This window comes from Bradysia coprophila, assembly GCF_014529535.1.
Source record: "Bradysia coprophila strain Holo2 chromosome IV unlocalized genomic scaffold, BU_Bcop_v1 contig_81, whole genome shotgun sequence".
NCBI classification, from domain to species: Eukaryota; Metazoa; Arthropoda; class Insecta; order Diptera; family Sciaridae; genus Bradysia; species Bradysia coprophila.
Genome location: NW_023503375.1, coordinates 4,015,191 through 4,074,935, shown reverse-complemented (window position 1 = coordinate 4,074,935; position 59,745 = coordinate 4,015,191). Strand labels below are relative to the sequence as shown.

The window sequence follows — 59,745 nt, the reverse complement described above, 5'->3', positions numbered from 1 at the left end:
AGACGAAATACCACGACCCACGACAAATCACATTGATTGATAGCATGAAGGCACAATTTCATCAAGAACAGGAAACTGCTCCGCTGTATAAAGACGAAATTATTGCAAAGTTGAAAGACGAAAACAAGCTCAATATTAACGCAATAAATAATGTAATCCAAGAAAACGAAATTCTTCAAAAAAAATATAGAACAACAAAAACAAAAAATTGCAGCGTTGGAAAATCAGAATCAACGACAGAAACAAGAATTATTTTCGTTGCGTCACATCAATGAACGACAAGAACAAGAATTATTATCTTCGTTGCGTCGCACCAATCAAGAACAAGAACATAAAATGGCAGCGTTGGAAAATCAGAATCAACGACAAGAACAAGAATTATCTTCGTTGCGTCACATCAATGAACAAAAGATGCAGAAAATCACATTATTAAACCGTCAACTCCAAGCAAAGACCAAACTATGCCTTATGCCAAGGCACTGACATAAACACCCACAGCCAAGGCGATGTACAAACAGTCATGGACGATGCACAAACAGTCATGGACGACGATTCTACGTCGGATGACGAATCGTCCGATGGATACTCTAGCTTTGAAAGCGATGACGAAGGCGACGAAGACGAAGGCGAAGAAGGCGAATACGAAGACCAGAACGACTTAAGCGCTTCGGAAACCGAATCTGTAACGGGAAATGATGAAGTAAAAGAGCCGTTCGTACTTAAACGGATAAATGAACAAGGACTTCAAGAAATAAAACCACAGCGAGGATCAGTGTGGTACAGACAGCCATGAGAAAAAATTATTGCTTTGCCAAGCAAAAAACCAGGAAAAACTTTTTGTTCACTATGCGAAACAGACACTCCAACTAAACATTGGCGGTGGCATGTGATAGCTCACAATGGCGGTGAACCATGTCCAACATGTCCATATTTGTTCTTCAACAATACTGCCAAGCTATACCACTTCTGCAAACCAAGAACGACAATCTACAAAATGGTTAACAACAGAGCCAAGATCGGTACTGGAACACCCCTTTATCGAGTATTCGCACTACCGTTAACAAAAAACGGAAAAACAATTTGGTGGACAGGTACGTTTGACGCAAGAAGTAATGGCGAAAATGCACAAAAAACATGCCTAAAAGCCAAGAAAGTTAATAACGTCAATCCAACCACAGGAGGAACTTTTGATTGTCCATCTCTTTCGAACAAGACCAATAAAACCAATAATCCCTATTTGGAGGAAACAATTCAACAATGTTAAAATTGCGAAATCTAGTTCGCATAATCCTCCGCACGCCATAACACCACAAAGGCAACAATGCCAAAACAATATTCAAACGACAAGAAAGCAACATTATCAAGAGACTTCAAGATATGCCGCCAAGACATCGAAAAGCTCTCGAGAAATATATAAAAACCAGACAAGCATTAAAATTGAAAATGATTGGAAAATTAAAATCCTAAATTAAAACTGTAAATAAAAAAAATTATGCGAAAATTGATATATACAAACGCCAGGAGCAAAAATTGTATTTAAAAGTTGAATCTAAATTTTTTCTTCTTCAATTTTACTGAAATTATTATGAAAATGATAAAAAAAGAAAATCATTTTGTTGAGTGGTCGTGAAGATACAGAAAAAAAAGATGATTACTAAGAATTGTAAAAAAGGAAAATTATAAATTACGATTTAGACTTAATTTATTTATTCAAAGCGAAAAAAAAGACTGCTCGCATACGGCGCAGTCAGTAAAAAAAACGATCTTTTCAATCAACAAATATTACAATAAATAAAAATCATCCGCTCTATTACTTCCTAAAGTTCCAAGAATACATGCCGCATTGCCTCTTTGTATAGCAATAGAAATTTTCTGCAACAGATAATCTTTGGAACGTGGCTCCCCTGATGCTCTCTTCATCAACGATCCCAACTTGTCAATAAATTTCTTTGTTTCTGGACCCATGCAACCTAATGATTCAAAGGCAAGGGGGGTAAATAAATAGTTTTCTTTAAGACGTATATAATGATTATGCTTAATTTAGATTTAGATTTAGATCTTTGTCCATATTTTTATACCTTGAGTTTTTTTAGATTTGTTGTCATTAAAGTAAACTGTTATAAGCTTTATTGTTTAGGCTATCTCTGTGTCGATATTCATTATTTTATTTTAATGCAGGAACGGATCAAACGCTGCTGGTGTTTCTGTCTAAATTAGAGTAATTTTAATCATTTTTACTTAACTATGACACTGTAACAGCAACGACCCATCGAAGCTAACATAAAGTACACAACAGAATAAACAATTCTTTAAGTCTAAATATCCGCAAACTAACATAAAATCAAATGATCATCAAAATATATTCGCCTTTACGCACACAAAAAATCTGAATTTCCTCGTTTCATGTTTAACGTAATGCGTGTGTCCAACAATAACAACAACAACACAAATGCACCACTCCAACGTTCTTTCCGCATTTTCATCTATAAAAGGAACGTTGGCTCACTTGCCAAAACACATTGCATCGTCTGCAATTTTGTATGAACTTATGTGGCAATGAACGCAATGCACGACAATCAATTGCACCAACACAAATCAATTGTTTTACAAAACCAATCAAGTCAATCGGCCAAGTCAATCCATCTAAGGACCGTTTCTATTTTGATCGTCCGAAAAGCGTTCGCATACAATTCAAATGTTTTTGATGTACGCGATCGGTGCTTTGCACTTGAATGCATTTGCTTTTTGGTTTAGACGGTGATCATTAATTTTCAGGAATTTGCAGCACTTTTAAAGTGGTTTCGCCATCAAAAGTCGAAACGAAAAACCGACTGCGAAAATCAAGTTCGTCTGCCCCAGTTTTTAGAAAGGACTAGTCATTTGTTACCGACAGAAACGGCAAAAATGAGCGATGATTCCGGTTAATGGGTCGTCTCATATATATTTTATGTCAAAACGAATGAAGTGAAAGATTATGTATCAAACCACGACAGAGTAAAGTTATTTTACTCTGCCGTGATCAAACACTAGATGCTAGATGATATATTCAACAAAAGCGAGGTGAAACTACGCAGGAAAATACTTGGGTGGTATTTTGCTATGCTATTGGTACCAATAGATGGAAATAGGGAGCCAATAGAGGAAATTGTGCGTCAATAGAAGGAAATAGATGAGACAAAATTTGCTCCTTTACATTTTCCAGCTCCTGACATTAATTCTCACACATCCAACAGCCTCCAAACTTTGATACATGTATACAAATGTACACTGGCATGTGTTGTGTGTCTTAATACACACGCAGAAAACATGACTCCTGTCTTTGCGCAAAAAAATGCAAAGCGTATCCTCATCCTGATACCATCAGCCTCCAAATATTTTAGAAGATAATGTTTTTCTAAAAAGTTAGACAAATCAATGGGCGTGATATTTCTTCTGTTTCAGTAAATATTGAATGTGAAATCTTTTACTTCACTATTTTCAGAATTTTGGTCGTCGTTGTCGCTAATCGCTTCGAATTCTTTTTCGGAAATTTTTAAAATTGAAAATTGAAATGTTTGTCCTTATAGCTTCACACAATCACAAAAATCTGAAAACAGTGTCACTCGATCTTAGTGTACCACTTTACTCCCACTTACCATCTTTTCGTTTTGTAAGTGGACTGGCAAATGTCTCTTTTTCTGTCCTATACAATAATCTACTACCAGAAAATCTCTATAAAATCTCTGTGTCGATTTGTGTTCAATTCACTTATTACCGATTAATTAAGGTGAACACTAAGTGATACGGTGAAAGGGCTCCGCGCATTTTATTTTATTGTGAGGTATGTGCAGAGAATAACATTCGCGAATATCTTTGGTGTGAAATCAAGTGGAAATCTGTTTCGAAAAATTTCTTTTTTTATCTTGTGACCTTTTCCAATTCAAGTTGTTCGATAGACGTTCGATTCTGAGAATATTTTCTTCTTAATATTGTAGAAACGAAGTTAATAAAACCAATCAATCAAAATGTGTGATGATGATGCTGGAGGTCTAGTTATGGACAATGGGTCCGGAATGTGCAAAGCCGGATTCGCTGGAGATGATGCACCACGGTAATTTTTGTGGCTAATAAACGCTGAAGATTTACTAATTTTATGAATTTTTTTAAACTCTGCCAGTGCTGTATTTCCATCCATTGTCGGTCGTCCTCGCCATCAGGGAGTCATGGTCGGTATGGGTCAAAAAGATTCCTATGTGGGTGATGAGGCCCAAAGTAAGAGAGGTATTTTAACGCTGAAATATCCAATCGAACATGGCATTATCACGAACTGGGACGATATGGAGAAAATCTGGCATCACACCTTCTACAATGAATTGCGTGTAGCACCAGAAGAACATCCAATCTTGCTTACTGAAGCACCTCTAAATCCAAAGGCCAATCGTGAGAAGATGACCCAGATTATGTTCGAAACGTTCAACTCGCCAGCTATTGTAAGACACTTCTGTTCAGCGACAGAAACGATGGATTAACGGAAAATCATTCTCATTTCAGTATGTTGCTATTCAAGCAGTGTTATCACTATACGCGTCTGGCCGTACTACGGGAATCGTTTTGGATTCTGGTGATGGTGTTTCGCACACGGTACCCATTTACGAAGGATATGCGTTGCCACATGCAATTCTTCGTTTGGATTTAGCCGGTCGCGATTTGTCCGAGTTCCTAATGAAGATCCTAACGGAACGCGGTTACTCATTCACAACTACTGCGGAACGAGAAATCGTCCGGGATGTTAAGGAAAAGCTGTGCTATGTCGCTTTGGACTTTGAGCAAGAAATGACAACCGCTTCGTCATCAACATCATCTGATAAATCATATGAACTACCTGACGGACAAGTAATTACCATTGGTAACGAACGGTTCAGGTGTCCAGAAGCACTGTTCCAGCCGTCGTTCGTTGGAATGGAATCTTGTGGCATTCATGAGACAGTTTACAATTCAATCATGAAGTGTGACGTTGATATTCGAAAGGACTTGTATGCCAATTCCGTACTTTCTGGTGGTACCACCATGTATCCAGGTAAGAACCATTGTTGGAAATGAGCATGGAGGGATCGATTGTTTATTTTCTTGTTATCGCCATAGGTATTGCTGACCGAATGCAAAAGGAAATCACAGCATTGGCACCATCAACGATTAAGATCAAGATTATCGCACCACCCGAACGTAAATACTCTGTGTGGATTGGTGGCTCAATTTTGTCATCACTTTCCACTTTCCAAACGATGTGGATCACCAAGAAGGAATACGACGAATCCGGACCGGGAATTGTACACCGAAAATGCTTCTAAATCAATCGACTGCTCTATTCACATAAAACGTTCATTATTGCACACATTATACGACAACCAACTAAATCGCACTGCCAAGCAAATTCAAACAGCACCACAACTAACACCACTGTTATTGTTGTCTTCGGAAAACTTGTTTTTCTTTCTTCGTTTGTTTTGTTTTTTATTTTTTAATTTTTATTTTGAACTTTATTATCGAACGCAGGACATTTTAATGCTGCTAAAATAGACTGACTGACACTTTTTATTTTGCTTTAATAAAATTTTAATTGAAACAAAAATTCATGTATAATATATTGGAACAAACTGATTATTCGATTTTGCTTTTAGTTTTACGAAGTCACCGTCAATATCGGATCTGTAGCCTGTTAGATGTAATATGTCTCACTGTTTCATCATCTTTTCTTTTTTAAATAAAATATTTAATGTAGTTTCAACAATGCATTGATTTCATTTCATTATTAAACCCAAACACTAAGCAGTAAAAGCACCTTTAACCTGTTACAGACGGGTGTCATCTGTTATCGACAGTGACAGTAATAATAAATAACAAGCTATGACTAAAAAGGTCGTATATTGCAAAAAGCATGGTCAAAACAAATGAAGTAAAAGATTTCTGAAATCAATCTCTGAAAATCTTCGATCAAATGAAGTAATAGATCAGAGAGTAAAACTGTTAATATGCTTGCCGTCTGTGACAGGTTAAGTTGGACTCGAGAGTAACAACTTCAGGTTGCAAAATTGTTGAATAGTTTCCGTTTTGGTACACAGGGTCTGGGACTGATTTTTCTTACGCGACCTCGGTCTCCAATAGGAAATTTAAAACCCTGAATGTTCGAAAATATCGTCCAAATTTGGTCTATTCTATGTTGGGACCGGGCAGTCTGACGGAGTTTTCCACCAAAGTGAAGGTTTTCAATTTTTTACTAACACACGAAGCAGTGTTACGGACGGCTAAGCAGTGTTATGACTAAACACATGTTCAAGAAATAAAAGTAAAAGATTCGAATCAATCTCTTCGAAATACGTAAATCAAATGAAGTAATAGATCCGATAGTGACACTGCCGCTATATGCTTACCCTACTTTAACACTATGCTTTTACATAATTACACGTACCTTTTGATGATGCTTTAAAACATTCCACTCTAAAATTTATGAATAATTTCTTGGTCCTTCCTTTTTTGTTCCCTTGTGGAACCAGCTATTCTCTTCGAAAAAATGTTAGACGAATTTCTTTTTCTTCAAATCAATCAAATAAAAGATGCTGCTGACAAAGCATTTCTATCTCCGATAGCAAAAAAAATCCCAAGAAACTCGACCGCATTTTTCACTTTCATTCCTCCGAGTAGAATTGCTTTAAACTCAATGATGTGATAGAGATGTTCGAAAAATAATCGTGCGTTCCTTTATTTTCATGGTGATGAAAGAGGTGAGAGTTCAAACTACAATCGGTTTAACGGTCCTCAATTTATTGTTAATTTGATACTAATTGTAATGAAAACATTGCAAAATGTGACGCGATTTGTCGTGGACAAGGCATATTTTCATAGTATTCTACATAATACATGCGTCGAAAACCGTACTTTTCAGGTTTTAGGCACTACTTTCGACGTTCGCAGCATAACTCGGAATAAACATGAAAAGTCTCGCTTTTGTGTGTTTATTTACCTCGGCTAGCCAATCAACAAAATTCACACAAAAACTCTACTTTTATATCGTTGCTTGTCAACCACAAGAACTAATATATTTTCGATGATAGATTCGCATCCGCGTTCTTTCTGGAAAAAGTGGGACCATCGTTTTGTGTCAAGAAGTATTGGCTTTCAGAAACAATCATAGATGTCTGTTGTGATGTTACCTACTTCGAGAAAATTCAGATTTTGTGCCAGTTTTAGTGAACTATTGCGCCTTCTCGCAGCACATCACGACTTTTATGATTGTTACTGAAAGCCGACACAAAACGATGGTCCCACTTTTTCCAGAAAGAACGTTGGTACACATGTGCAAACTATGTGTATCCGTGGTATCCAGGATACCGGGAAATTTCTGAAAAAAATTTTAGGATACCGGGAAATCGAATTATAGCTGCACAAACCTGAGGGAAATGTATGTAGCGGGAAGTCACTTTTACATTTTTGGATACCGGGAAATCCGGGAAATCTTGACTCGGATACCGGGAAGAAAACATAAATTGCACACGCGCGGTGGTACGAAGTTATTATCGAAAATATCGCCGAGGATGGTGAAAATAAAAATTTTTCAAAGATTGCGCAATTCAGACAAATTTCCATTCTCAGTGCTAGAGGGTCAAGGAATACCTCCAAATAAATTTCTAAAAATCAAAAGTCAAATTTTTGACTCCCCTAGCACTTTTCGGAGAGCCTTAAGTTGACAAGTCACAATAACCGGCACCATTAATTCAAACTCTTCATCTTGAACATATCAAGATTTAAGAATGTCGAAACTTTGACTTTAGCTGGATGTAGCTGCGTGGTCAGGTTGTCAAGGGAAGCCATTTTAACACGAATTAGCTTAGAATTAAACCCTCTATCCGTTGAAATAGCAATCTGTATTCAAATTGACTCGTCGGTTCTGCACGGTCGTCGGTTCTCTGGCTGGATGGATCCGAGAACTGAATGTGGTTCCTTATAGTGCTCGAGTCCCTCAATAAGAAAATGAAAAAAAATCAGAGGTGGTATCGCGAATCTATTTAAGTTTTGTTCAACCCCAACCGGATTACAAATTATTATCCTGACAAAGCCAATTATTTGGGAATTAATTCCCAAATTATAGGTCTTGATCTACTCACTGCACTACTATGGTGTACATAAGCGTAAATAGACAAAATTTTCAGAAAACATTTTCCCAACCAACAATCAATCGTCAAATGAGCATTTTCGGTATCGGAGCTGCTACTTCTAAATGAAACCTTGATTCGTATATAATGTGCACTATATTTACTTCCAAAACAAACATGCGAAAATCCCATCCATATGTACTATTCAAATGATATTAATTGATTGACTGATTGAATTGTTAACATGACCAATCTTATCTCAACATTATACGAAAATATTTATCTTTTACATCAACGACAAAAGCACTGCTAATTAGTAAGAGTTCAGAAAAACAACCAATTTTTTTGTTTGTTGGCACATATTGTTACGACAAACGTGTGGATACAAATTAAGCTACCTACAGGTTTTATATAAAGACATAATATGAACTAGACAGACGAGTAATCAGATGGTCGGATAGGTTCAGGTTTCCCGGTGTAACTGAAACGGAAAAGTTCAAGGAAAATATTATCAAGCAAATCCGTTAGAATTTCTCCACTAAAGAAACTTGTTTTAATTAAATCATCAGCGAAACTAAAACAGATCTGTTTTATCTCGCAAAAAAAAGTTGTCAAGTCAAGCACATTAATTTTACGAGTCGTGTGACTCTGTCTTTGATTATCAATTTAATATTTTGGGGGTCAATTATAGTCTCTCCATTCTGATTGGATGCGAACGATCTGTTCATATTTCGTATTTACATTTTTATTTTATCGATGCGATGATATAACGCGACTGGCTTTTTTTTTTGGTGTGCAATAATCCCATAGTTACTGAATGTTAAATATTTGAACGCGAACACACATTTTATAGCGATGACGATAAGAGTTCATCGTGGCCCAAGTCCACCTTACTTGGCAACTATATTTCAACAATTTAATATGAATTTGATTTGTTGAGTGATAGGAGGTGTGTTTGTTATTGTTTGTTATTTATTCGAAAAATAGTCATCGTATGATAAGCGTGTGTCTTACACACTTGTATTCACAGTTTGTTATTTAGAATTTGAACCGTTTAAAGACCCGACTTTGGAAAGATTATAATTGCTAGACTGATGGATGGTTCGATGTAAAACATTTTTTGGTCAATGAAAAATTGTGTAGTCATCCAATGGCGGTACCGGGTCAAACCTAATTTCTTAGATCCGTTGATAAGATTCATTGATAGATTATGGGGCAAAGTGTACTCAAATGTCGTAAAATATTGAACAGACTCAAAGGTTACGTACCTTTCAAACTCTTATCTGATTTTGTATAATATTGCAGCTTGTCGCCACGTTAGCTCTACAGGCTCTACAGGTCTCATTGAACATTTAATCTAAATATAAGGACAGTGGAATGTAATTAAACATTTCAATTCCAGAATTTAAAAAAATTGTCAATGCTACAGTCAGCTACCACCCTACCACCTACTCCCGGCAGAATAAAGTATATTTATTTTATTCTGCCTTGACCTACTCTATCCACATTTGTCGAATTCATTTCCATAACCAATTTAGTTTCTATTTCATCTCAATCGATTTCATTCTTTTATCATCAGATGGCCCTTTGGAAAATCCAAAATACTTCGACGTCCACATGAAAGAGCATCGCTAGATCAGATCAAAAAGGAGATTTGACAAACAAACAATCACTATTCATTGTCCAGATCAGTCTGTGTTACTCTAAAGTTCATTTGAACAAAATATCAATTTCTTGTAGACTCGTAGTCAGCAGGTAATGTTCGGTGCTTTAATCAAGAATTATCAGTAATGGACGAGTAAAAATCTGGTTGTGGCTTGAGCTAAACTAAGTATCTAATTTAATGATTATTTTCTTCTAAGTTTTGCATCATACTCTGCCAGTTTAGACATGTAGCCGTCTATCTATTTCAGTTTCTAATGTTATGGTTCTTGACCTCTGCTCTCCTTTCTACTCTCTAAGCGAGCGTCTAAATTAGTTAAATTCGATCTTAGAGAATTCGAAAGCTATTTACAATTCACTCAGAGCTGATAATAAGTTGAACTTTGTGATATGAGTGATGAAAGCAATTGTTTGTCGATGAAAGCTTTTCTTGGAAAGTTACATTAAAATGAAATGAATCCGTTCTTTAACGTGATCTTTTAGGTCACACATTGCATCAGAACATTTTTTTTATGAAAACATCTTCGCGAAAGTCAAAATAAAAATTTGTTTTCTTTGCAATATAAAATTCGAAAACATTTAAAGTCCCTAACACAACCCATAAAGAAATTGAAAGCAGAGTAAAATGACTTTGTTGTCGATTTTGTAATCCACGCCATTAGTCGTATAAATTTATACGTCAGAGAGAGCCTTTTTCTCCTTTGTTACGATCTGTCAGTTTTTCTATTTTGCGATTTAGTACAGTCAAAGGCAGTCAATTTTCAGCATAAATTTGCTTCAGCTGTTTTTCAGCTGATCCACACATACAATCAAAACTGGTTTTCCTTGTTCATACGGTTGAAGCTGCTACACGCACGCGCACGATAGTGGTAAAACCGTATAAAGACGTATAAACGGTTGTGATTGTTTGTATGGATCAGCTGAAAAACAGCTGAAGCTAATTTATGCTGAAAATTGACTGCCTTTGACTGTATGGAAATGAAAACTAAAATTGAGATATCTTTGCTGTTTTAAGTGGTTTTTCATATTTTTTTGGACCAAAATGTTTTAAAATGTGTTTGGAATCGATTGGCATTAACAGATTGTGTGAAAATATTTTTTTCTATTTTATTATTTTGTTAATGTCAATCGATTCCAAACACACTTTAAAACATTTTGGTCCAAAAAAGTAAGAAAAACCACTTAAAACAGACAGACTGACAGATCGTAACAAAGGAGAAAAAAGCTCTCTCTGACGTATAAATTTATACGACTAATGGCGTGAATTATGTGACGAATCCAACATGAAATTTTACAATCGCAGTGTTTGTGTGCTTCGAAGAGCTTTCGAAAGCTTTGAGCTTTCTATGAATTCCATTGGAAAGTGTAATATTTCAGTGGAATACAAAAAAGCTTAAAACTATCGAAAGCTTTTTAAAAGCAAAGCCACAAAATGCGAGACGGTTTAACACGGCAGCGATGCATTTAGCGCAGTAATTCGAAGTTCACTTTCCTAATTTCACAACACAACACAACACAAACGAGATTTATTTTTCCTTTGCACCACTCTGTCTCGCTGATACGCTAAGAAAATAAACACACTGGGGTGTTGAAAAACGTCTTGGATTATCTGTCTGTTTATTTCCGAACTTATCTCCTCGTTTATGGTATTGTTTTTTCGATCGAAACATATTTTTCACAACAACAAAATTATCACGAAAAAAAAAGAGTATAAGCTGCTTGACTGAATTGGCGAGTTGCTAGTTAAGATTTGACCGCGGTCGAGCGCATTGTGTCTCCTAAAAATATTTGATGTGTCGTTAGTTGATTCGTTGAAGAAGAAGTGTTTTACTTGTAATTGGCAAAAGGTGTTGTCGGGACATTCCAAAGGCTAACTGGTAAATTTTTGTTTTTATTTTTTTTATCGATTTAATTAAAAGTGAATTGACTGATTTACATGTTATATATAAATAAATGAACATTTTAGTCGCTTTGTTGAACTATGATATAGAGCAAAGCAGTGCGTAATATTCAATTTAAATTTATAAAATTGCTGACTTACAGTTCGTAATATTATTTCAAAGTAAAGTTTTCTGACAAAACAGGGAATTTTATAGTGTCTGCCTGACGAAGATTTTATTTTTTGAAAGTGTTTTTTTGAATATTTTGAGGTGTTCGTTCGTTCGTTAATATTGATAAAAATCTGGATTTTTTTTTCCATCTTCGAAAGAATGTTAAGTCGACAAAAATATAAGGATATTGTCAAAGATATTGCTGGCGTACTAACTTATCATTTCTTCATTCCTCTGGATATTGCACAATTTATGACAACAATGCAATGAATTCCTGTTATGTATCTGTATTACATTTACAAAGTTGAAATTTCGAAGGAAATTTTGGAGGAAATTTTTTGACGGAATTGAGAAAAATTGCAATTTTGAACGAATTCTTGCATAGTGATGTTCTTGCCTCAGCGCTATGACTAGACTCTTCAATTATCCTAATTTTTTTGTGTTCCTTCTTCAATTATTTACTGGTGGAAGATGAACATTTTCATTTTTTTTAGCTTTTCTTTCTTAATTTCCCACACTGTACACTCCGTCAACTATGCTGACAATATTTCTAGATATGGTCAACATCATTAGGCTGTTAGAAAAATAACCGAACAGTGTATCAAACACTCTAACAGTGTATTTTGACACTCTAAAACATTTGTTCCAAAATATAGTACTCTATTGGGCATCAGTTTCCCGAAGAACTTTTGCTTGATGTGCGTTGGCAGCACGTACATAAGTCTTATCTAGGAAAACTAGCATTGAATACCATACGTTCGGTATTATTCACCCTGCAATTCTGGCTTAACGGACAAACAGGATTCTTATCCGTTTTATGTACAAATAATATCCGTTAGCAACTATACGGATTATTACCGAAACTTTGTGATGTGCAACAGTGCTAAATTTAAGAAAACAATAAATTGGCGATAAAATCTAGGACGATAAGATATAAGCTCGTCAAGTGCCGGCAACAACAAAAAATCTGTAGTTTCGTAATTGACCGAACTTTACAAGCGTTTCGAAGTAAATACATTGAACTTATTAGGTATGATTTCCACTCACCAAAAAGTGTTCGGTGAGATAGCAATCTGTCAAATAAACGAAGCAAAAATTGAAAAAATTGAATTTTGTGTCTCACACGGAGTACTTTTTTGTTAAGTGGAAATCAAGCATTAAAACAGAACTTACTATCGCTCCGAATATAGCACTACAGTATACTGAATGTATACACTGTCTGTCTCACCTGTTTAAAAAATATTCTAAATTTATTGAGACAAAATTTTTCAGCCAATCAATTAGAGAAATAGACTCCGCTCCACCAGTGCAACATATTTAATCTAAGAATTAAGTTTAATTCAATATTTTTAATACACTTTATTCTGACGGTCGCCAGCAATTTTTTTCAAATCATCTGGACAACATCGTGTGTGCCACGAGAGCACTAACATCTCTACAAATATATTTCTAGAAAAAACCTCATCTCATTAATATAATATTGATCTACATTTAAGACGATTATACATGTTTACTATAACAAATATAATGACTGTGGTAGCAAAGTAAATAGTAGAATAATTGCTCTGCTCACCAGCATTACAATTATTTTGGCAAACAAAACACACCTCCAAAATAGAAAGACTAACAAGAAAATAACAATTTTTTTTCTTGCAACGACAAAGAAGCTGTTTATAGATCTCTGTTCACTTTGTCTCGCCTGTGGATGACCTTCATATTGAATCATTGTTGATGTTGAGACCTAACTTTGTTGCGTTTATAATTCGAAAATTAAAGTAAATTTTTGCGATTATTCAAATGTGATTTTTCATTTTATGAAGGAAAAAAAAGCCAATTTCGCATATCATTAACATTCGAAATACATTTGAGAATGGTGTATAATCGCTGTGACATAATGGCTTTAGTTAATCGCTTGAACATAATGACTTCTTTTAATGTTACGATAATTTACTGAGAATATCATTTACCTATCTCTTATAATTGAGAAAAAATAAACAGGCAAAGCAGATATAATGTAGATCATTCTTGTTGAAAGATTATTTGAAAAGTTTTTTTTTTTAATTTACACAAAGACAAGCGATAGATAATTAGGCGATACATTTTCTGAACTGAGCGACAGACTTAGGTGAAAAAAATGCCAAGCAAAAAAGATCATCCGTTTTTAATGATGACTATGATGAGAGGAACACAGGAAGAAATTGTCATTTTAAACTAAGTGAATTGTCAATTCATTGGATTTCGATTGTTTTTTGTGTTTTAGTACAACAACGAATTTGATTTTTTTTTTCTTATTTATACAATCAAAACTTTTCATATGCGCGTGCGTGTAGCAACTGCAACCGTATAAACAAGTATAAATAGTTTAGATTGTATGCGTGGATCTGGATCAGCTGAAAAACAGTTGAAGCAAATTCATGCTGAAATTTCACTGCCTCTGACTGTGGTTAGAGATAATGGTTCTGTGCACAGCTACGAAGTAAGGAAACACAAGGGGCCTTGCGAATAGTATGATTTTTGGGACTCCCTGCTGTTACGCATACTATATTCATACATTAAGATGTATGACGGCACGGTTTTGTCTAAACCCAATGCTCTCTCGAGAGCTAATTCCCGTTCCCCATAAAAAGGGTGACACTATCTGAATCTTTTGAATGGCCTAATGAAACTGTAACTTTATTCCCGAAATGTATATTGTGCAAATCTCTCTTAGGCCGAAAACACACGGTCGATTTTGCGTTGATGCATTTGACAATTATGTTAACCATTGTTTTGTGGTGAATATCTGATTCCAATGGAAAACGCAGCATAATTGTCGAATGCATCAACGCAAAATTGCTCGTTGTGTTTTTGGCCTTCACTCATTAGAAAATATGCAAAAGTTTATGCGTTTGAGTTTTTCTATTTGTATTTGTTACGCCACGACAGAGTAAAGTTAACCAGGCAGGAGTGCATGTTTGACATGGGACCTGAATAATCTAGCAGCCCAACGCACTTCAAGCAAAAGTGCTATTAATGACAGCTGCCAAATAGAGTACTATTTTGTATGAAATTTTATCCCCACTCTCTTTACAGTGTAAAATTTTGTATGGAGCACTGTCAAGTTTCAGTACCCTATTTAGAGTACCACTTTTGCTTGAAGTGCGTTGAGTAGCCCTATGTTTTTTGCGAATTAAATTTTTCAACTTATGTCAGTGTTCATTTGAGTTCATTTTCATACAATGTATTAGGTCCCTTATTTGACGTTTCGAAAATGAACCGCTCCTGCCTGGTTTATTTTACTCTGCCGTGGTTACGCCCAATGACATAATAGTTTATGTCATTGTCTACGCCAAACATGAGTATTACGTAAATATGGAATGACATCCATCAAAACTATTAACTGATCTAGTAACTTTCGCATTCAACCTCTCACACACATTTTAACCTGTCACATACGGCTATATTCATCTGTTATCGATAACAACGACAAAAATAATGACAATCCCTGGGTAATATGGTTCTTTATATAGTAAAATGTATGTTTAAAACATTGAAGTACAAGATTTGAAAAACACTTTGATCGACTGTTGCAGGTTGTTGGACGATTCTCTTTCTAGAAAAGAAAACTACAAATTCGAAAGATACTTAACCGAAACTCCTCTCATCCAAAACCATTTAATGATCGGCCGAGTTACAATACATCGTTGTCTATGAACTCTCTATTACGGCTCACAAAGGCAATCAACTTTTTTTCTTTTTTTTTACAATATTTTGTTGGGTCGTCGGAACAGTTATTGAGTTAAATTCAATGCAAAATTCAGTTTAGTATTCGCACAACTGTTGAAACATCAACACGTACCAGTTCAAAAAGACAAAATTGATTTTTTTCAACAAGTTTTTTCTTTTTAAAAAAACATTTTTAGAAAGAGAAGAAGTTGTTCGAGAGTTTATTACTAAAATTTGTTTAATGGAACTAGTAGAGTTAGTGTCCAGAAATTTTGCCGTCTATAAAAGTAAGTTTTTAGATTTTTAACAATAATTTGAACAGTCCAGTGTGATGTCAATTAATAATTTATAATTTCAATGCTACGACTTCTACAACTGTGAATTGTGACTTACTTTCGTATCAATAATTAACTCGACTCAACTAGTTTTATAATAAAATATTGTCTACATGCAGCGTTGCCATTGAACGGGTGCAATGATTTATTTATTGTTCAATACGAATCAATTTATCATCAATGTGCAATCGATCGTTTCAGTTATTTAAAATCTTCAATTTTATATTTAATCCAAACAAATGCATCGTGCGGCTGCACACGCTTTTAAATCGCTTTGTAAATGAACTTTGTCTCTCGGACCATGCATATATTATGTATTATAACTATGCGAAGCGTTATGCACTTATAATTCGATATATCGACCTTGTTAGACCTTAAATCAAGTTAAAATGTGAATTATGAAAAATCAAATTCTGCTTGAAGTGTGTCAAAAACTTGCTTACTCATATCAGCTGTCGTGACGTTCGTTGTGATGATTTCTTATAAGTCTTATTCTCCTATATCAAAAATTACACGCATGGGAGTAACAAACTTACTGATGTAGAGGACATGTAGTCTTCACAGGCAAAGTTGTGGGTGATTTTCGCGCCAGTGGGGACGATTTCTGTACGGTTTCTTCAGTGTTACGAAGATGCCGTACCATTACGAATTAGTGTACCCAACAACATGAGTCAAAATGTTTATCTCTGATTTGATAAGAAATGTTTCGTTAAAAGATATCGATCTGTAGAGATGTCATTTTGAATGTGTTGAAGCCGGCCAAGCGAAGGTCATTCATACGGAAGTACGAACGCACTTCCTCAGCAACATTTTTATTAAAAAAAAATTAAAAATGAAGTTTGCCAGTCGAACCAAGATTGTTGATTGGATTTGTTTTAAACGAACAGCCAGTTCGGATGTAACCAACGCACTTCAAGCAAAAGTGCTTCGGGTGACAGCTGCCAATTTTCCAGATTTTTTTAAAGTGCCAAACATTTCTTGATACACTGTCCCATTTCAGTACTCTATTTCGAGTACCACGCATGCTTGAAGTGCGTTGATGTAACGTTTTAAAATTATGAGGCACCACTCAGCATCCTATTTGATCTAGAGCTAAACAACAGAAAGTTTTCACTTTCTTCACAGTACAAAATACCTGTATTTCCTCCCAAAATTTGTATTTTCAAATATTTAAATGTGCAACATCAACAAAATCGACTTTCAGCGTCCTTGCTAACTCCGTCACCCATGTACACATTTGTACAATTTTTCACAAAGAAACACAACGGAACTGAGGAAAATTCCAGACAGCCATAAATAGTAAATGCCATGGTTGCTCTCGAAATTAATTGGCGGTTTTTCTACCGTTGTCAGCATTCGAAACAAATTCACCAATTTCAAAATGTGCATAGACCATTTCTTAAAGGCTGAGATAAATCCATGCTCAACCATTTGTTGCAGGATTCGATTAACATCATTTTCCAATGCCAAATCGTCTGCAATTCTGTATGAAAAATAGCCGCAATCTAAATAATAAAAAATCGATTGAATTGATAACCACCCTCGGCATGAACGATATTTGCTTTGATCTAACCACCCCACCCCAAAGTTAATATCACGGCCGCCACAGTTGCATGTCTGCAATATTTGCTACCACACAATTTTGTGTTTTAGGACTAAACTTTTGGGCGTGGGGATTAGACTTACGTAGATTCTCTCGCATTTGATAGAAGTCGTTGCGGTGCTTATTGTTCAAACTCTGAGAATCCCACGTTAACTTCAATAAACCCAACAAATTCTCATTTATTGCCAATGCAACAGTGCTATTTCGTGTGACTAATTGATTTATTATATTAGTGTAATTCACAACAACCACTTTTGCCCAAATATCGTCTCTGCAAATTAATATTTATTTGATGTTAGCCCAAGCATTTCATTGATTTCAATTCAATTCAAGAGTAACCTCAAGTTCTCCATCCAGTGACCCATGTTGTTTAGCGCAAATAGTTTGTATTCCGATGCAGCTAGATCGTTTACCGTTTGAATCGGCTTACTTGACGGATTATTGACCATGTTCGTGAAGATTAGGCCAGATAACATAACGGTTGTAGTAACCGATAAGGCCAACAGAAAGGCGTACAAAACTCGTTCTGTTTCCGTTTTCGGCTTCAGTGAGGTTTGGTTCAGATACACCACAAATGTTGAGTAGAAAATATTTGGCCATTGAGTGCATGGTGATTTAGAAATTAGAATTCGTGCAGCGGTAAACAGTAGCACGGTACAGAAAAAAGCAATCGATTCAACACTGTTGTAAAACGTACTCCGAAGAAACGACAGTGCAGCAGGTGCCTTTGGAAGAATGACTGAAATGCACGACAATTCAGTAGGCATAAGTGCTCTCATAGTGCTGTTTTCGTTCAATGCCCCAATGTTCATATTTATATCTGGTCGACCTTTACTGCAATTGAATTTAAAAGAAATTCCTGACCCAGATGAACTTAAGAATAAATGACACTAACCACTCAGCCCGTTCGAAAAACAAATATTTGATCATTCGTGAATCAAAAACCAAGTGAAAGAATCTGCGCGCTTCTTTCGCGCCAAATTTCAACCGCCGTAGCACCTTAAAAGCTTCATCCTCGTTCATTTTATCACCTTTATTGCAATATCCAGTTTTCATCTTTTTCACTATGTCCTCGTTGCAATACCTCGGAGTTGCATTGAATTTTGTCAGTATCTCAGCCGCCACCATTGAATTGAGACCGGAGAAAATAAACCGGCCCGAAAAACACGGAGTAAAGCCATTCGGTGGTAAATTGTGTGCATCAATCTGAATTTCTAATAAATTCAAATTTATTGGTTGGTATAGAAGGTCCGTTAGAGATGGATTTGATTGATCAAATTCTTGAGGCCAGTGCCAGCAAGTGATAATATCTATACGACGTTGGCATAGCATAGTATTTCGATGAAGCCTTTCATTTTCCTCAGAAACATTAAGGGAACGTGGTGGTTCGTGGTCACTGAATAAAATTACATTTTGAATTCTGTAATTGTTGGAGGTCCTCAAAATATTGTTCCGAATTAGATGCATCGAATCCAAAGCACCATCGACGCAAAATATATGCAGAGAATTGATCTCAATTGAACGCTGATCACTATGTTCGTGTTCCAAGCTCTTAGATATCCATTGACTGTTAAGTGCAGCCATTGCTTGGTAGGTAGCAATGGTTTCATCTGTAGAATTGTCGTAAATGACAATGGGATGCGGATACTTTCTGTAAAGTTCTTGAAACAAACTGATTATTGAAGCATTATATAGCATCCGTTGAATCAACTGCATTATGATAGGTTTCGATCACAACCGAATTTATTGTCAAAATTTACTTCGACTTCCTGAAGCACACAGAGTAGCTTTTAAACAAATATTTATAGTTCCCCAAATCAAAGTGAGAATGTAATTACAGATTACGTTGAGTATCAGTTCGAAATGAACAGCCTAATGAGTTTCCTGTAAATTATTGAATTGTTTTACCAATGGCATGTATGTTTGTTCATTAATGAGCTAATGCGCATAGGGGTGAGTCAACAACACGAGTTAATTTTTATCTCTGATTGTGATAAGAAATGTTACGTCAAAAGATATCGATCCGTAGAGATGTCGTTTTGAATGTTAGTATCAGTTCGAAATGATCAACCTAATGAGTTTTCTGTAAATTATTACCATATTTTACATGACACCAATAAAAATTTGGAACCTCGGACGTAATTGACCAATACCAATGGCATGTTTGTTCGTTTATTAATGAGTATGGCGCACAGGGGCTGTTAATCTTTTCATCACATACGCGCGATGTTCGGATGTCAAAATTACTTAACTAGAAGTTTAAGAGGGCCGACTACTTACTAAAGAGCCATCTGTTCTTGGCTTTACGGAATCACTCACCTTTGTATGAAAATAAACCACATTTTGTGTAGTCATTATTTCGATCAATTCACATTGGAGCACTTATTTTATAAATTAATATGGAACTTGTCACTTGGATTACACACTTGTCCCTATCAGTCTTGGCAAGCCTCGACTTCTTCGTGACAAGTGTGTAATATATATTATCACATACGCGCGGTGTTCGGATGTCAAAATTACTTTTGACATCCGAACACCGCGCGAATGTGATAATATATATTTATTACACACTGAACCGAACAAAAGGACGTGCGAACAGAGACCGTAACATAAATAATTAAATAATTTCAATACTCTCTCTCGCAAACAACCTAGTTTTATTAACGTGGTGAAAGTGTGCAAGTAGCCTTTCGAATTTACATGTAAATTACAGTGTAGTCAGTCAAAATGTAAAGTGTAGAGTAGTGTTTGTAGAATACAAAGGAATAAGGTGTGAATTTGACATAGAGAGCTGAGAGTTTGTTTACTAGATAGAGTATTGGTAAGTTGCATTCGAACGAACAATGTCACAGCACTGCTCCTTGCATGCATCATCGGCTTCCGAATATTTTCTATTTTTATGCTAGAGGTGGTGCTGTGACAATGTTCGTCGAACCTTCGTTACTCAAGTCTTCCGGAATAGATACTTCCACTTTCTATAAAAGTCATAACGTATGAGAACCGAAAATTTCAATCCAATTCATGCCACATTCCACATGCTATGTATACTTTAACATACATTCGATTGGTAGTATTGCTGTGCACATGTGGTAAATAACGAATGAGGAATTAACGGAATTAATTAGAATTACAGATTTTGATTGAATCGATTGTTTGCGTTTGATTCCGAATATAAGCTGACTTGAACGATAAATTGATAAATCTGAGGGAGGAAGTATCAAGGTTCCATCCCCAGTGAAAATGTCGGTCTCACGAGACCATGAAATACGTATTCTCAACGGTCTAATTCCAGTCTCAAAATTGCTGGAATTCTCAATTAGGTCTCAAAATATTTTTGTTTTTGCTAAAATCATTTCGGATGAACAAATGAGAATACCGTAGACCAAACGAGTAGTCTCTTTTCGAATATTATTTCGCCAGACTGTGCGAGACTGGATGAGTCGTCTCGTTGCAGTAATATACTCAGATCGCTTGAGACGAAACAAGTAGTCTCTTTGCTAACATTTATTGGTGAACTGTGCGAGACTGGATGAGTGGTCTCGTTGCAGTTATATGTCCAGATCGCTTGAGACGGAACAAGTAGTCTCTTTGCTAACATTTATTGGTGAACTGTGCGAAACTGGATGAGTGGTCTCGTTTGAAGAAAATATTTTCTTCGATATCCGAGACCGGTTGAGTGGTCTTGTTTGAAGAAAATATTTTCTTTGATATCTGAGACCGGTTGAGTGGTCTTGTTTGAAGAAAATATTTTCTTTGATATCTGAGACCGGTTGAGTGGTCTTGTTTGAAGAAAATATTTTCTTTGATATCTGAGACCGAGTGAGTGGTCTTTTTGGAAGAAAATATTTTCTTCAATTACTGAGACCGGTTGAGTGGTCTCATTTGAAGAAAATATTTTCTTTGATATCTGAGACCGAGTGAGTGGTCTTTTTGGAAGAAAATATTTTCTTTGATATCTGAGACCGGTTGAGTGGTCTCATTTGAAGAAAATATTTTCTTTGATATCTGAGACCGGTTGAGTGGTCTCATTTGAAGAAAATATTTTCTTTGATATCTGAGACCGGTTGAGTGGTCTTGTTTGAAGAAAATATTTTCTTTGATATCTGAGACCGAGTGAGTGGTCTTTTTGGAAGAAAATATTTTCTTCAATTACTGAGACCGAGTGAGTGATCTTTTTGGAAGAAAATATTTTCTTCAATTACTGAGACCGGTTGAGTGGTCTCATTTGAAGAAAATATTTTCTTTGATATCTGAGACCGGTTGAGTGGTCTCATTTGAAGAAAATATTTTCTTTGATATCTGAGACCGGTTGAGTGGTCTCATTTGAAGAAAATATTTTCTTTGATATCTGAGACCGGTTGAGTGGTCTCATTTGAAGAAATAATTTTTCCGATTTCTGAGACCGGTTGAGTGTTCTCATTTGAAGAAAATATTTTTCAATTCTTTGAGACCGGTCGAGTGGTCTCTTTTGAAGAAAATATTTTTTCAATTCTTTGAGACCGGTCGAGTGGTCTCTTTTGAAGAAAATATTTTTTCAATTCTTTGAGACCGGTCGAGTGGTCTCTTTCGAAGAAAATATTTTTTCAATTCTTTGAGACCGGTCGAGTGGTCTCTTTCGAAGAAAATATTTTTTCAATTCTTTGAGACCGGTCGAGTGGTCTCTTTCGAAGAAAATGCTAATTTTAAAAATAAATGCAACCGAATAGTTGAAGTTTTGCGTTCTTTTGGTTCGTTCTGCAGATCCAGTGAGACAACTGTTTTAAATTAAATCAAACGTTTTATTAACAAAGGAAATTGAATTGGTCAAAACAACGAAAAAAGTATGAAAACGACGCTTTTTGCGTCAACAAAATGAAAACAGATAAATGCGAATGTACACTAAAGGTACGAAAATGACGTTTTTTGCGTCAAAAAAGATTCATGCAAATGTACACCAAAGGTAAGAGACAAAGAGGTAACAATTTCTATTCAGGATCTTTGTCGCTCGTTTCTGATGATATTGAAGCAGATGTTTCTTCTGCTGAACCCATTCGAAACAGCAGCACCTCGGACAAGTCAATGTCTTCCTCAACAGCTTTCAACCGGTCTCAGATATCGAAGAAAATATTTTCTTCAAATGAGACCACTGAACCGGTCTCAGTAATTGAAGATAATATTTTCTTCAAATGAGACCACTGAACCGGTCTCAGAAATCGAAAAAATTATTTCTTCAAATGAGACCACTAAACCGGTCTCAGAAATCGAAAAAATATTTTCTTCAAATGAGACCACTCAACCGGTCTCAGATATCAAAGAAAATATTTTCTTCAAATGAGACCACTGAACCGGTCTCAGTAATCGAAGATAATATTTTCTTCAAATGAGACCACTCAACCGGTCTCAGATATCAAAGAAAATATTTTCTTCAAATGAGACCACTCAACCGGTCTCAGATATCAAAGAAAATATTTTCTTCAAATGAGACCACTGAACCGGTCTCAGTAATCGAGGATAATATTTTCTTCAAATGAGACCACTGAACCGGTCTCAGAAATCGAAAAAATTATTTCTTCAAATGAGACCACTCTACCGGTCTCAGAAATCGAAAAAATGATTTCTTCAAATGAGATCACTCTACCGGTCTCAGAAATCGAAAAAATGATTTCTTCAAATGAGACCACTCTACCGGTCTCAGAAATCGAAAAAATGATTTCTTCAAATGAGACCACTCTACCGGTCTCAGATATCAAAGAAAATATTTTCTTCAAATGAGACCACTCAACCGGTCTCAGATATCAAAGAAAATATTTTCTTCAAATGAGACCACTCAACCGGTCTCAGTAATTGAAGAAAATATTTTCTTCCAAAAAGACCACTCACTCGGTCTCAGATATCGAAGAAAATATTTTCTTCAAATGAGACCACTGAACCGGTCTCAGTAATTGAAGAAATTATTTTCTTCAAAAAAGACCACTCACTCGGTCTCAAGCCGCCTGCCAATGAGACTGCTCATCCGACCTCGGAAATTGTAACAACGGTTCAAAATTAGAACTCCAAATAGATATATCTGATTTAGCAGCACGTGAACGTCGACGGCCGTCCAAATTGAAAGTTAAGCATCATTCGTCGCGGTTAGTACTTGGATGGGTGACCGGAAAAAACATTACAAATAAAAAAAGGTAAAATAAAAAAATTCAAATATTACTAACGATTCTACAATTTCAGTCAGTTTGGTCTAGCGAATTATAAAAAAAGTAAAGGGTAGTGGCCATCTGTGAACTCAGCATAGAAGTACAAAAAAAATCTTCCGATAAATAACGAACGAAGAAAAAAGTTCTAAAAAGAAATCAAATATGAAAAGTCTCAAACGGTCTAGAAAAAACTGAAAAAAGAGAAGTCTCAAACGGTCTAGAAAAAACTCAAAAATTAGAAGTCTGAAAAAGTTTTTTTTTTTTTTATGACACTCATTTATCCTCATCCAGTCTCACAAGGTCTAACAAATCCAAAATGAGACCACTCATCCATTCTCACAACGTCTAACAAACCCAAAAGGAGACCACTCATCCAGTCTCACAAGGTCTAACAAATCCAAAATGAGACCACTCATCCAGTCTCACAAGGTCTAACAAATCCAAAATGAGACCTCTCAGTCAGTCTCACTACGTCTAGCAAATCCGAAACCAGACCACTCATCCAGTCTCACTACGTCTAGCAAATCCGAAACCAGACCACTCATCCAGTCTCACTACGTCTAGCAAATCCGAAACCAGACCACTCATCCAGTCTCACTACGTCTAGCAAATCCGAAACCAGACCACTCATCCAGTCTCACTACGTCTAGCAAATCCGAGACCAGACCACTCATCCAGTCTCACTACGTCTAGCAAATCCGAAAGCAGACCACTCAGTCAGTCTCACTACGTCTAGCAAATCCGAAAGCAGACCACTCAGTCAGTCTCACTACGTCTAGGAAATCCGAAACCAGACCACTCAGTCAGACTAGAACATCCTCAAATGAGTCTAAAGAGAGACGTCTCATGAATTTTGGATGAACTCCGATGAACTATTTCGATAAATTCTCGGTCTCAAATATTCTCAAAGGCTCGAAATACGTAGTCTCACGGCCATACAAAAGTTTCGGTCTCAAAAAGGGTCTCAAATACGTTTTTTTTTTCACCGGGGATTATAAGGACTTTAAGAAATATAGAAATTCGACGAGTAGATCATGCAGATAGATGAATATCTTTCGAGTGATTTAGGCCGAGGTAGTCTAACACATCGTGCTAATAGTACAAAATTCTGTTTTTGCCTTTTAATAACTTGTATTTTCAAATATTCAAACGTGCAGCATTTATGTAATTTGAATCAATAAAATCGAACTTCAGTATCCTTGCTGACTTTTTCACCCATGCGTAAATTTGTACAATTTTTCACAAAGAAATACAACCGAACTGAACAAAACGCCACAGAACCATAAATAGTAGATGCCGTAGTTACTTTCGAAACTAATTGGTGGGCTCGCTTCCTGTGTGAACTTTCGAAATAAATTCATTAATTTCAAAATATGCATAGACCATTTCTTATAGGCTGAGATAAATCCATGTTCAACCATCTGTTGAAGTATTCGATTAATTTCATTTTCCAGTGGAAAGTCGTTTGCAATTCTGTACGCAAAGTATCCACAATCTAAATAATAAAAATCGATTGAAATGGTAACGATACTCCAAAGATAACCTTTTACAGACGGAACCGTCTTAATCAGTCGGGTCTACTACCCCTTTGATCGAAACAATTTCAAAAGATTGATACAAAATGCTGTATTGTTATCATCCATTTTGTTTAATAGAAGACCACGTTACTGAGATGACTTAACCACCCGTAAAAGGTTAACATCAATATCTGTAATGTGTTCTACCAGACGATCTTGCTTATAGATGGGCACTTACGTAGTTTCTCACGCATTTGATAGAAATCACTGCGCAGCTTATAATCCCTATTCGGAGAATCATATGTTGCCTTCACTATATTCAATAAATTTTCATTTATTGCCAGTGCTGTAGTTTTGTTCAGTGTGACTAATTGATTCATTATTACAGCACTGTCTACACTAGTCACCCTCAGGCGAATATCTTCTCTGCAAAGATTTGTTTTTGTTAGCCCCGTAGTTTTTGCGTTCTTTCGAAAGCAACCTCAAGTTATCCGTCCAATTACCGGCGTTGTCCAGCGCAAATATTTTATAATTCGATGCAGCTAGATCGTTTACCGTTCTAATCGGCTTACTTGACGGATTATTGACCATGTTAGTAAAAATCAGACCAGATAACATAACGGTTGTAGTGACCGACAAGGCCAACAAAAATCCGTACAAAATTCGTTCCGCCTCTGTTCTCGGCTTCAACGAGGTTTGGTTCAGATACACCACAAATGTGGAGTAGAAAATATTAGGCCATTGAGGGAATGGTGGCTTAGAAATTAGAATTCGTGCAGCGGTAAACAGTAGCACGGTACAGAAAAAAGCAATCGATTCAACACTGTTGTAAAACGTACTCCGAAGGAACGACGTTGCAGCAGGCGCCGTTGGAACTGTAACTGAAATGCATGAGAATTCGGTGGGCATAAGTGCTGTCATAGTGCTGTTTTCGTTCAAAGCCCCAATGTTCATATTTATATCTGGTGGACCTTTACTGCAATTGAATTTTAAAGAAATTCTTGACCAAGATGAACTTAAGAATTAATGACACTAACCACTCAGCCCGTTCGAAAAACAAATATTTGATCATACGTGAGTCGAAAACAAAGCGAAATAAACTGAATTGGTGTTTCTGTTCATATTTCATGCGTCGTACGAGCTCCATAGCTTCATCCTCGTTCATTTTTTCACTTTTGTTGCAAAATCCAGTTTTCATCTGTTTCACGATTTGCTCGTTACAATATCTCGGAGTTGCATTTAATTTAGACAGTATTTCTGCCGCCACCATTGAGTTCAGACCGGTGAAAATAAACCGGCCCGACAAACATTCAGTAAAACCATTCGGTGGTGAGAAGTGTGCTCTAATCTGAATTTCTAACAAATTTAGATTTATTGGTTGGTATAGAAGGTCCGTTAGGGTCGGATTAATTCGATAACTTTGTTGAGCCCAGTACCAACAAGTTATAATTTGTTCACGCCATTGGCACAGCATAGTATTTCGATAGAGTCTTTCATTTTCTGAAAAAATATTAACTGGACGAGGTAGTTCGTGGTCACTACATAAAATTACATTTTGGATTCTGTAATTGTTGGAGGTCCTCAAAATGTTGTTCCGAATTAGATGCATCGAATCTACGACACCATCAATACAAAATACATGCAGGGAATTGACCTCCATTGAACGCTGATCACTGTTACTATGATCGTGATCTAAGCTCTTAGATATCCATTGACTGTTAAGTGCAGTCATTACTTGGTAGACAGCAATGGTTTCATATGTGGAATTGTTGTAAATGACAATGGGATGCGGATACTTTCTGCAAAGTTCTTGAAATAAACTGACCATTGAAGCATTATATAACAACTGTCTAATCAACCGCATTATTTTTATCGCAACCGAATTTATTGTCAAATATTACTTCGACTACCTGAACCACACTGAGCAGCTTTACAAACAAATATTTATAATTCCACAAATCAAGGTGACAATGTAATTACGTTGACTACGTTGAGTTCCAGTTCAAAATGAACAGCCTAATGGTTTTCCTGTAAATTATTGGTGTATGTTACATGCTTGGTCAAGTAAGTGAATCATGATTGCACGAGTTCAAATGTGTGCGAGAGTTTTATCTGAGTGTGAATGTTCGTGAAGAAAGTGTAGCCAAGCGGAAAGAGCGAAATGATTTCACAACCCTTCGGGTCGGGCTATAACGTTCCCACTCGTCGTAATAAAAATCTGGATCCGCAGACGTAATGTACCATTACGAACACTACTAAATGTGATGGTAATAGTAATTCACTTTTAACCAAAAGAGAAGTTTCCAGCACGAGTCCAAGGCGAGTTCCGGAATCATATTCGCTAAGAAAGCCCTTCTGGCATAAGTTAGGAACAACGTTTTCCCTAAACGACATCGGAAATACGCGACAAAGTTGCGATATTTCAACACTAGTTATATTAGGAAAAGTTCTTTACAATCACAGTCAGAACGGTGACGTTATGTGTTTGCTACCGAAGGAGGTATCACACACAACAATAACAACTTACCGGACGTTTGATATGATAAAATGTTATTCTAATGTAGTGGCATGCTTGTTGATTAATGTTCAAATGCGCATCGGGGCTTTCAATCTTTTACATACTTAACTGTACAGAAGGACGTGTAAAAAGACCACACGGCCGAGTTTTAACGGAACGAACATTCGTTACTTACACCTGTCATCGCTAAGTATTTACAATTTTAATACGAGGGGCACCCTAAAAGTTTCGGGAATCGGGTATTTCCGGCGCATAAAAGTATTTAATTTGAACATATTCGTAAATTTCAACATTTTTTAAGTAAAATGACGTCTTAACATCGTAAAAAAAAGATTTTGATATGAGTTGAGAAACATTTATAAAAAGGCTTGTCGGCCATTTTTGAAAATGGAGGAATTCATTTTCTGAAGTGCTGTTCGTTTTTTATTTTTTCTTAAATAATTATTTTTTATTAAAGTATTTTTATGTTCTCATGTAAAGTATGGTCCATCTAAATGGTAATAAGTCATATACGCGGCCTTCAAATGTTGACACTTCGTAGTAATGCGATAAATTAAAAACACCTACTGCTGACGGATTCAGAGCTCCACAGATCTGCCTCAAAAACAGGTTTTGATAATTGAAAGTACCTTGCTGTTGCATTGGACTCTCAGCTATCAGAAAAGTCATAATTCATGTGAAATAATTATACGCAGATAAAACCAGTTTGGTCTTAGTCAGTGTCCCTTGGCAAATTGTGTAGTCCTAGAACAATTTCGCTAAAAGCTTTCCGAGAACTTATATTTTTACTGTATTTTTTTCGACTATAAATTCCTCACTTTTACTCAAAGCAAATTAATTAAATTGATCTCAAAGTGAGACTTCCGTATCAGGCTTTTTCGTGATTTAAATTTCTCGGCCTTAATATCTCAGAAGCGGAAAAACGTTCTGCCTGGAAAGGGATGGACTTTTATAACTGAAACATAAGCTATTGTTTCACTAGGAAACAGGTCATGTTACATCTCAAATTTTAGAAATAAACTGATCCATTTTGTAGGGCCGCTCTCGCAGTGAAATTGCATATGAATCTAATTCTTTCGATTTTTCCCGAAATTTCTGATGAAATCTGTTAGGATTCCTTAGATACATGTTTTTAGGATTCTTTTATCGAACTATGCTGGTATTACATCGATACTGAGACCCAAACAACAGAAACCCTGGTCTAAACTTGCCAAAGTCGTGAAATTTTAGTTCAATTTTTAATGATAAGCCCTTAATGTCTGAGTACACCCTTTTTTCGAACTGAGTTGGCTATTTACCTTAAAAAATGTTGAAATTTACGAATATGTTCAAATTAAATACTATTATGCATCGGAAATACCCGATTCCCGAAACTTTTAGGGTGCCCCTCGTACGACTGAGTTTGACTAAGCAGCTGCTACCGTTTGGCTGATTTGTCGTTTATTGCAAATGTGAGGCACGGTGTGAGTAGTACTCACTGAGTAGACACTTTCGAACCACCATCATTTTGAATTCTGTAATTGTTAGAGATCCGCAAAATGCTGTTCCGAATTAAATGCATTGAATGTTAGACACCAGCGACACAAAATATGAGTAGAGAATTGATCCTAATTGTATCACTGGTACTATGATCGTGTTCCAAGCTCTTATATATCCATTGACTGTTAAGTGCATTCATTGCTTGGTAAATAGCAATGGTTTCATATGTGAAATTGTCGTAAATAACAATGGGATGCGGATACTTTTTGTAAAGCTCTTGAAACAAACTGACTATTGAATCATTATACAGCATCCGTCCAATCAACTTCGAATTAACTTCGAATACCTAAGCCGCACTGAGTAGCTTTTAAACAAAAAATTATAATTCCAGAAAGCAGGGTATATTGCAGATAAAGCGGAGAGATTTAAGCATAATCATTATATACGTCTTAAAGAAAACTATTTATTTACCCCCCTTGACTTTGAATCATGATTTTTATTTATTGTAATATTTGTTGATTGAAAAGATCGTTTTTTTACTGACTGCGCCGTATGCGAGCAGTCTTTTTTTTCGCTTTGAATAAATAAATAATTTTGTCAGGGTGAAAATGTAGTTGACTCAACGTGCCAACGTTTCAGTTCAAAATGAACACCCTAATGGTTTTTCTGTAAATTATTGAAATGGTTAGCAATGGCTTGTTCTTCCTAATTACACACTGAAGCGTACAAAAGGACGTGAAAAAGATACCGTTAATATAATTAAGCAAGTTGCATCCAGCTTCCTATTCCATCTTGGAAAGTTTTCACTATTTTCAAAGTACAAATTCCTGCCTATGCCCTTTAAACTTGTATTTTTAAATATTCAAACGTGCAACATTATGTAATTTGAATCAATAAAATCAAACTTCAGCATCCTTGCTGACTTCTTCACCCATGTGTAAATTTGAATAATATTTCACACAGAAATACAACCGAACTGAACAAAATGCCACAGAACCATATATAAAGGATACCGTGGCTTCTTTCGAAAGTAATTGGTGGGCTACCTTCATGCGAAAATGATCTAAATAATTCGGTGAGTTTCAAAATGTTCATGGACCATTTCTTATAGGATGAGATAAATCCATGTTCAACCAACTGTTGAAGTATTCGATTAATTTCATTTTCCAGCGGCAAGTCGCTTGAAATTCTGTACGCAAAATAGCCGCAATCTAAATAAGAAAATCGATTGAAATGGTGACGTTACTCCGAAGATAACCTTTTACAGACGGAATTGACATAATCAATGTAATCATTCTGTCTGCTTTCAAAAGACCGAACATTTCATCGCTTATTTTTGTCGTTGCTAACTGTCCGTAAAAGGTTAACAAAAATGTCCGTAATGTGTTCTACCAGACGATTTTGCTTATAGTAACTAAGGTATTAAGATTCTCAATATATCATCTACTTACATAGTTTCTCGCGAATTTGATAGAAGTCGCGGCGCAGCTTATAATCCTTATTTGGAGAATCATATGTTGGCTTCACTATACTCACTAAATTTTCATTTATTGCCATTGCAGTCGTTTTGTTTCTTGTGACTAACTGATTGATTATTACAGCATTTTCTACACTAGTCACCCTCACGCGAATATCTTCTCTGCAAATATTCAGTTTTGTTAGCCCAGTAACTATTTTGTGTTTTTTTTAAAGCAACCTTAAGTTATCCGTCCAATTACCAGCGGTGTCCAGTGCTAATATTTTATATTTCGATGCAGCTAGATCATTGACTGTTTGAAGCGGCTCATTTTTCGGATTATTGAACATGTTAGTAAAAAACAGACCAGATAGCATAATGGTTGTAGTGACCGACAAGGCCAACAAAAATCCGTACAAAATTCGTTCCGCCTCTGTTCTCGGCTTCAGTGAGGCTTGGTTCAGATACACCACAAATGTTGAGTAGAAAATATTAGGCCATTGAGGGAATGGTGATTTAGAAATTAGAATTCGTGCAGCGGTAAACAGTAGCACGGTACAGAAAAAAGCAATCGATTCAACACTGTTGTATAACGTATTCCGAATGAAGAAAGTTGCTGCAGACGCCGTTGGAACTGTAGCTGTAATGCACGAAAATTCGATGGGCCTAAGTGCTCTCATAGTGCTGTTTTCGTTTAAAGCCCCAACATTCATATCTATATCTGGTGGACCTTTACTGCAATTGAATTTTAAAGAAATTCATGACCCAGATGAACTTAAGAATTAATGACACTAACCACTCAGCCCGTTCGAAAAACAAATATTTGATCATGCGTGAGTCGAAAACCAAGCGAAAGAAACTGAATTGGTGTTTCTGTTCATATTTCATGCGTCGTAGCAGCCCCATAGCTTCATCGTCGTTCATTTTATCCGCTTTATTGCAAAATCCAGTTTTCATCTTTTTCACAATATCCTCGTTGCAATACCTCGGAGTTGCATTTAATTTAGACAGTATCTCAGCCACCACCATTGAGTTCAGACCGGAGAAAATAAACCGACCCGAAAAACATGAAATAAAGCCGTTCGGTGGTGAGGAGTGTGCTCTAATTCGAATTTCTAACAAATTTAGATTTATTGGTTGGTATAGAAGGTCCGTTAGAGATGGATTGGATTGATCAAATTCTTGAGGCCAGTGCCAGCAAGTGATAAGTTCTATACGATGTTGGCACAGCATAGTATTTCGATGGAGTCTTTCGTTTTCCGCAAACACATTCAGGGTACGAGGTGGTTCGTGGTCACTGAATAAAATTAGATTTTGAATTCTGTAACTGTTAGAGGCCTGCAAAATGTTGTTCCGAATTAGATGCATCGAATCTAAGACACCATCGATACAAAATACATGCAGAGAATTGACCTCAATTGAAGGCAGATCACTGGTACTATGATCGTGTTCCAAGTTCTTAGATACCCACTGACTGTCAAGTGCAACCATTGCTTGGTAGATAGCAATGGTTTCATCTCTGGAATTGTCGTAAATGACAATGGGATGAGGATACTTTCTGTAAAGCTCTTGAAACAAACTGATTATTGAAGCATTATACAGCATCCGTTGAATCAACCGCATTATAGCAGGTTTCGATCGCAACCGAATCAACTTCGAATACTCCACAAACAATTAATCGAATAGCTTTTAGACAAAAAATATACCGCGGTGAAAATGTAATTACAGCTGACACAGTGTGTCAACGTATCAATTCGAAATGAGCAGCCTAATGACTTTCCTGAAAATTATTGAAATGTGATACCAATGGTTATTCGTTAATTAATGATCCAATGCTCATAGGGACTGCTAATCTTTTTAAACACATACAGACGCACGGAAAATCCCAATATACGTGTGAGAGCTATAAGTGGACTTAGCACCCCCATTTTTTGGCATATAGCTGTGTAATGCATATTGCGAAGACTGTAGTTAAAATAGCTGTGTACTTTATATTATAGCTGTGACACGCATTTCAAATCTATCGCGAGAAATAAATTTTTTTTTTTCATAAACTTTCATGAATTTTGCGGTCACCCATCCAAGTACTAACCGCGCCGATTGATGCTTAACCTGAGAATCCGAGCATCACCTATGCTGCTGATGTGCTAACTTTGCTTGTGCTTCAACACGTCTTTATTTTGAAGCGTTGGTACGGGAATATAAATTCTACAGCTATATAATGTGGCACACAGCCTTATTCAAGTCTGTAGTTTTTATATTTTACTTTTGTGAGTTGCCACTACAAGGATTGTTTTAGGTTCTGAAAGAAAGTGAATTGTAACCACGCGAATCGCTAATTCGTCTTATTTTTCTGTGAAATGACGAGTTTGATTTTTACGACTTTGCTAATTAATTAATTCGCTTCTAACGCAGTAAAATTCCTGATATTTTCATTCGTCTGTGTTTGTACGGATTACTATAACCTGATGGTCAAGCTTCATTACAATCAGCCAAGATATTTTAGAACAGTTTTTGTTTATATATTAACATTGAGTCCGACCAAGCGTCAGTACGAATCATAACTTGAATTCATGGTCCCATACATTTTCTGATATGCAGCACACAGCTATATTTTTCATACGTCAAATATGCGTTACACAGCTATGATATAGAGTACACAGCCACAATATGCAGATCCTAGCTATAACATGTGTCCACGGTGCATAATGTAGCTCTGTAATCCATAATATAGTTGTGTAACTTATACTGCACGTAAATAACCAACATTAACAGAATATGCGTTTAGTAACTATATTTTTATAAGTCATGCAGCTATATTATAAAAACTACAGCTATATTATAAGTTACACAGCCTTTATCGAAATTCCCGGATTTTCCGTGCGGCGAGTCTGGAACCGCCCGCACAAAAGGACGTGATTACAGAGAGCGCTAATATAATTAAAAAAGTTGGATTAGAACAATCGTCACTTAAGATACTTCGCTAAGTGTCGCCGCCAATTTTTTTTTTTTAGTTCGGTGAGCCACGGTGTCACTCAGTTAACTAGTTACACATTACGGACACACGTAAGAGGGAATTCCAAGTTCCAAAAATATATACAGCGAGAGAATCATAAGAACCCATAATTTTAATCAAATTCCAGCTATTCCATTCCAATATGCTTGCTCAGCTTTTGGTGATGCTATGTCCACTACACACACATGTACACGTTTCGTAATGTCGTCTCCAAGTGTAATTAAACGAATGTGTAATTAATTACGATCACAGACTTTGATAAAATTGATTGTCTGCGTTTGATTCCGAATAGAAGCTCACTTAAATGTTAAATGGTGAACTAATAGATCTGAGTGGCATAATATTATGTACATCAGGTGTTATTTTACGGAATTCGATTCAATGAAAATTACTGGAAGAAGATTTTCTAGAACTTGTGAGAATTTCGAAATAGTAAAATTCGATAAGAAGATGCTGTGAAGGTGGATAAAGGGAATATGAACTACTGAGTAACATTGGTCGCTATTTCGTATGACCTTTTTTTAAAGCTTGGGACCATTGTGCTGGCTAAGATTTGTGCTACTCCTGTTTTTGTAGAACCTTCCTGTACTAGCCAATGTAGTTTAGGATGTCCTTGGGTTGTAAGTTTTTGATCATACCTGATGATGTAATTGCCTCAGTGCTTTCGTTTTTTCATGATGAAAGGTGGACAGTCACAGAGGTAATGTTCAGCTGTGTCAGTGTGATAGCCACACAGATCGCATCCTGGGTCCGTCCATTTCCCGATAGTTGTGAGTCGTTTGTTAAATCAGCGGTATCCGGTTGTTCCGAAAAAAACTTTGAGTTCCCTTGCATATAAAACTTGTAATTTCCGATATTCAAACTTGCAACATCAACATTATGTAATTTGAATAAATAAAATCAAACTTCAGCATCCTTGCTGACTTTTTCACCCATGTGTAAATTTGAACAACTTTTCACACAGAAATACAACCGAACTGGACAAAATGCCACAGAACCATAAATAAAAGATGCCGTGGCTTCTTTCGAAAGAAATTGGTGGGCTACCTTCCTGCGAAAATGTTGCAAATAACTTGATGAATTTCAAAATGTGGGTGGACCATTTCTTATAGGCTGAGATAAATTCATGTTCAACCATCTGTTGAAGTATTCGATTAATTTCATTTTCCAGCGGCAAGTCGTTTGAAATTCTGTACGCAAAGTATCCACAATCTAAATAACAAATCGATTGAAATCACGACAGAGTAAAGTTGATTTTACTTTGACGTGTCGAAATGGTACACCCAATGAAAAACCTTTTACAGACGGAATTGACATCATCAATGTAATTATTGGATCGAAACAATTTCAGGCTCCAATCATTTCATTGCTTATTCTTGTCGTTGCTGTCGATAAGAGATGACTTAACCGCCCGTAAAAGATTAACATTAATCTCTGGTGTTCTGCCAGACTATCTTACTTATAGCATCTAAGGTTTAAATTTTATTCGAAATACTTACGTAGTTTCTCACGTATTTGATAGAAGTCGCGGCGCAGCTTATAATTCCAATTCGGAGAATCTTGTACTGGCTTCACTAAACTCAATAAATTTTCATTTATTGCCATTGCAGTCGTTTTGTTTCTTGTGACTAACTGATTGATTATTACATCATTTTGTACACTAGTCACCCTCACGCGAATATCTTCTCTGCAAATATTCAGTTTTGTTAGCCCCGTAGCTATTTTGTGTGTTTTTTTTCGAAAGCAACCTCACGTTATCCGTCCAATTACCAGCGTTGTCCAGTGCTAATATTTTATATTTCGATGCAGCTAGATCATTGACCGTTTGAATCGGCTCACTTGACGCATTATTGAACATGTTAGTAAAAATGATACCAGATAGCATAACACTTGTAGTGACCGACAAGGCCAACAAAAATCCGTACAAAATTCGTTCCGCCTCTGTTCTCGGCTTCAGTGAGGTTTGGTTCAGATACACCACAAATGTTGAGTAGAAAATATTAGGCCATTGAGGGAATGGTGATTTAGAAATTAGAATTCGTGAAGCGGTAAACAGTACCACGGTACAGAAAAAAGCAATCGACTCAGCACTGTTGTAAAAGGTATTCAGAAGGAACGACGTTGCAGCAGGCGCAGTTGGAACTGTAGCTGTAATGCACGAAAATTCGGTAGCCACAAGTGCTCTCATAGTGCTGTTTTCGTTCAAAGCCCCAATATTCATATTTATATCTGGTGGACCTTTACTGTAATTGAATTTAAAAGAAATTCATGACCCAGGTGATCTTAAGAATTAATGACACTAACCACTCAGCCCGTTCGAAAAACAAATATTTGATCATGCGTGAGTCGAAAACAAAGCGAAAGAAACTGAATTTGGGTCTCTGAGGTTCATATTTCAACCGTCGTAGCAGCGCCTTAGCATCATCGTCGTTCATTTTATCTCCTTTATTGCAAAATCCAGTTTTCATCGTTTTCACAATGTCCTCGTTGCAATATCTCGGAGTTGCATTTAATTTTGACATTATTTCAGCCACCACCATTGAGTTCAGACCGGAGAAAATAAACCGACCCGAAAAACATGGAGTAAAACCATTCGGTGGTGAGAAGTGTGCTCTAATTCGAATTTCTAACAAATTTAGATTTATTGGTTGGTATAGAAGGTCCGTTAGAGATGGATTGGATTGATCAAATTCTTGAGGCCAGTGCCAGCAAGTGATAAGTTCTATACGATGTTGGCACAGCATAGTATTTCGATGGAGTCTTTCATTTTCCGCAAAAACATTCAGGGTACAAGGTGGTTCGTGGTCACTGAATAATATTAGATTTTGAATTATGTAACTGTTAGACGTCCGCAAAATGTTGTTCCGAATTAGATGCATCGAATCTAAGACACCATCGATACAAAATACATGCAGAGAATTGACCTCAATTGAAGGCAGATCACTGGTACTATGATCGTGTTCCAAGCTCTTAGATATCCATTGACTGTTAAGTGCATTCATTGCTTGGTAGATAGCAATGGTTTCATATGTGGAATTGTCGTAAATGACAATGGGATGCGGATACTTTCTGTAAAGCTCTTGAAACAAACTGATTATTGAAGCATTATACAGCATCCGTTGAATCAACCGCATTATAGCAGGTTTCGATCGCAACCGAATCTACTTCGAATACTCCAAACAATTAATCGAATAACTTTTAGACAAAAAGTATACCGAGGTGAAAATGTAATTACAGCTGACACAGTGTGTCAACGTATCAATTCGAAATGAGCAGCCTAATGACTTTCCTGAAAATTATTGAAATGGTTTATTCGTTAATTAATGATCCAATGCTCATAGGGACTGCTAATCGTTTTAAACACATACAGACGGCGAGTCTGGAACGGCACAAAAGGACGTGATTACAGAAAGCCCTAATATAATTAAGGAAGAATCATGAGAACATTCGTTATTTAAGATAAGTCGTTAGGTGTCGTCGCCAATTATTTTCGGTGAGATTACGAACACACGTAAGAGGGAGTCCCAAGTTTCCAAAAATATGTACAGCGAGATAATTATAAGAATGCATATTTCAATCAAATTCCTGATATTCCATTCCACCTAATATTAAAAATAGGGCCCGCATTTTTGTGTAGAATTTTAAAAAATAGTTTAGACATGGGGAGCGAGGCAAAGTTTAAATGTACAAAAGCGTTGGTTGAAAGAGAGGACAATTATGGCGGATATCTTTTTTATTGATCTAACCAATGTATTCGTACATTGGAACAAATGCCTCGCTCTCAATGCCTTCCGGACCAGAGAAACACCTATTTAGCCCAATCAGGGCTTATTTTAGAGAATTTTAATTCTGAAAATTCCGAAAATTCTGAAAAAATTCTGAAAAAGTTCTGAAAAATTCCGAAAAAAAATTCAGAATTTTTCGGAACTTTTTCGGAATTTTTTCAGAATTTTTGGAATTTTCAGAATTAAAATTCTCTAAAATAAGCCCTGAGCCCAATATCCCACAATCCCCGAAAGCTGAGCAGGTCTAATGCTATTTCCAATAGATATTATCCATATGACTAGTACACTACATATACAAAAATGCTCACGTTTCGTAATGTCGTCTCCAAGTGTAATTAAACGAATGTGTAATTAATTACGATCACAGACTTTGATAAAATTGATTGTCTGCGTTTGATTCCGTATAGAAGCTCACTTAAATGTTAAATGGTAAACTAATAGATCTGAGTGGCATATGTAACGTACATCAGGGGTTACTTTACGGAATTCGATTCGATGAAAATTACTGGAAGAAGATTTTATAGAACTTGTGAGAATTTCGAAAATAATGAAACTCGATAAGAAGATGCTGTGAAGGTGGATAAAGTTTTTGAGAGTGTACATCAGGTCTAGGTCGTCTAGGTATTTAGTACGATGGGTCATGTGTTACGAGATATCTATTTTTAGTTTGTGTGTGTAGATTTAGATTACAGTATTTGTTACGAGCAACTGAAACTTCGACAAGGTAACAATGGTCGCTATTTCGTATGACCTTTTTTTAAAAGCTAACCATTTTACTGTGGTAAAGCACGGACGGAGCCTCTGTTTGGGCCCATTGTGCTGCCTAAGGTTTGTTAATGCAATTTCTGTTTTTTAGAACCTTCCTGTACTAGCAATGTAGTTTAGGATGTCCTTGGGTTGTAGGGATTTGATCATGTTATACCCGATGATGTAATTGCCTTCGTCTTTTCTTGATAATTTTCGGGTGTGTCAGTGTGATAAACACACATATCGCATCCTGAAACCGTCCATTTCACGATAGTTGTGAGTCGTTTGTTAAATCCGTAGTGTCCGGTTGTTACACCCGTAGAGATTTTCAGTATTGTTCTGCTTATATATTCCGAAGAAACTTGATTTCTTCTTACATATTATTAATGCAGTAATGTTGTCCCAATATTTTTTCTGGGCTGATTGGTGTGCTGAACGCCCCGGTTTTGGCTAGCTCGTCTGCGATTTCGGGTTGATAGTGGTAATGGTTTCCATCATTCCAGCGACTTAATGCCGACTTAACAGTACATGATGCTAACCAATACTCTCTCTAGCAATGAAACTACTTTTTCTAAGGTGGTGAAAGTGTCAAAGAGCCTTTGGAGCTGAAAAAATGTAAAATAGCGTTTGTAGAATACAAAGAAGTAAGGTATGAATTTTTGACACAGAGAGCTGAGAGTTTGTTTACTAGAGAGAGTATTGTGCTAACGCCTTCAGTGCTGCCTGTCTAGTTCAATAGATTTTTCAAATAGGATGATTGCAGTATATTCTGGCTCCAGCAGATTTTAAGATCAGCGAGCCGTCGGTATTAGAAGACTTTACCTATTCGTATCCGTATGACCTTACTTTTGTTTTAGTTATTTCTCAAATGTAATAAAATCTGATAAAGATTCATGTCTTAAACTCAACTTTTCTCACGGAAGACGGATGTTTACAGATAAGTTATTTTAGGACATTATTCTTTATGACAATCAATACAGAAACAGCTCATCGAAAGAACTGCTATCGGTTGCACACACAAAAAAACCACTGAGCAGATGAAATAGAAATGCGTATGCAAAAATTAATTGCAATCATCGTCTGACCGAATCGTTATCATTCACAATTCCGAAAGTATTTGGTGCGTATCGACCAAGAGGGCATCTTTTCAAAATAATTTATTGATTTAATTTTGCAATGTTTATGCTGTTTACTTCGTGTGTCTCTATCGTTGTGACATTGATTCACAAATAAAAGAAACATTTTGCATGACACACATTAGTAGGTACCTAACGATATCGGCGTAAAATATTTGCTCATCTTGACCGAAGACTGAAGGATTTTTTTTTGCAATGGAATTTTTTGAGGAAATGTTCATAAATTTTCCATTGGCAAAAATATTGTGCACTGGGATTGTTATACACGTTGTAAACCAATTTTATGAAACCATACAACCGGCACTTACAACATTTACTGATGAGATACTAACAAAAATTTTCCTATTCCGTTTTTGTTTTGATATTCTCATTCGTAAACAGTAAACATGAGCGCTATGAATGCATTTTAAGTAGGAGTAGACACCATATAACTATGTACACAATATATAACATTGTCCATAATCAATCACTGTCTATGTCTTCCAAATATTCAAAATTTCAACTAACAATTTTTAGTCGGAAATCTTTCCATAAAGGAACTATACGTTATAACGGTTACGCAGTCTATCGATCATCTGTTTCCATTTTACTTTCGATAAAGAAAACTGATTTTTAGTTGAATTGAAACCGTCGGACGAGTTAGTTGACATTATAACTCTAAAAATAGTTTTAAAAGCAAAAGTGAATCAAACCGACTATATAAACCTTTGTTGCATGTCGTTTTCGTGCGATATATTTTATATTATTCTGCTGATTGCAACTTGGATATTTTGTTGATTCAGTTTAGTGTATAATCACTGCAGTGTGATTTACAATTAAAATCAGACTAGTATCTAGTGTGTGCATTCGATATCAATGCAAAAGTCAAAATATTCGGTTCAGAATCTAACTGTGTATCGACCTAGAATAATTCGAATAAATCGTTTAAGCTGCGTGTAGGAGGTAAATTGAGTTATTTTTGATTTTTTTTTTTAACTGGCAGTTACATACGTCCCTGTAGGCTAACAATAAACAAAAAGTTTTTCATTCGCCGAAGAAAAATTTACGAACTTGCGTATGTGTGTAGTTCATTCAAAATTTAGTGTAACGATCGAGGTAACGATCTTATGAGCTATAATCGATCCGCTCCATCTATCCAATAAGAAAGTAACACTTTGTTCGACCGGGTTTAAAGATCATCGACTGTAAGGTTTTGATTAGTTTCGTTGACGTAGTTCGAACATTGAGCTAAATTTCGATATTTTGAATCAAAGCACTGTGCGTTGTTTGAATCAATATTGTCGAAGGCTTTTAAGAAAATCTCGAGGGGGAGCTGATGTAGAGAAATACGAGCGAATGAGTGGAACGACCGAACACAAATTATGATGCTCAAAACAAACGAGGCATTGAAAACGTGTTTTGGTCCTATTTTTCATGACGAAACTTTCGAAACTGTCAAATGAAGTTAGAACGTTTTCTATTAAAAATCGCGACTGCTGCATCTGTCAATGAAAACAAGGACCAAAACACGTTTTCAATGTCTCGTTTGTTTTCAGCATGAGCGAATGACGGGAAAATGTGGTTGAATGAAGGGAAAATATGAGTGAATGCAGGAAAATGTGAGCGAATGAACGGTAAATATGAGTGAATGAATGGAGAATATGAGCGAATGGCATTCGAATGCGAAATGTACAATAAACTTTTGTGCTATATAACGTCACAGTAGCTAGTGCTGTGGCGCTAAATGATTTTTTTGTCACTCTAGTTGATCACTGCTTCACAGGGTAACTTCTTTCGAGCGAACTTTTTTTTTAAATAAAATCTAAGGGACTCAGGTAGAGCGAGTTGGAAGCAGCAAGTTTTAACTTTAAACGATGGCTATCGAAAATTGATTCAAAATGTGGAACCAATGCTTTTGAATGTCTTGAAACGAAAACCAGTTGATGCTAAATCCGACACATGAATTTTCGTAAATTTAGCTTGTAGAATCTATCGAGTGTAGAAGATGGATATGGACCAATGACTAATTCGTATAAATATTGTTTTCTTCCAGAATATCAAATAAAAACTCAAAATGAAAGCCCCGATTAAAAATGATCTGGATGCTCCGCTACCCATCAAATTCCTTACTGCTGGAACTGCGGCATGCATAGGTAATTGAATCCCATTTTTTTCTCCCAATTTTTCACTTACCCTTATTTCTAATGTTCTTCTTTCCAGCTGATTTCGCGACATTTCCATTTGACACAGCTAAGGTTCGACTTCAAATACAGGGAGAAGGTGCCGCTGTCAAATTGGTCTCGAATGGTTTAATCTCAGCAGAAGCGGTACAGTATCGAGGACTGGTCGGCACCATGACAACGATAGCGAGACAGGAAGGTACTCGTGCTTTGTACAATGGCCTATCAGCTGGTCTGCAGCGACAGATGTGCTTCGCCTCGATACGTATTGGCTTATATGATGGAACAAAGAGTTTCTATCAAAAATTACTGAACGAATCTCCCGATGGTATGAATATTCTCACGCGAATGATGGCCGGTTTGACTACGGGAGGATTTGCGGTCATTTGTGCACAGCCAACAGATGTTGTGAAAGTTCGTTTTCAAGCACAGAATAAGAACAGCAGCGGCACCAGATATAAATCCACGATGCAGGTAAAGTCTATGCAGACCGGTTCGACAGGGCACATGTACTAAATCTGCCCGATATTTTCTTTGCAGGCTTATCGAACGATTGGTAGAGAAGAGGGCGTTCGTGGTTTGTGGAAAGGTGCTGTGCCGAATATTTTCCGTAATTCAATTGTAAATGTCGCCGAAATTGTGTGTTATGACATTGTGAAGGATTGTTTCATGCAATACTTGCTGATGAAAGACAACATCCAGTGTCACTTCAGTTCGGCTGTAGTAGCAGGTTTGTGTTACATTTATGAACCGACCCCAGAATCAAATCTGACGAAAATGTTTTTTTTTTCACCAGGTTTTTGCGCCACAGTAGTCGCATCACCGATAGATGTCGTGAAAACGCGCTATATGAATTCGCCGAGAGGAATGTATACTGGTGCTATTGATTGTACAATAAGAACGGCCAAAAAGGAAGGACCAGCCGCATTTTATAAAGGGTAAGACGAGTCGACCTTTGACGAAGTGAACGAAACTTTAACGTCTAATTTCTGTGCAGATTTGTTCCATCCTTTGCTCGGATATCGTTATGGAATGTGGCCCTGTGGATCACATACGAACAATTCAAGCAAATGTTCTACAAACCGGCTCCAGTTTATTGATAATAGTTGAGAGATAGAGAGTGAGTGAGAGAGAATGAAAGGGAGTCAATTTTGGTGTGTTTGTCTTGCCTGTGAGTACTCGATTTGTGTGTTTCATTATTTTTAAGTTTTCTTAGACTCTAAGGCATAGCCTAACGCCCCCGTATGTAATTATTATTGTTGTGACTGTACGAATATTGTCCAGGAGACAGGTGATAAATGAAAGAAATCAAAAATTTTTACCAAACAAAACGCTTCGGCTGGCTTTTATTTCAAATCCTTTTGGCCAATTTCTTCCGTAAAATTTCTTCATATTCCGCCTTGCTTTCGATCACTTCCGTTACTTCGGGCATTTGATTTTTGTGCGAATATTCGATGCGCATAAAACCGTCGAACGCAGTCATTGTGTCGGACAATTTCTTCAAAATATTCTCCATTTGTTGTCGTTGTTGCGGTCGCTGATTTATCGTCTGTCTCATCCGTTGTAGTTCTTCGGCAGTTACGTCGGCCCAATCGGCGATGACATCGTTATTCACCTTTACCTTGAGGAGAAATTGTTTAAGTGGATGCTACAAGAGCTTGCCGCAAAATCGAAAAAATTGCATGCGGATGGCTGATGTAGGTCAACGGATATGTTGAGCTCACTATCCAAGACCAAGTCATGAATGATGCCAAGCGCAACAGTTTACACAATTTGGGGGAAAATGGAAACGATGCTCTCGATACGATACTAGAGTCGTCATGACCGTTCCCGATTTTGAACCCAAATTATCAAATAATCATTCAAACTGTTGCATCCGAGGGGGAAACTACACGAGGAAATCTTGTCCCACCTATTTACATATTGGTGCCTATTGGAGGCTATTGACGTGTATCGGCAGCTGGCGTCGATTGGTAGCTATTGGTGTCTATTGACGGCTTTTGGCATCAATAGCAAATGTAACTGATCCAGTATTTTCCCACGCAGATCTTTCTCGGAACAGTCACCAATAGACGCGTATAGTCACCAATAGACGCGTATAGTCACCAATAGACGCGTATAGTCACCAATAGACGCGTATAGTCACCAATGGACGCGTATAGTCACCAATGATACACCAATACTTACCAATAGACGGAAATAGTACGTAGTGGCGTGTGATGTGTTGGTGTGTGTTAGCGTCTATTGGTGTCTATTGTCGTCATTGACGACTATTGGCATCTATTAGTATCAATATCAAATGACACCTGTCACAGTATTTGCCCGCGTAGTTCCCCCCCCCCCCCGTTGCTACCTACTGCTCAATCCACCGCAGCTCATTTTTCGATTTTGTACAACTTTGTTGATCGAAATTTGAAAACTCACCTCCAACTGCAAACCGGTTGAATCTGTGATCAGCACCACAATCTCATATCGATTCGACACAATCCGAATGCTCTCGACAGTCTTAAATATCTCACATTTCACCACAAACGATCGTTCGCTCTTCTCGCTGTCATCAAGTGAATGTAACTGCAAAATTGTAACCAACGGACAACCAGCGATCTTAAATTCGTCAACGGCCCGTTCTATCACACTGTTTCTGGAAAACATTTCGTCGATGTCCGAATCGAAATCAAGTTGATTCTGGGTCGCTTCCACAGTCGATCTCAACGACGATTCCGTAATTGCATTACTGCTCACGTGTCTACGTTCCTCATTCCGAAGGTTGAGTTGAATGTTAGCTTCGACTTCCGCCACATCAAAGTCATCATCGTCATCGAAGGCGTTGTGATTCGATTTTGGAATGTTATTAGTTACCGAAGCGTCCGGAATATCCGCCTCAAAGAAAATATCGTCGTCGTCATCCAAGAACTGGTTAACGTTAGTCGTTGGATTGCTCTGTTGCACAGCAGTCGGTTGATTCGCTGCTACATTTGAGTTCTGTTGTACACGAATCGATTGGTTCGTCGCGACATTTGTGTTCAGGTAATCGATGTCCAGATTAGAGAATAAATCGTCGTCATCGTCGTGCATGATATTCCGTGGGGTTTGTGGATTATGATGCACCACTGGTGGCGGTGCTGGTGGCATAATTAGTGTTGGTTTGTGTTGTTCCGCAACGGTAGTTTCTACATCACGAATTTTTAAACATTAATCAACTCAAACGCAATTGCCACCAGTTCAGTACTGACCTTTATAGTCTAATCTCGGTGTAGACGTTATCGGACGCCCCATCGCCTTGAGCAGAACATTTTCGTAGGCATTTTCGATCGACAGTTTTTCAACTTCACCTCCCAATACTGTGACGTTTCCCGGTTGCAGAAACAATACTTTGTTGACACACCGCATTGAACCTGATCGGAAATGAACCCCGTTGCTACGTGATCTCTTACAAGGTTCACAGTAACGTCTCACCTTTTATCAAAATCTTTATTCCGGGAACCATTTTGGTATTTAAGCACGGAATGGGACAATGTTCCATTGCAGTGACGGTAGTGTGGCCATCGGTCAGTTCAAGCTTTAACGTCCTTCGCCTGTATTCGTATGGAGATTGTAATGACATTCGATAGCTAGACGACTTGTGATCACAATGAGCTTACTTTTTGCTAATGTTGCGTTGACGCTGCTCCGTTTCAGGTTCTTCGGCTTCATCCAATTTTTTATCGTGAATGGTTCTGTATTGTTCATAAGCTGATTCGGCTGCAAGGACAAAAATATTTAAAAGAAAAAAAAAATTGGAGCAGACCTCTCTTAAGTGGACAGACAGGGCAAGAAATGCTTTTTTAAAGAAGTTCTCAAATAAACAACAGGCATACAGGAGACAGCTTAGCTAAAGTAAATCTTTAGAGCACAACATATCAGACAGTGGCAAATCTCACCAATGTCAATTACGTATTGCATCTGCAGTGCATAGTTTCCCGTGAATTTGAATTCATTTTTATTGCTTAGCACAGACTGTGGGAGGCATTTTACTCCACTCTCGGCCAAATCACTTAACAACCATTGCTCGTAAGCATTTTTATACAAATTTTCATTGGATATTCGTGGCGTTTCGGACAAGAACCATTCCACACATCCACCTAACCAGTCTTGATCGACAGAAATGTGCACGGCTGCAAATCGTCGATTCGTATCACGTACATGAGTATCAAAATCGGCGATCATTGTAAACAAACAAATAACCAAAACACCGCAAGCATGACATCAAAGTCATGCCGATACATTTTTGACATTCGCGTATTTGTTTCGAATTTTCGCCTCAACATTTTACCGAAATCTGGCGCGGTTATTTAAATAATTTTTAGGGGAAACAAATATTTTGGTTATGCACAGTACTGCCGTGCATGCAGCGGTCTTTCTTCTTTAAAGGAAATGGTGTTAAGCCTGAAATCGTTTTAAATAAAAGACGCGTGATGTCTATGTATCTAGTGAACTATGCCGAAGCTATTGGTACCGCGTGTGCAATAGTTATTTGTTAACCAAGGGAAGAAAATAGGAAACACCAAGGTGGAATTTCCTTTTTCTCCCCGAGGTGAACACAACGTTTTTCATGCTTGACTTTTGCGAAAATCCGCATTTTTGACCACTTCGAAGAAAATAAAATGAATAGCGTGTGTTAGTATTCAGCCATTTTAGGTGAGAAAATAATCATTTTCTCGCCCAATATGGCTGAACCCGCCATTTTAGGGAGAAAATGATTATTTGCTCACCTAAAATGGCGCCTTTCGGAATGACAACAAAACGCCATTTTCACAACGCTTCATAGTGGACAAAATGAGGATTTTCGCAAGGTAGCATGAATAATAATGTTTTCTTCCCGGTATTCACTAAAATTTGACCGAGGGCAGTAAAAAGTTATGAATTTTGAGCAGTGGCGGATTAACGTTTCTAGCGCCCCTGGCAAATAAAAATCTAGCGCCAATTTTGTTCTGTTTTTTGGTGTTTTGTTTCCTGTTTTGTTAGACAGTTTCTTCGCATGAGTGAAAGGAGGTAGTACGGACTAGAGTCACAGAATCTGCACTGATGATAACAAGAAAAAAAAGAAAAGTCCAGCATAACTACCGATCTACATCAGAATTATTGTCGAAACCTTGGTTCGAAATATCAGTAAAATATGTTTGAGACAAGTGGGAAAATCAACATTGTGTAAACGACAAAAAAGAGACTTATTTAGTTATTATTAATCAATCTTAAATATAAAAAAATGAGTTTCTATCTCAGAAGTATTGATTTTTCAACTTGCTTCAAAAAACTCTAATTTTACCAAATTTCTGGTCACTGTAAAGATTTTAAGTCGAACAAAGTTACATTTTTTTCCTGATTCACAAGACAATATTTAAGGTCACATGTTTTTAGAGATCACTTTGAATTTCACAATGATCATGCAAAACGAAATTCGGAAATATTTTTCAACTTTTTTCATACTTTCATCGGACTTGTAATAGCTTAATAGCTATTTTGCTAACTATTGCGTAAATGGAAATTTTGCGCAATAGATGTGAAAATTGTCAATCCGAGGCGAAGCCGAGGTTGACAACACATCGTATGCGCAAAATAGGCACGAGTTAGCAACAAGATTTTATGTACGGAAGCAATAAAATACGCACTGAAGTACATAAAGTATTTTTTTGGTGACCTTCGACACATATATATACTTTCAGAAACTCGTAGATTTTCACCTGAATTTGCAGGACAAGCTTATATCAACTCAGAATAAAAAATTGATGGGTGATAGTATTAAAATATTAGGGTATGTGTTCATGATAAAAAAATCGACAGATCTTCTGCTTTTGTTGAAAAAAGTTTGTATTTTTATGGTTTTAGCCAAAATACCTTTAAAGTGAATTTTTTGGACTCAAGTTTTGCGCCAGGCTTTTTAAAACCCGACTTTGTCAATATTACTTGAGAGTATATGAATACAAAATATACAACATAAAAATGAGACTTGGAAGAATTTGTAAAGATTTAGGTGACATACTGCCCATACTGCCATGGCTATAAAAAGTTTAAATTTCATTAAAATATTGATAACGAAATCACTCTAGAGTGATCTAAATTTGGCGCGATATTTTCGATTTCAAATTTTCCTATGTAATTTTAGAGTCATTTTTTTGCTCATAATTTTTTCCAGCGCCCCAATTTTTCCAGCGCCCAGGACAAAGTCCCGAATTGCCCATGGCATAATCCGCCACTGATTTTGAGTCCGAACATATTGTCGAAAAACTAAAAAGCCTTTAGAGAACACCACGAAAATTGCTAATTTCACTGAAATTTATGTTGGGTTCAAAATTCATTCAAAATATAATGAAAAGTCTATCAAAATCGGTTCAGTAGCTACACTATCTATATTTTAACGTTTCCGAAAAACAACGAGCGTGTTGACCTGTCACATACGGCTATTCATCTGTTATCGATAACGACGACAAAAATATTAACAAGCTATGGGTAATATGGTCCTTTATATAGTAAAATGCATGTTATAAAATGTGAGGTACAAGATTTGAAATCAACCAACTGAGAATACTTTGATCGATTGAAGTAATAGACCCGATTATAATACTGGTCGTGGTCATATACTGGTCAACGATGCTTTAAAATCTGAAATCGCTAGCAAAGCGAGCGAAAATTTTCGTTTGATCACTATTGCAGTTAATTGACCAAGCCTTCTTCTATTTTCCTTTAGAAAAGATCACGATTCGTTTCCGGTTGTATACTCACCTCTTATAATCTAATCATTTTAATTCCTGATTACTGTTCACTTCAAGTCATTTCGATATTTTTACGATTTTCTTTCAGTCAATTCTTCATTACAAGCACCGATTTCCCGATTTCTGGATATTTTCTATTTCTCGATTTCTCATTTCTGGTCATTTTGTCGTCATTTCCCGATTACTAGTTCCAGACATTTCCAGACTTCCATTCAAATCACGTTTTCAGTACGTTTCCGTATTTCTGGTCAATTCGCGATTTGTGGTCCTTTCCCTATTTTTAGTCATTTCCCGATTTCCGTTCGTTTCCCGATTTCAGTTCATTTTCATATTTCTGGTAATTTTCTCGCTTTTTTCTTCTTTTTATTATTTCTTCCCGCTAGGCCGGATAGATTTCCCCGTATCCAGTTTTTCGGCCTTAAATTTTCGCGGTATCCAAGATACCAAGGAGACACATTATTTGTACACGCGCTTGGTACTGCAGCTGAAACGACTTTTACTCTGATATACTTTGACTGATGAAGCTTCCAGCAATCACCTGAGTTTGCATAGGAAAAAGTTTAAGGAACTGCCTTGAAAGATCACAAGCCATTGTTCTAGAATTGGTCTTACATGGGCAGCGTTGGAAAAACTCAGGCTAATTTTCAACAGCAAAATGAACAATAGTCTGAAACAAACGTGTGTACATGTGTACTGCCCGTGCTCACATTAAGTTAACGTTAACAAAGGCTTCCGAAAATAAATTAAGAGTGGCACAAAGAGCAAATAAACGGAGTATGCTTTGAATTACGCAGAGAGATGCAATGACAAATCAATGGATCCGACAGCAAACCAAATTCGTTGATGTCATGGAAAGAATAGCATCTTTAAAGTGGAGCTGGACAGGACATATTGCAAGAAGGACGGACGAGCGTTGGACCAAAGAGATCATGAACTGGAGACCATCTAAAACACGACCTAGAGGTCAAATAATGGAATAAAGAGAATTGCAGGCACAAATTGGCAACAAGTTCCAATGGATCCTTCAGAATGTAAGAGAATTGGGGAGACCTTCGTCCAGCAGCGGATAGACACAGGCTGAAAAAGCAGAAATAGATCGTTCTATAGGTTGGTGTTGGCAAAAAGCACCGTTCTAAGAATAGGGTAGCATTGGTCACCTTGGACCATCGCCAGCTAATTAATACGAATTCATTCTTCAATGAAGTTCATGTCTTTATTTCCCCTATAGTCTAATGTTAATCCAAAATTTCAATTACATTTTGATCCTCTGGGACATAGATAACATCATCTGCAACAACGTTTACCCGAGGAGCTTCTACTCTAGTTGATTTTGCTTCCGTTTCTCGTACCAGTAGACCTGCAACAGATTCGATGGCAGTCTCAGTCGTCTTAGTCGTCTTTTTGCTGGCAGAAGCAGCCTTCGGCGTAATCGTCACCGACGAACGATTCGAAACATTTGGCCTTTTCGGTGTTGTCGCAGAACTGCTACCAGCTGAATTTCGGTTTTTGGGACTGGCAACGCTAGTCGATCCGGATGGTTTACTTTTCGCTCGCTTCGCACTGCCCTCCTTCAAAGTGGAACTATTTTTCCGCCTTTTTTCTCCTGAATTTCGTGGTCTACTGCTTCCAGCAACACTTTCATCGGATGCTGTTGCGTTACCGTTCCACACCGCATCGTATTCAGGCAATTTCAATACGCGAGCACCGTGGAACAGAATGTCGTCTTCCTTTTTCGGCACATTTGGTCCCTTCCGAATGTAGCTGATCGTATTGTAGGCGGTGAAGTGGAAGTCTTCCTTGAGATATTTCTCTAAAATCATAAAGGCGACGATTTGTTCTGCCCAATATCGATCTAGTTTGGGTAGCTCGACGTTGGTGCAACGGAGATTGACTGGACCCTTTTTATACCTGCAATGATTAGTGGTTCGGTTGTGAGTATGTTACAATTCACGGGACATTTTCTCGATCATATACCATGCGTCGATGAGCTTCGTTCCAGTCAGTTTAACGTCTACGCCTTCTGCATTCTCGATGATCGCATACAGATCGAAAATGTGACTGGTGATATCAATCTTGGGTATTTTCACGCAATCAATGTGATAGCAACGGTCACACATCCGATTGCATCGACTGTCGTTCCACACCTCCGAAAAGTATCTCGATATAATATCACGGCGACAGCTTTGGATGGAGAAGAAAAAATTTCAAATTTTTGCCAATGGTCGTCTGTCGAATGAATCAATTTACCGCGAAGCATCGATGCAATAATCGGCCATAGCATAGGCGTTCGCTAGACCTGTTCTTTCCGAAAACATCATCGTTGTAATCTTAGCCAGATCAACGAAACGATACAACAGAATGCATTCAGCTCGTTGACCGTCACGTCCGGCTCTACCACTTTCTTGATAGAAATTTTCCATACTTTTGCTCATCGTGTGATGAATGACAAAACGAACGTCCGGCTGTTACAACAAGCAAATGAAAATATTTGTTTTTTATTCGTGTAGCTGACTGCTGACTGATTGTACCGAGCATACCTTGTCAATACCCATTCCGAAAGCTACAGTTGCAACAACAACTTGTATCGATCCACTTAACCATTTTTTGTGCACTAATGTACGACGGTCGGCAGCAAGATTAGCATGATAAGGACGGGCTTGAATATCTGAAAGTTAATTGTTTGATGAAACGGAATTCAAGCCGGATGCTACGAAGTCGTAGCGACAGTGCTATTGAATAAAGCTGGAGAGTAATCAAACAAAAATATTTGGTCGAGAGAAGCGTTGGAACCAAACACCATCAAAAGGTAACACTGTCCTCCGTACCCTGCACTGCTCACATCAAAATAAATTTCAATCAAAAAATTTACCTCTCGTTATCAACTCTCCCACCACATCCTCAGCATCTTTTATCGAGAATGTGTATATGATGCCCGATTTTCCAGCAAATCGCCCTTTGAGCAGGTCACACAACAAATTGTAGACTTCGCTCTTCTCGGAAGGTTTTTCCATGACCTGAAATAATCTTTCGTTCAGCTCCACAAACTACACAACCAGCCACGACACACTTACGTGATAGTACAGATTCGGTCGGTTGAACGGTGCTCGCAACACCAAACAGTTCCTGATGTTCAACATTTTCTGAACATCAACAATGACTTTCGAGGTGGCCGTTGCGGTCACCCCTAATATCGGCACTTCTGGAAACATTTGCTTTAGAGCGCCCAGGAACTTGTAATCCGGTCGGAAGTCATGGCCCCATTGCGAACAGCAGTGAACCTCGTCAATGGCTATCAGATTTAACTTCTTGGCGAAGTAGGCTTTTTGGAGAGCGGTGAGGAATCGCTTACTTTTCGCCATCCGTTCCGGAGTTACGTAGAGTAATTTTAGAACAGCTAGGGAAGGTAGGTTTATCTAAGAGAACTAAAAATACGAAGACAGACGGGGACTTACAGGTGTCAGAGGTTTCTGATAACATCTTCAAAATTGCGTTGCTCTGATTCCGTTCGGTCGTGGAAGACAGAAGTTGAGCCTCGATACCAAGGTTCTTCAAAGACCACACCTGGTCTTCCATCAACGACAGTAATGGAGATACCACTATTGTTACTCCTGGATTTACTACAGCCTGTAACGGAAGAACGATGTGAAAAGTGAGGTCAATTGACTTGTGTCGGTGTAAACGCTTACTGGTAGCTGGTAACATAGACTTTTGCCTCCGCCAGTAGGTGCTATCAACAATACATCGTGTTTTGACATCACAGCGTTACAGCATTTCAGTTGTTGTGGTCGGAACGAAGACAATTTGAAAACATTCTTCAAAGTTGATTGGATCTCAGTATTCCACGGGAATGCATCTGAAACCATAAAGAAGACACTCCAAAATGTCAAGAAACTTTTTTTGTCTTGTTGTCATTATATTCAAAAATGCTCACCACTGTCCCAATTCTGTTTCGCCAATTTATTTGACTGTCGCAACGCCTTTTCGTCTTTCAATTTGTTGCACTCGTCCACCAGCTGTTTTCGGCGATCTTGCAGTTTTGTCAGATACAGGTCCACCTCTTGAATGGCTCGCTCTTTGGCTGTAATCTTTTCATCGTAACCGACTTCTGTCGTCTGATCATCATCGGACAGGTCACTTTCAGGAATTACTATTGAATCCATATCGACTGGATCGCTATTACTGGAACTTGAAGTCGAGCTGGCACTCGTGGTCTCCAGGTCAATGTACGACGTCAGGTTAATACTTTTTGGTTTTACGTCAGCATTATCTTGTCGTTGCATTATTTTTGATCCACAAATTACCATCCAGCACAGTTTTCATTTATAGTTCCTTTCTATCGGCTAAAACGATTGATATAAACAACAGAACATCAAAATGTGGCCCAGCGTCAAAAGACAAGGGCCAAGTGGGCCAAGTGTCATCTGAAGTTATCGAAAAGATGTCATTTTTATGTCGAGCGAAATTCTATTACAAAAGCTATTCTGGCGAGAATATTTAAATTTGCTAAACGAATTCATTCCTACAGGAGAATGATGTTTAGAAACTAAGAAGAAATGTAATAGAGTTTTCCCATATTTTAGTACATTCTGTCATAAAATTACTGCTGTCACTGCGCTTATTTTCATGTGAACCAACTTCACTGCTGTGACATTTCACATAGGAATGAATTAATGTGAAGTTGTTTCACAAAAAATAGTCCAGTAAGAATGAAGTACTATAAAAAATGTGGCGCCTCTACAGGCCAACCGACTAGGCGAACAGCGATATGCTGCTTGGAAACTAAATCCTAATAATTCTATCACATTTCGGCATTATTTATCCCAACGTCAGCGCTCTGTTTGTGTGAATCAACTTCACTGCTGGCTGTAACAGTTTATGGATATTTACGAGAGGGGAGTTGTTTCACCAGAACATAGAGGGCAAAGAATAAAGTACTGCAAAAAATGGTGTCACTTCAAGAGGCCATTAGGTCAAAGTCAAATAGTGATCTTTTCACCAATACTTGTAAAGTAAGTTTCGTAGTTTGAGGTTAGCTGGATGAAAATGGCCATGTATTTGACATCTCAAACGACACTAGCAATGATCAGAAAATGTCCGTAAAAAGGAAAGCAGTAACTGCAGATAGCAATGTAAAGTTAACGATCTTTTGTTTTCAGCTCTTTTCGCATTGTCTTAAAATGTCAAACTTGCTTGCTAAATTTTCTCAATTGAATAGATCATAGAGTTACACTCGAGAGGTGTCATGGTGGCGCTGTCGATCAAAGGAAATCACAAAAATATGAAACCAGACATGTTCAAATAATGACAGCGCCACCTTGGCACATCTCGAGTGTAACTCTATGGAATAGACCATTGTCAATGTCGTTTAAACTGTCAAATAAGTTGTCATTTTCACAAAGCCTCAAATCAAACAAATAAACACGGTGGGGCTGAACGAACTTCAACAACTGGAATCGGTAGGGGGACAAATTTAGGGAAAATCCATGTAAAAATTATTGCTCTCGGTCATTTGGTCGCAGAGCAAGAGAAGCTGAAAGTCGAAAATGCCACCTCTTCAAGGAGTGATGCCTCCTCGACGAAGTTCCCGATCCAGCACTTTAATAGCGTTTCTAGACCCATACCTTGCCGGTTGGAATATTTCAACACAACATACCTTGGTCGAGTTAGCCTGAGTCTAAGTCTAAGTCTAAGTCTAAGCTTTCCAATGATACCCAATATGCAAAATTTACAAATATTACAAATTATTGTCTTTGAGCTATGTCTAATCGACTGACGTGAGTTATCCGTCGAAAATATCTGCTTATTTTGCCATAACAAACATAAGAATAGAAATTTCGTTTTCAATGACCCTAAATTTGCTAGTAGCCCGACCTCGATGCAAAATCTTTATCATAAACAGTTCTTGCTGAGAATCATATATGGCATATTTGGTATCATTGGAAAGGTAGGACTTCAGGCTAAAAGGTATGTTGTGTTGAAATATTTCAACCGGCAAGGTATGGAAGCAGCCAAAGTTCACCGAGTGTAGGAAAAAAGTGACTTTTCTGAAAATGTACCAAAAGAGACCACTTTAAAAAAAATTTATTGCTATTCGAAAGAGCACATTAACTTTGTCTAGAAACGCTATTAAAGTGTTGGATCGGGAACTTCGTCGAGGAGGCATCACTCCTTGAAGAGGTGGAATTTTCGACTTTCAGCTTCTATTGCTCTGCGACCAAATGACCGAGAGCAATAATTTTTACATGGTTGTTCTTAAAATTTGTCCCTCTACCGATTCCAGTTTCAAACATCGGTCCAGCAACTTCCGCGGAGCCAGGCGGCGAAACGTCTTTTGAGGTTAGCTTTGTGAAATTGACAACTTATTTGACACTTTTTGATAAACGATACCGCTATTTGACACTGGTCAATACTCTCTCTAGCAAACAAACTCTCAGCTCTATGTGTCAAATTCACACCTTATTTCTTTGTGTTCTACAAACACTATTCCACATTTTGACTGACTACGCTGCAATGTACATGTAAATTCCAAAGGCTACTTGATTCTTTCACAACCTTAATAAAAGTAGTTTGGTTGCTAGAGAGGGTATTGCACTGATCTATTGTATCAATCTAGGAAAATTGGTATCAGTACATTGGTAGTTTGACGTTTGACATTTTATAACAATGCGAAAAGAGCTGAAAACAAAAAAAAAGAGAACCGTACCCCTTAAATGTCAATTTTCGGTCTACACATTCCAAAAATCGATTTTTAACCGTGAAGCCATGATGGCACATTTTTGGCCAAATGGAGAAAAATCATGGCTTCACGGTCAAAAATCGATTTTAAGAATGTGGGAATTAACATTTAACACATTGAAATTAATTGTGGCTTGCCAACTTTCGGCACCCTGGACTTTACTTAAATAGTCGAAGAATGCCTCTAAATAAATTTCTAAAAATCCAAAACTGCATTCTAGATTTTTAGAAATTTATTTGGATGCATTCCACGACTATTTAAGTAAAATCCAGGGTATCGAAAGTTGACAAGCCGCAATTATTTTGAATGTGTTAAGTGGGAAGGTTCTAACTATACATTTAATTGCTATGTAAATGAAGAGCTACCTTCAAAGTGAGTCAAACACATCAAACGTAAGGAGCTGATGAGATGACATGTCGTACCTACTCGGTTAATCTTGAATTGACTAACAATAGGACAAGAAACTGTATGGTATAATGGAAACCGATACGCAGACAGTAATTTTTTCACCAGTATCGCATCTATTACTTCTTATGAATGAAGTATTTTCGAAATATCGAACAAAATCTTTTACATCATTACGTTTACCAAACATTTTACTATAAGAACTTCAACAGTCATTGCTCATCGGTTATTTTTGTCGTCGCTATCAATAACAGATGACATAGCCGTTCTTAAAATCAAGGTAAATATACATACTGAAGGTAACGCAAATCCTCAGGGAATAGCAAGAAATACGGATCCAAAGTTTCGGATGAATATAAGATTTGTTATGTTGCATCCGTGACGTTTGGCGTCATAATGTTGTTGGAAGTGTGTTGTTTAGTATTGAGTTTTGGCATGTGTTGCAACCTAACAAAGTGAATTTGACTTGTGTCCAACATTATAAAAACTATATTCACCCGAAACTTTGGATCCGTGTGTTCTTGCGGATTTGCGTTACCTTCAGTGTTTATATACTTTGCTTAAAATCCCTTCCTCATCTGTTATAGACAAGTTTAGTTTCATGTGTTTGAATGTATTTCATAGCTAGTCCGGTCTTGAGTGTAACTGAAGCTTTATAGGTTTTGCTATCACATTTTTCTGAGTTTTCGTTTTGCGTTGAAGAATAGAACTACGATTTTTTACCAGGCTTTCTTGCATATGTTATGCGGATTAAAGTACTATACTATACTATACCCCTAATAGAGTTGTTCCGGAATAATGTCACATCTTTCCAGGCCCGGACTGGCTCAAAAAACGTCAAAAAAGCCCTTCGGGGAAAAAGTCAAAAGGCCCTTCCGTTCGGGCGACTTTTTCCAATTAGGCCCTCGATTCTTATGATTGAAAATTTTGTGTAATTTCCACAGTGTAAGTGAATCACACAGTTCCGCCACATCACACGAATAATTGGGACATTTGCCTAGGGCGCAGCGATTTGGCGGTGCAAAATTTTAAAAGAAAAAAAAAGATTGTGGAAATAGCTCAAAGAAACATTTTCGAGGGGAATTTAAAAAGTTTTTTTATTTTTAAAAGCGAAAAAAAAAATGCAATTTAAAAATGTACAGTCGAAGAAATTTAGTTTTCGGGTTTTCCAAAGGTATTAATCTTATTTAACCCACACTTTATCCCACAACAATGGAATCCACAAATTTAAATTTAGTTAACTCAGCGGTCGCAATGACGGCGCTGCAGTCACGATTTCAAAATGTGATGTAGGGTGGATAAACTAAATTTTGGTTTTGGTTACATTTTCTCTTGGTTTTTAATTATTACATCAGGCTTCTAAATTAAGAGTACCTTTATGCAATATAAACCGTTTGAGTTTGAAAAAAGATGTTTTGTATCAGTGAACGATATAGGAAAGCGTTCAGTACGTCTCAACATACAAAAGAACATAAAATATAATTGTACATTTAGCCACCCTACGTCCGTCATCGCTTCTATTGTCTTCAAAAACATATTGTGTGCTTGTCATGATATGTATCAGACGTTTGTTTATTTATGTGTCTCATCTAAAATGCTGGCCAGCAAAATTTTGATCATTAAATTCAACGGCAAAATTGATCTAAATGTTAAAATAATTGTGAATAATAGTGAAGTTAATGTGGTTTTGTTTTCTCCTCATAAAAGAATTTGCATCAGTTCGATGTAAAGTGTGGAGCACCATTGGAAAAAAAACTTGTCGCTGAAGAATGATCAAAAAGTTGCTGGACGCAGTAGCTACAATTAATGCTTTGCAGGATATAGAATAAAAATTAGAGAAACACCAAGAGCCGTCCATTTGAAATCTTCACAATCATCATTTCAACTAAAGACTTTTTTTTAAACGAAACGCAGATTCGGAACATTCTTTTTCGCCAAATTACAATTTGGCATAGGAAATCAATTCAACTCTTTGTATAAGTGAAGCTCATGATTGAGCTCAATCATGAAAACAGAATCTGGTCAGGAATAAGATAAGAATATGAATATATGACGAACTTCAAAGTTCCTGATTTATAATCCTGAGATGCCTGCTCATGCAATTATGCGATTTACGATTTCCAAAGAATTTTAATGTCAACTTTTAGACAAAATAACAATTTCCAAGTCTGTTTTCTATTTGATTTATTTGATGTATTTCCGACCTCGTTCTAGGATAATAAAATTTTCTGTGGATTATTTGTAACTTCATGAAAATATTAAGATGGAAAACCTCAGAAACATTCACATAAAAATTATGCTTTCCTAACTAATGTTGAAATAGCCTTTTTGCACTCATTAGGAACTTAGGAAAATAACTACTGGTCGAGACGGTTTACTTGTAGTCCGAAATTATATTTTGGCTTCGTAGAACACAGATAAACACAAGAGAGAGGAATTATATGATATGCAGTACATACTGTCCCGCAATGAAAGTAGATAAGTAGGTATGGCCAGTCCATACAAGTCGGAGCACATACGGATTTGCATGGCGCCACCTCAAACTAACTCATTTCTAGTGGAAATTTGCACTAGAAATGAGTTTGTTTGAGGTGGCGCCATGCAAATCCGTATGTGCTTCAGCTAGAACAAATTTGAACGTTTGGCCATACCTATCTATTTACTTTCATTGCTGTCCCGTACAATCTTTTTCTAAATAAAAGTTATAGTCAAATCGACAATATTGTATTATTTGGCGATTTGTCATATTTTGGAGTTTCTTCACACTTTGGCGATTTTTCTTGACAATTCATCACATTTAGTTGATTTGTTAAATCATCAAGGCAAGTCTCAGAAGTGTGAAGAAACGCCATAAAGACAAATTTTCAATTCTCTATGATCCTTGGAGTTTCTTTACTCTTTGGCGATATTTCTTGGTTTTTCTTCACATTATGGCGATTTTTCTTGTTGATTTAACAAATCAACCATAAGAGGTTCCGAGCCTACGCTGAAATTGTAGCCTACATTTCTGCGTTTCGAAATTTTTGATCGCTGATATCTTTTTACGAGAGCCCTTTTTGAAAAATGTACGACCACATTTTCGAGTAAAATTATGTCAGCTTTGAATAAAAAATAAAATTGTCTGTGAAAGTTCCATGTGCTTTGAGAAAAGTGTACCTTTGATGCAAATTTGGGGCATCGGTACAGTTTTCTCAAAGCACATGGAACTTTCACAGACAATTTTATTTTTTATTCAAAGCTGACATATTTTTACTCGAAAATGTGGTCGTACATTTTTCAAAAAGGGCTCTCGTAAAAAGATATCAGCGATCAAAAATTTCGAAACGCAGAAATGTAGGCTACAATTTCAGCGTAGGCTCGGAACCTCATAATGATGAATTGCCAAGAAAAATCGATAGAGTGTGAAGAGAAGAAGAGAAAAATCGCCAGAGTGTGAGGAAACGCCAAAGTGTAAAAATACGTTTTTGAAATGTCTCTACATTATCTTTCGTAAAATGATAGTGTCCTCGGGATCTTTCGTTAAAGTATGAATTCCCTAGGATCGAACAAGATGCCGTTACCTGACGTAAAATAAGAGTTTCCTTAGGATCGAACCAGGCAGCATTTCGTAACTTTTATAAAAGGATAGATTCACTAGCTTCGAACAAATAACGCCTTTTAGATAAATTTCGTAAAAGGATAAATTTCCAAGGATTTGTTTAATCACCACGAAGAATCGCCAAAGTGTGAAGAAACGCAACAAAGACAAATTTATCATTCTTTGTTTTTGCCGGCGTTTCTTCATCCCTTGCCAATTTTTTATTTTTGGCGATTCTTCATGGGAATCATGAATAATGACGGCTACGAGCTTTAGCGAAAACGAATGAGATGTTCCGATCCGAATCTGCGAGCGAACTTCCGTTTCGTTAAAAAAAACCTTTAGTTGAAATGATGATGATGAAGATTTCAAATGGACGGCTCTTGGTGTTTCTCTAATTTCGATTCTATATCCTGCAAAGCATTAGTTGAAGCTATTGCGTCCAGCAACTTTTTGATCATTCTTCAGCGACAAGTTTTTTTTCCAATGGTGCTCCGCACTTTACATCGAACTGATGCAAATTCCTTTATGAAGAGAAAACAAAACCACATTAACTTCACTATTATTCACAATTATTTTAACATTTAGATCAATTTTGCCGTTGAATTTAATGATCAAAATTTTGCTGGCCAGCATTTTAGATGAGACACATAAATAAGCAAACGTCTGATAATTATCATGACAAGCACACAATATGTTTTTGAAGACAATAGAAGCGATGACGGACGTAGGGTGGCTAAATGTACAATTATATTTTACGTTCTTTTGTATGTTGAGACGTACTGAACGCTTTCCTATATCGTTCACTGATAC

General features: G+C 37.0%; 4 protein-coding genes across 6 annotated transcripts; 2 read left to right on the top strand and 2 right to left on the bottom strand.

Moving 5' to 3' along the window:
- The first annotated feature begins 3,742 nt into the window (after positions 1 to 3,742).
- LOC119072516 (actin, indirect flight muscle-like) lies at positions 3,743 to 5,764 on the top strand. The gene is made up of 5 exons (XM_037177760.1): positions 3,743 to 3,820; positions 3,975 to 4,090; positions 4,157 to 4,469; positions 4,531 to 5,056; positions 5,122 to 5,764. The coding sequence occupies exons 2-5, from the start codon at positions 4,005 to 4,007 to the stop codon at positions 5,325 to 5,327; spliced, it is 1,131 nt and encodes a 376-aa protein (XP_037033655.1). The 5' UTR covers positions 3,743 to 3,820; positions 3,975 to 4,004; the 3' UTR covers positions 5,328 to 5,764.
- Positions 5,765 to 11,526: 5,762 nt separating this feature from the next.
- LOC119072519 (mitochondrial uncoupling protein 2-like) lies at positions 11,527 to 42,796 on the top strand. 3 transcript variants are annotated; one of them, XM_037177764.1, is made up of 6 exons: positions 11,527 to 11,665; positions 41,339 to 41,438; positions 41,506 to 41,939; positions 42,006 to 42,195; positions 42,262 to 42,403; positions 42,463 to 42,796. In XM_037177764.1, exons 2-6 carry the CDS (start codon positions 41,360 to 41,362, stop codon positions 42,563 to 42,565), a joined length of 948 nt encoding a protein of 315 aa, XP_037033659.1. In that variant the 5' UTR covers positions 11,527 to 11,665; positions 41,339 to 41,359; the 3' UTR covers positions 42,566 to 42,796. The 3 variants fall into 3 exon arrangements, with proteins under 3 accessions (XP_037033659.1, XP_037033660.1, XP_037033661.1); XM_037177765.1 differs by lacking the exon at positions 11,527 to 11,665 and adding an exon at positions 15,452 to 15,831 and having other exon boundaries at positions 42,463 to 42,791; XM_037177766.1 differs by lacking the exon at positions 11,527 to 11,665 and adding an exon at positions 39,617 to 40,248 and having other exon boundaries at positions 42,463 to 42,775.
- Positions 42,655 to 45,710, bottom strand: LOC119072512 (recQ-mediated genome instability protein 1-like). The gene is made up of 6 exons (XM_037177755.1): positions 45,386 to 45,710; positions 45,107 to 45,206; positions 44,922 to 45,040; positions 44,699 to 44,860; positions 43,890 to 44,635; positions 42,655 to 43,086 (listed from the first exon to the last, which is right to left on the bottom strand). The coding sequence occupies exons 1-6, from the start codon at positions 45,669 to 45,671 to the stop codon at positions 42,817 to 42,819; spliced, it is 1,683 nt and encodes a 560-aa protein (XP_037033650.1). The 5' UTR covers positions 45,672 to 45,710; the 3' UTR covers positions 42,655 to 42,816.
- A 3,695-nt stretch (positions 45,711 to 49,405) lies between these two features.
- LOC119072509 (ATP-dependent DNA helicase Q1-like) lies at positions 49,406 to 52,625 on the bottom strand. Its single transcript, XM_037177752.1, has 9 exons — positions 52,146 to 52,625; positions 51,901 to 52,067; positions 51,667 to 51,838; positions 51,286 to 51,608; positions 51,084 to 51,228; positions 50,752 to 50,879; positions 50,462 to 50,676; positions 50,189 to 50,395; positions 49,406 to 50,122 (listed from the first exon to the last, which is right to left on the bottom strand). The coding sequence occupies exons 1-9, from the start codon at positions 52,516 to 52,518 to the stop codon at positions 49,450 to 49,452; spliced, it is 2,403 nt and encodes an 800-aa protein (XP_037033647.1). The 5' UTR covers positions 52,519 to 52,625; the 3' UTR covers positions 49,406 to 49,449.
- Between the last annotated feature and the right edge of the window lie 7,120 nt (positions 52,626 to 59,745).

What these genes read in the sequence shown, in the direction of transcription:
- LOC119072512 (XM_037177755.1), bottom strand. Translation starts at nt 45,671, where the DNA reads ATGATCGCCGATTTTGATACTCATGTACGTGATACGAATCGACGATTT. An exon ending in AATAAAGATTTTGATAAAAG is followed by an intron (nt 44,861 to 44,921) that starts GTGAGACGTTAC and finishes ATTTCCGATCAG; the next exon opens with GTTCAATGCGGTGTGTCAAC. An exon ending in ACCGAGATTAGACTATAAAG is followed by an intron (nt 44,636 to 44,698) that starts GTCAGTACTGAA and finishes TTCGTGATGTAG; the next exon opens with AAACTACCGTTGCGGAACAA.
- LOC119072509 (XM_037177752.1), bottom strand. Translation starts at nt 52,518, where the DNA reads ATGGTAATTTGTGGATCAAAAATAATGCAACGACAAGATAATGCTGAC. An exon ending in GAAACAGAATTGGGACAGTG is followed by an intron (nt 52,068 to 52,145) that starts GTGAGCATTTTT and finishes TTATGGTTTCAG; the next exon opens with ATGCATTCCCGTGGAATACT. An exon ending in TATTGCATCGATGCTTCGCG is followed by an intron (nt 50,396 to 50,461) that starts GTAAATTGATTC and finishes CTCCATCCAAAG; the next exon opens with CTGTCGCCGTGATATTATAT.
- LOC119072516 (XM_037177760.1), top strand. Translation starts at nt 4,005, where the DNA reads ATGTGTGATGATGATGCTGGAGGTCTAGTTATGGACAATGGGTCCGGA. An exon ending in CGTTCAACTCGCCAGCTATT is followed by an intron (nt 4,470 to 4,530) that starts GTAAGACACTTC and finishes TTCTCATTTCAG; the next exon opens with TATGTTGCTATTCAAGCAGT. An exon ending in TGGTACCACCATGTATCCAG is followed by an intron (nt 5,057 to 5,121) that starts GTAAGAACCATT and finishes TTATCGCCATAG; the next exon opens with GTATTGCTGACCGAATGCAA.
- LOC119072519 (XM_037177764.1), top strand. Translation starts at nt 41,360, where the DNA reads ATGAAAGCCCCGATTAAAAATGATCTGGATGCTCCGCTACCCATCAAA. An exon ending in GATATAAATCCACGATGCAG is followed by an intron (nt 41,940 to 42,005) that starts GTAAAGTCTATG and finishes TTTTCTTTGCAG; the next exon opens with GCTTATCGAACGATTGGTAG. An exon ending in CAGTTCGGCTGTAGTAGCAG is followed by an intron (nt 42,196 to 42,261) that starts GTTTGTGTTACA and finishes TTTTTTCACCAG; the next exon opens with GTTTTTGCGCCACAGTAGTC.